The sequence below is a fragment of the Silurus meridionalis genome, chromosome 8 (assembly GCF_014805685.1).
Source record: "Silurus meridionalis isolate SWU-2019-XX chromosome 8, ASM1480568v1, whole genome shotgun sequence".
Taxonomy (NCBI): Eukaryota; Metazoa; Chordata; class Actinopteri; order Siluriformes; family Siluridae; genus Silurus; species Silurus meridionalis.
Genome location: NC_060891.1, coordinates 11,063,098 through 11,135,186, shown reverse-complemented (window position 1 = coordinate 11,135,186; position 72,089 = coordinate 11,063,098). Strand labels below are relative to the sequence as shown.

Genomic DNA, 72,089 nt, shown 5'->3' with positions numbered 1-72,089 from the left:
GCGTGTTTAGAAGCATGCAATGAAGCAAAAGATGAAACAAAATTAAACATAGTTTAGCTTTTTAAGGCCCCATGAAATCAAAATTGGAGCGTTGTGGTTTTTAGTATAAGCATGTTTAAGCATCATGTATAAACTATTGTGTTTAACCAATGACACAAATTCAGCCAACACAGATCAACAATTTTAATGACATAATTTTGCACTTCGGCTTCTTATAAGATTTTTAATCCTCTCAAATGTTCTTGAGAATCTGAAGTGTTAATTTACCAATATCCGGGTACTAACTCTTGAACGCAGCTTAGCATGGGCTGTAAGATAAGCTAAACGCTACTGGCTATATTTAAGAGGCGTAGGAGCTACACAATATGTCCGTTCGTGAATCCCTTTTTAAATGCTACATTTTTAAAGTCAATTCACAGGGACTTGACAGGAACACAGGAAATTCACTTCACAACTGGGCATGTGAAATATCTGAAGCCTGGATTTTTCTGCTAATAGATTGTTTGCTGTCAGACTTGCTCTCTGTAGTCTTACATATGTTTTTAAATCCTGTATTTTCCAGCATTGAATATAAACGATTCCATGTTTAATAAAAAACTTTGTACCCTTTTAAGATTCAAGATGATATGTATTTTCCTCCACTTGCTGCCATCAGCACTTCAGTTCCTGCTTCCAGGTGTTCATGTTTGTTTATATTGCCAAGTGCATTTGGTTCTGGCATTTTGTCTTGCAATGGTTGTCTCACTTGTATCTCAAGCTTTATTTTAATCTGTTTGAAGTTGGCCTCATGATAACACCATATTTCTTTGTGTTTTTCTGTCTGACACACGGATTATTCTTTGTGCCATTCTCACCAATTGATACTAAGCCTTTTGGCTTTTTGCTGATTTGATTTCCTGGTTTTGATCTCTTTTTTGTTTTTTTTTGGTTTTTAAATCTTGCTTTGCCTAGCTAATGCCATGTACAAATCCCCTAACTTTTTTTCTGATTTCTCTTTCTGATTTTTGCGAAAGATTTTGGAATTCTTGCAAGATTTTTAATAAATGTTTTTTAGAAAATGAAGTGTGTGCTTCATTAAATTGAAATGTTAATTATACCTCATGTAATGCAAGTGGACTTTATAATAATGCACAGAAGAATAATGTATTTTATTAAGCACCCTAGTCAATAAATTACATATCAGTTTGAGTGCCTTATATCAAACAACACTATACAAGTGCATCTTTACACTTCTAGTTTCTTTATAATTGTCTGCACACATGAAGGCATACTGGATATATCAGAAAATGTTGTTTACATTGCATAATTAAGATTGTTCTGAAGTGATTTGATTCCACATTAAAAGCTTTGATAGGAAAATATTATTTGTGTGTGTAACAGGTCATATACAGTTTTTATCCATTTTATTAGTCTTGTATGTAAACACTTTGGCTATTTCATAAGGTGCACCATTTATTATTAATCTCAATCCATCAATGGACAATAAGACCATTGCAAGGGTTTCTTCCTAGCTGTTATCTATTGTATACAATATACTTGTCAACCCCCATGAGGCTCTTGATGCAAATAGATGGTTATGTAGATGTCTAGGTCTCTTATTGCATATTTGCATCCTTCCTTCTCTCAAGTAGTTTTTATAATCAGTGAAGTACTTGTGGCATAGCATGGCTTGTCTTAATCCTTTATTCTTCGAATTAGTCTTACTCATTATGCCACTGTAGTGGTCTCTAACCTGTAGCAAAGACGTACCATGTAGTCAGAGCCCTCAGGTTCCAAAATCCTCTGATCGTTTTTTACTCATTAACTCATTAATCTTAGTTTGTGCCAGTTTTCTGTCCACAGCTTTAATCTGTGCTGAACTCCTTGCTGAAGCTGATACCATGCACCGCATTCACAGCAGTTTTTTATCTTATCAGATATTGATGGATCTTCATCAGCATGTCAGTTGACACAACCTCTTGCATAAACCAAGCCTGCAGGCCTTACATGGCCATGATTGTAGATTTTAGTTTGTGTCAAGTTTTGTGTGTCAAGTTTTGGCTGGAACATTTCCTTGCACCCTTACTACATCATGCAAGATCAATGAACCCAAATAGTTTATTTTTGATTGTCTCTCAGCAATGTCTTGACAATGTCATGGTTTTTCTAGACCAGTGTCATTTCCACAATTTAAGTAAAAAAAGATTTTCGAGTCTCTTTAGGATAAGTAGCTTAATAAATTATAGTACCACCCTGCACAAATATTTTTCATCCAAATTCTTATTTGATGTATTTATATTAAATATCAAATAATTCATGTGTTTCCCAACATCAAACTGCTGTATACTTACAGCATTTTGGTAGCTTTCAATTAGCTTTCAATTGGTAGCTTTCATTATAGCATGTTGATAGCTTTCAACTGCTGCAGAAGCATAGTCATTGCCTTATTCCCCTCAGAGATTCTTCCTCATACCATCTCAGAGATTTTTTCCTTGCCACTGTCACCACTGGGATTCAGTTGATGTTTACATCAAAAATCAGAATGGTAAAAATGTGATCGTAGTGACTTTGATTTTGTTGGTGACAGATGGGTTTGCGTATTTCAAGCATTGTCTGATCTCCTGGCATTTTCACATACCACAATCTCTAAATTTGATAAATATTGAGCTCGTTTGAGCTGTCAGAATTGGTGTACAAAAAAGCATCTCAGAATTTGGAACATGCTTATCTTTATGGTGCATGAGAATTTACTCCTAAGCACAGATAACAAGCTGGATGGTCCCTCTCCTCTTTAGTCCAGAGGACATGGCTTCTTCTTTGCAAGATAGAGCTTTAATGTGCATTGTTGGATGACACAGGGAGCTGTGTTCACAGACAGCAATTTCTGAAGGTGTTTCTGAGCCCATGCTGTGATCCTTCATTAGAGAATCATGCCTGTTTTTAATGCAGTGCCAGCCGAAGGCCTGAAAATCACTGGCATCCAATATTAATTGATTTTTTTTTTTTTTTTTCTTTTTTTTTCCAGATTGATGAACCTCTTCCCAGTTTTACTTCTTAGAAACTCTGCCTTTGTAAGATTATCTTTTTATACCCAGCCATGTTAATGACCATGGCAGTTTGTGTTTTGCACCTAATAATGAATGTATACATTCAGAGAATCCCAGAATGAGAAGTGCCGGATCCTGTAAAAATCTCTGAAAGCACATAAAAAATTGCATTCCAATAACTCCAGAAAAAATAAATAAAACTGTGGGACAAATCAGCATCTCCTGAATTAAATTTGTCACAAACAAGAGAGACATTTTGGAAAATTGTATGTACCGTATTTTCCCACACTTTGAACCCCGCGGCTTAAACAACGAAGTGGCTTATTTATGAATTTTTTCTGGGTTTTTCCTGGTTTCATAAACTTCAGGCCAAAAAACTGAGCGACATAACATTAGACCAATTAAATTTCCGAACAGAAACGAAAAAACGCACCTGTGTTCTGAGCTGCACGGCAGCGGCACCGATGGTGATTTTTAAACGCACAACGATGAAAAAAGATAAACTCCCGAGAGAAATAGTTGTGAAAGGAAGGAGGAAGACAGTAAACAATGACTTTCTTGGTAGGCTACTGTTTAGATACAAGCCGTTGTAACGTTGAGTCTGGGTGAAGGGATAGCTTGCTAACTCCAGTTGCAACAGAAATAATATAAGCACAGACAGGTTTCCAAAACTCATGCTTTTTTATTTTTAGTTTCTTTAGTCAAAGAAACTTAGAAATGAGCATCAGAAAATAATAAGGACATATTCCTCGGTCTTGCACACATGCAGTAATACCGGGAATACAGGCTATTCCCAAAATGCCGCTCTGCTCTTCAAGGAGCCAACAACATATTTCACTCGTTACACCGTGTAACAGACACTGGCTTTCATTAAAGCCTGTGTAAAGTTCATTAGTTTCAGTGTAGACACACCTTATAGACAGGTGTGGCTTATTAATGTTCAAAATAAAAATCTTTGTAAAATTCAGTGGGTGCGGCTTATATTTGGGTGTGCTTTATAGTCCGGAAATTACGGCAGTTTCCCCCTTTATTTTTACATGATGACTTTGCCTTCACACATTTTTAACAGATGAAGACCAGAGCCAAATGCAGCAGCTTCCCAATGCTTCTATAGTGGCTCTGTTACAGTATTTTCTTTTACATTTTCACTGTGTAGAAATGTTTCTATGTGACAGTTCCCAGGCTTTTCATTAGTTTTTATTTATGTAAATATTGCTTTTTCAAATCAGTGATGACATTTGCTTCGGCTTGCTGATTCTGCAGACAGAAACATTTCAAAAGTGGTTATGGGCTGGAGTTTGCAATGAAAAAGTGGTCTGATAAAGATCCAAATAGAATTTAATTGGCAGGTTGTGGAGACAGTAAGTACTGGGGTGCTGAATGAAAAGACCAAATCTAACTTCAGTTAAGCCTCCAAATCCTCCCATAAATTGAAGGCCAAACAAAACAAATAATACCTTCTGATATTACAAGTAAATAATGGACAAAATACTAGAAAATTGGATAGAAAATGTTTTGATGTTAAAAGTTTTTAAAGATTCCAATATGTGCATGTTTTAATAAATAGGCAGCATATATTGTTCATACACTTGGAATGATTCTCATTGAAAGTAATGTCATGTAACAGAGTTTTTATTTTCCACAACAACAATAACAGAATACCTTGCAAATGTTTTGGCGCTGTGGGAAGGTGACGTAACATTTTACGGAACAGTGGATTTCTTTACAGCTAACAAACACATGCTTAGCTTGTAAAGGTTGCCTAAATCAACAAGACTGGCTATGTAATTGTTGATTTCCATGCAAGGTTTATCTTTTATTACGAGAAAGAATTGAATTTATAAATCTTGCAGTATTTAAACAAACATCATTAATTCATGATGCATGACACTAACAGTCTAAGAAGCATAGTAGACAAACATAGTATTTGTATTTACTTTATATACTAAATACTATATATACACTAAATATGTAATGCATTTCTATTTATCAAACAACTATAAAAAAGGCTAGAGAAAGGAAATGATGGTAATAAGGAAAGAAAATCTCTAATTTAGCATATGAAAATCTGATATATGGTTATATATATATATATATATATATATATATATATATATATATATATATATATATATGTGAACCTGTTTGTAGTTTTATTGGTTGCTTGAGACATATATAATACAGTATATGTACAAACATGGAAAACCTTTTTTAACTTAACAATGTTTCTATACACATGTAGCATACATATACTATAATATATTGTGTAACACCATTCATGATACATTAAAATACAACACTATATATTATGTTGAATTATGGAATTAGTTAAGTAGAAAGTAGTCTTGTTTTTATGTAGCTGGTATGAATTTATATCTTTATTTTGAATTTTTTTTTTGTTATTGTGTTTAAAATGGTTAGTTGCTTTAATATAATTGTTTGTTTTTTCCACAAAAAATTGCCTCAGTTGAAAAAAGGTTAACAGGGCCCATTGTTCAGTTAGTGGAACATATACTTGTTTTGTTTTGGGTGGGAGTGTCATTGGTGTGACACCTCTGGAATTTTGCATGCTGCACATGTAAGTGTATCAGCCTCAGTCTATCAGCACACGAGGCTGAATGCTTTGAGGGCTTCTCCCTCCAAAGATTTTCTGGTATGTCAATGTTATAAAATGGTCTATTTCATTACTAGATATACAAATATGCAAACCGATGGTAACACTTTAATGAGATGTGTTGATTGATTTGCAGGATGGTTTAATAACACAGAACACATCACATATCTTATACTTGTGCTCCAGTACATCTGATCAAACACACATTAACAACTTGTGATTTTTAATATTATGAATAGCATCTAAGCTAATTCCTCTCCACTGCTTCTCTACTTATCCAGAGGTTGCTCCAGCTCCAGTTGTGTTCTATATTTTATACTTATATATAAAGTGTATTTACTTATATGTATATATTGTGTAATTTTTAAAAAAGGGTTGATGTCTTGTATTCTCTCTCTTTTTTTTACTTTTAGATATGAGTTGTGGGAGTGACATTATTCCAACATTTTTGACCCCAGTTTGGGACTATCAATCAAATGCAGTGTTTGAGTTCTAGATCAGGAAATTTGATTTGACAACCTGCAATGATTTCACAATGTTACTTATGTTATTTTGAGAATGTGAAAATTATGTTTAAGGTTCAATGTTACAGTTTTGTGAAATCATGTTTTATGTTAGATTTTTTTCTTTGATCCATGTTACTTGTTGGCACACAAGTTTTAAACAATTGCTTAATTTTAATTACTGCATTATGTCTTGTTGCTTGCTTTTTTTACTCCGGTAGCAATTGTAAACCAACAATAAATGTTTGAAAATTAAAACATGTTTTTGATACATTTGATAGAATTAAGGAAATTTGATGTCGTTATATACAGTACAGACCAAAAGTTTGGACACCTTCTCATTCAAAGAGTTTTCTTTATTTTCATGACTATGAAAATTGTAGAGTCACACTGAAGGCATCAAGGGCTATTTGACCAAGAAGGAGAGTGATGGGGTGCTGCGCCAGATGACCTGGCCTCCACAGCCACCGGACCTGAACCCAATCGAGATGGTTTAGGGGTGAGCTGGACCGCAGAGTGAAGGCAAAAGGGCCAACAAGGGCCACACTTTTTTGTTATGTATATAATTCCATATATAATTCCACATGTGTTAATTCATAGTGTTGATGCCTTCAGTGTGAATCTACAATTTTCATAGTCATGAAAATAAAGAAAACTCTTTAAATGAGAAGGTGTGTCCAAACTTTTGGTCTGTACTGTATATATATATATATATATATATATATATATATATATATATATATATATATATATATATATATATATATATATATATATATATATATATATATATATATATATATATATATATATATATATATATATATATATATATATATATATATATATATATATATATATATATATATATATACTTACTTTACAGTACAGACCAAAAGTTTGGACAACTGAAAATGTCATATTCTAGGTTCTTCAAAGTAGCCACCTTTTGCTTTGATTACTGCTTTGAACACTCTTGGCATTCTCTTGATGAGCTTCAAGAGGTAGTCACCTGAAATGGTCTTCCAACAGTCTTGAAGGAGTTCCCGAGATGCTTGGCACTTGTTGGCCCTTTGCCTTCACTCTGCGGTCCAGCTCACCCCTAAACCATCTCGATTGGGTTCAGGTCCGGTGACTGTGGAGGCCAGGTCATCTGGCGCAGCACCCCATCACTCTCCTTCTTGGTCAAATAGCCCTTGATGCCTTTAGTGTGACTCAACAATTTTCATAGTCATGAAAAAAAGAAAACTCTTTGAATGAGAAGGTGTGTCCAAACTTTTGGTCTGTACTGTATATATATATATATATATATATATATATATATATATATATATATATATATATATATATATATATATATATATATATATATATATATATATATATATATATATATATATATATATATATACAGTGGAACCCACTTATCTCGACCTCGGTTAACTCGACAACCCTATTAAGTCGACGTTTTTGGAACCGCCAAATTCTTGCTTTGTCTTAGCATTTTTTATCGGTTATGTCGACTTTTTTATGTCGCCGAACCCTAATATCTCAAGCACAAGGGGGGAAAAAATTTGCCATTTAACGTCAGTTATCTCAATCGGCACTGTGCAGCCGCAGAAGATCTCGCGAAAGTGGCGGAAAAATCAAGCCTTACAGATGCTACAGGTGTTGTATTGTATACTGGTGAATCTCTGCTGTTAGTTAGTGCACATATGCCTTTTGTTGTTAATTGTTATGCGATGATCGGGAGGCGAAAGTAGAAGCGCGGCACTGAACAGCACACGGGAGAACGTGGGATGAGCAGCAAAAGCATAGAATGAACAACGGCAGGATCGGGGGGGAATCCACGATGCGCTTTAGGAAGAAAAGAGCAGCCGTTGAGAGAGTGCCGGTGGGAAGGCACGTACCGGGATACGCATGAGCGATAACAACGACCGCCGTGAACCAACATATAGCAACAATAACGGACAGTGAGAGTGTGGAAGTTTAAATAGGAGCTGGTGATGATGATAAACGAGCACCATATGTGCGCGATTGAAGCCGGGAGCTTCAGAGAAAGCGGCCGAGAAAGCACCCCTTCGGCGGGGCAGGTGGATTCCTGACAGTTAACAAACATGTACTGTATGTATTTTTATAGCATGCCTTCATCAAACAAATCGCAGCAACACTGTTGTGTAAAAAAAACCCTCAAAAACACGTGCATGCACATTCTTATTTAATTAACGCACATCATGTACATAAAGAAATTTCAAGCACATTAATATATTGCCACCATTTGATTTTCGTTTATCTCGATCATCGGTTATCTCGATGCTTTTTGGCGTCCCCCTAGGACATCGACATAACGGGGTTCCACTGTATGTTATATATATATATATATATATATATATATATATATATATATATATATATATATGCTGAGGTGTCAAATACTTATTTTCCCCGCTGTATATCCTCTTCTTTCGGCTTCTCCCAACCCATCTACCTGCATGTCTTCCCTCACCACCTCCATAAACTGCCTCCTTGGCCTTCCTCTTTTCCTCCTTCCTGGCAGCTCCATCCTCAGCATTCTTCTACCAATATACCCTATGTCCCTCCTCTGCACATGTCCAAACCATCTCAATCTCACCTCCCTCACCTTGTCTCCAAAACATCCTACATGCGCTGTCCCTCTAATAACCTCATTTCTAATCTTGTCCATCGCTCCCAACAGACCTCAACATCTTCAACTCTGCTACCTCCAGCTTCACCTCCTGTATTTACTCAATGCCACTGTCTCTAAACCATACATCACAGTTCTCACCACAGTCCTATAAACTTTTCCTTTCACTCTTGCAGACACTCCTGCCACTCTTCTTCACCCACTCCACCCTGCCTGCACTCTTTTCTTCACTTCCCTAACACACTCTCCATTACTTTGCACTGTTGACCCCAGGTACCTGAACTCCTCCACCTTCTTCACCTCTTTTTCCTGTAACCACACCTCTTCTCTCAGCCTGGCCTTCACTACTCTTTCCCATAACTTCATGGTGTGACTGATCAAATTAATTCCCCTGTGTTAAAGATTGGTACCAGCACACTCCTTCTCCATTCCTCAGGCATCTTCTCACCTTCCAGAATCCTGTTAAACAATCTTGTTAAAAACTCCACTGCCATCTCTCCTAAACATCTCAATCCTTCAACCGGTATGTCATCTGGTTCAACCGAGTTTCCAATCTTCATCCTCTTAATCGCTGCTCTCACTTCCTCCTTACTAATCCTATCCACTTCCTGCTTCACCATCTCCACACCATCCAACCTTCTCTCTCTCTCTCTCATTTTCCTCGTTCATCAGCTGCTCCTGCCTACTTTTCACATCACTCTGTCGATCCCAATTCTGTTTTGCCAACCTCTTCCTCCTTACGCATTCTTGCACTTCCTGATTCCACCACCATGTCTTTGTCTTTCTTTCTATTTCCTGATGTCACAGCAAGTACCTTTTTAGCTGTCTCGCTTATCACTTCTGCAGTAGTTGTCCAATCACCCAGCACCTCTTCACTACCACCGAGCCCCTGTCTGACCTCTTCCCTGAATCTCACACTACAGTCTTCCTCCTTCAGATTCCACCATCTTATTCTTCTTTCAGTCTTCACCTCTAAAACCATCCTACAGACCACCATCCGATAATGTTTAGCTGCACTGTTCACTGCCAACACCATACAGTCTCCAATATCTTTCAGGTTGCATCTCCTACATAGAACATAGTCCACCTGTGTGCACCTTCCTCCACTCTTATACGTCACCCTATGATCCTCCTTCTTCTTAAAATAAGTGTTCACCACTGCCTTTCCATCCTTTTAGCAAAATCTACCACTATCTGCCCGTCTACATTGCTATCCTTAAAGCCATACCCACCCATCACCTCCTTATCACCTCTGTTCTTTTCACCTACATGCCCATTACGATCTGCCCCAATCAGCAATCTTTCATTCCTAGGTACACCTTCTACCACTTCGTCTAACTCACTCCAGAATTTTTCCTTCTCCTCCATCTCACAACCATTGTGGAGCATAAGCACTGATAACATTTTTCATAGCCCTTTCAACTTCCAGCTTCACGTTCATCACCCTATCAGAAACTCTCTTCACCTCCACTACACTCTTACTGTACTCTTCCTTCACAATCACCCCTACACCATTTCTCTGTCTATCCACACCATGAAAGAACAGTTTAAACCCACTTCCAATGTTCCTGGCCTTACTCCCTTTCCACTTGATCTCCTAAACACACAACATATCTACCTTTCTCCTCTCCATCATATCAGCTAACTCTCTCCCCCTTTACCAGTCATAGTACCAACATTTGAAGTACCAACCCTAACCTCCACTGCAACTCTTCTGGGAGGACTTTCCACAAGGTTTATGGAAATTTCTGACCATTATTCCAGAAGTGCATTTGTAAGTCAGACAAAAAAGCCTGGATCGCAGTCTCTGCTCTAATTCATCCCAAAGGTGTTCTATCGGGTTGAGGTCAGTCAAGTTGTCTTTATGGACCTTGCTTTGTGCACTGGTGCGCAGTCATGGGACAAGAACAGGCTGTCCCCAAACTGTTCCCACAAAGTTGGGAGCATGAAATTGTCTAAAATGTCTTGGTATGCTGAAGCATAAAGAGTTCTTTTCACAGGAACTAAAGGGCTGAGCCCAACCCCCATCATTATCCCTCTCCACCAAATTTCACATTTAGCACACTGCTGTCAGACAAGTGCTGTTCTCCTGGCAACCGCCAAACCCAGACTCGTCCATCAGATTGCCAGACAGTGAAGCGTGATTCATCACTCCAGAGAACACATATCCACTGCTCTAGCGTGGCGGGCTGCCTTACACCACTGCATCCGATGTTTTGCATTGAACTTGGTAATGTAAGAATTTGGCTGCAGCTGCTCGACCATGGAAACCCATTCCATGAAGCTTCCTACGCACTGTTCTTGAGCTCATCTGAAAGGCACATGAAGTTTGGAGGTCTGTAGCTAATAATTCTGCAGAAAGTTTGCAAACTACAGGTAGTTGTTGACTTACGACCTATGCAATTTACGACCATTCGACTTTACGACCACCATCTCTAGCCGCGGCGTACGACAGTGCATACCAGCTTCCGGCATCATTTCACAGTACTGTACATATAGCCTACTCTACTTATGACCAAATCAAAGTCGACGACTACCTGTATGTGCACTATGTGTCTCAGCATCTGCTGACCCTCTCTGATTTTAGGTTTAACAGTTGACTGTTAAATATTTAGTAGCGAGGAAATTTCATGACTGGACTTATCGCATCCTATCAACTCATCCTACCATGCTGGAATTCACTGAACTCCTGAGAGCGACCCATTCTTACACAAATGTTTGTAGAAGCAGTCTGCATGCCCAGGTGATTGATTTTATACACCTGTAACAATGAAAGTGATTGGAACACAAGAATTTAAAGATTTGAATGGGTAAGTGAATACTTTTGGCAATAGTGTATATTTCTATATCTGTGTAATACAAACATGCACATGTATACGATATATGTACTTTGCATATGTTGCTATAAGGCAGGCAGTTCACTGCCAATGATGCCCAACTAATTATTGGCACTGAACTAACTGTAATTGATCATCTTTACTGCATTACGTGTCTGTGCAGAGCAAACAATATCATCAGGGACTTCTAGTCACAAACTGTTTAACCTCCTTCCATCCAGGAAGAGATACAGGGCCCTTAATACCTAAATCAGCAGATTCAGGGCCATTTTCTTTCCTACAACCATCACCCTACTAAACAATACACTTTACCTTTGGTTCCCTTACAGGAACTTGAGCTGCATCAAAAACGATTTGGGAACACCTCACGTTGTCCATGTTCTAAATCACGTGTGAAATCCGGCCAATAGGCAAATCGTGACATCAATGCCGGGCGATGTTACGCAAACCAGAAAGCTACAAGATGGGAGCACGATGGGAGCAACATTAGCTTCTGTCTTTTCAGGTAAGCGCTTTGTGTGTGAATCTGTGCAGCCATGAGCTTTACTTGCAAGCAGAATTCAGACTGCAGCCAATGTGTTGTTTGCTTAGCTTAGGAGCATGCTAAGTTGGCTCTCGAGGGAGTCAACTGTTAGCATTTTAGCCGTGTGGCTATGCGCTCCCGGCAGGCTGCTGGGCCGAGCTCCCGTTCCCCAGTGAAAATACTCGCTTCGGCAGTTCCTTCTCCCGGTGCATGTAACAAGGTTCTCTGTGTGCTCTGTCACAGGGCTCGCAGGCCGACCTAGCAGAAGGCATCTCCTGCTCTCCCGGACTGCTTTGAATGCACTGACTGGGACATGTTCAGGGAAGCTGCAACCAACAGCGATTTCATCAACTTGGAGGAGTACACGTCAACAGTGATCAGCTACATCGGCAAGTGCAATGATGACGTGACCATCTCCAAGACAATCACTACACGCTTCAACCAGAAGCCGTGGATGACGGTGCGTGCGCTGCTAACAACAAGAGACTCCGCCTTCAGAGCAGGGGACAAAACAGTCTTGAAGACAGCAAAGGACCAAACGGTCCGTGCCATCAGAGAGCCCTAGCGCACATGGCAAGAGAATTCACGGCCACTTCCACGACAGTGGAGACACCCAGCGCATGTGGCAGGGCATCCAGGCGATAACAAACTACAAGATGACATCACCTGCTTGTGACCATGATGCCTCCCTCCCAGATGCACTGAACGACTTCTACGCCCAGTTCAAGGTGCGGAACAACATGGTGGCGAGGAAGACCACCCCTCCTCCCAGTGATTAGGTGCTCTGTTTAACCACAGCTGAAGTGAGGAAACCTCTATGCAGATTTAACCCATGGAAGTCTGCTGGACCAGACAACATTCCTGGCAGAGTGCTCAGGCAATGTGCACAATAGCTAGCGGATGTCCTCACCGATATCTTTAACATCTCCCTGAGCAGCGCCATTGTACCTACATGCCTCAAGTCAACAACCATCAGTCCTGTGCCGAAATAGTCTACTGTCTCCTGCCTCGATGACTATACTCCCGTCGCGCTCACACCAATTGTGATGAACTGCTTTGAGAAGCTCGTCATGAGGCACATCAAGACCCAGCTTCCACCCGTACTGGACCCCATGCAGTTCGCATATCGTCCAAACCGCTCCATGGATGATCTCCACAACCCTTCATCTGGTTCTCACCCACCTAGACAACTAGGACTCTTGTGTACGGATGCTGTTCATAGACCTCAGCTTAGCATTTAACATGATCATCCCTCAGCACCTTATTAAGAAGCTGAGCCTACTGGGCCTGAACACCTCCCTCTGTAACTGGATTCTGGACTTTCTGACTGGGAGACCTCAGTCAGTCCGGATCGGAAACAGCATCTCCAGCACCACCACACTGAGCCCTGGGGCACCTTAGGGCTGTGTGCTCAGTCCACCCAGTGTGCTCAGTCCACTGCTGTTCACTCTGCTGACTTATGACTGTGTAGCAATGCACAGCTCAAATCACATCATCAAGTTCGCGGATGACACGACCGTGGTGGGTCTCATCAGCAAGAACGATGAGTCAGCATACAGAGAGGAGGTGCAATGGTTAATAGCATGGTGTGGAGCCAACAACCTGTCTCTGACCATTGACAAAACTAAAGAGATGGTTGTGGAGTGGAGACCTGCTGCCTCTTAGGAGGCCCCAACAGCTGCAGGGCACCACTCCAGCCACTCTGGGAGGGTCAGAGACCAGCTGATTGCCCTAAGAGATTTCCTGGCAGCTTGGGAAGGCCTGACAGACGTATCTCAGTGGGTCCTGCACAAAGAGGGGTTACTCAATTCAGTTTGGCTCCTCTCCTCCCCAGGTAAACGGGTTCTGGTCCTGGAACAGGAAGTGCGCACACTCCTACGGAAGGGGTCCATCAAGGTGGTTCCTCCCTTGGTCAGATAGTCAGGCTACTACAGCCAGTACTTCGTTGGTCTGAAGAAGGAGGGCAGAATGCGGCCAATCCTAGATCTACGCTCCTTGAACCGCTCACTCATGAGGCTCAGGTTCAGGATGCTCACTCTCATGGAGACCATGTCTCAGATGAAGGACTGGTTTGTCACGATAGATCTAAAGGATGCCTATTTCCACATAACCATCCATATTACTTACAGGAGGTGCCTGTGGTTTGCTTTCGGGGGTGAAGCTTACCAATATCGGTCCTTCCCGTTCGGCCTAGCACTCTCACCTTGCACCTTCACCAAGTGCATGAATGTGGCTCTATTCCTGCTATGGCTTTAGAGCATTTGCATTCTAAACTATCGACGATTGGTTGGTATTAGCTCGATCAGAGCTTCAGGCAAGCTGGCATCGAGATTTCATTCTCGACCACATGAAGGAATTGGGGTTAAGACTAAACGCAAAGAAGAGTGTGCTTTCTCCAGTACAGAGAACCACCTTCTTGGACATAGTGTGGAACTCAACCGTGTTGTGGGCACAATAGTCTCCTGCCCGGATCAAAGTCATCCTCACTGCAGTCAAGAGAGTAAAAGTAGGCCAGTCACTGACTGTGAGGCAGTTCCAGAGGCTGCTCGGTCTCATGGCAACAGTGGCCAGTGTGATCCCGCTTGGCATCCTCCATTTGAGACCCCTCTAGTGGTGGCTCAGAGGCAGAGGGTTCTCCCGATAGGGCAATCCGTTCTGTACTATCAAGGTCTCGCGGCGAGCCCTGAGGGCCTTAGAAGTATAGGGAGAACCTACCTTCCTGTCTCAAGGCCCCGTCCTGGTAGCTCGTTGTCGTCGCATAACGCTAAAGACGGACCTCCAGAAACAGTTTGCCACAGGATTGGCTCTGTCAACCCTGAATGTTTACGTGTCCGCTTTCGTTGCTTATTGCAGTCACTGGGGAACCCCCTCTCGTAACACGTTTACTATGCGGCACTCGGAGGCTGAGGCCCGGGACAAAATGCAGAGTGTATGTGCCTAAGGTGCCTATGGCTCCCTCACGACCTGTTGTTTTGCAGGCATTCTGCCCTCCTCCTTTCCTAGCCCCTGACCAGGAAAAGCAAAATTGACTATGTGCACTGCGAGCACTAGACACATACCTCCACAGGACGAGTCCATGGAGGAAGTCGGAGCAGCTGTTTGTCAGCTATGGCCCTCATAGGAAAGGTTTTCTGGCTAATAAGCAGACGCTTAGTGGATGGATTGTGGATGCTATTTGTCTGTGGTATGAGTCCTCTTTTCTACCCACTCCTTTCCGAGTAAGGCTCATTCCACCCAGAGTATGGCGGCCTCTATGGCCTGGTCCGCTGGAGTGTCACTCCAGGACATTTGTAACGCTGCGGGCTGGTCCACCCTGCTGAGCTTTGTCAGGTTCTACGACCTCGACATCAGAGCCACTCTCAGCTCCTCTGCCCTGCATGCAGGTTGTGCTCAAACACACTAGGCAGGGACTGGTCAATATGGCGTGATTGGACACTCAATCCCAAAGCGTTTTCGAAGCAGCTTGAGTTCCTAAAAGGGAACATCACTAGGTTACGTATGTAACCCTAGTTTCCTAAAGGGAAATGAGAGCTGCGTCAATGGGCCATACTCCCTGCATTCCTGCAGCATTTACCTTCTCCTTTTTCAAAAGCTAATGTTGCTCCATCGCTCTCCCATTTTGTAGCTTCCTGGTTTTGCACGACGACACCGCCAATGACATCACAACTTGCCTGTTGGCCAGATTTTACACATGATTCAAAGCGTGGACAACGTGAGCCGTTCCCAAAGCATTTTTGACACAGCTTTTGTTCCCCTTAGGGAACTAGGGTTACATACGTAACCTAGTGACGATCACTAATATCTCACTGATTTTTTTTCACTACATTACTGCTTGTAATTATTATACATCTGATAATAAATCTGATAAAGAGAAATATGGATTTAGCTTACCTAACTGTGTTTGGAAGGCAGGTTATGGTATTTAGATATTGCACATATTTTCATGACACTTTTGAACTAGTGTGGGCAGCTTAATTATGATTCACTCTGTCCTTATTTTTTATAGCCCATATTTTTTATAGGGTTTGACTGCATATGCCATTTGATATTTTCATGGTAACCATGTTTTAAAAAAAATACAGGGTTGGAACTATAAGCAAAATAGATAGGTAAATCATAACGTCCAATTTAGTCTTTATTAATATATGTGATTAAGTAATTCTGCAATGGTAGAAGCTAAACCGAATACATATTTAAATCCCAGTATAATCAATATACAGTATAATTAACCCAATATAAGTAGACACTATAATTGTTCATTAAGCCTGCTAGAAAATTGCGTTTATGTCTGGAGACATACTTGGCCACTCCATCACCTTCAGTTTTATCAGCAAATCAGTTGTCCTCTTGGCGGTGTGTTTGTCCCGATTTCTGAAGGGGATCACCACCATGCTTGACTGTAGGCAAGACACAATTTTCCACAGGACATGGTTCCAGTAATTCATACTCTTGGACAGGTTGTCTTCAGCAAACTATTTGCAGGCTTTCTTGTGAGCCAGCTTTAATAGAGGCCTCTTTCTGGGATGACGGCCATGCAATCTGACTTGTTACAGTGTGCGGCATATGGTCTGAGCACTGACAAGTGGACCGTCTGCTTCTGCAACTTCTAAAGCTTCTGCACCTGACGCACAGCACGAGGACTCACCTTTTTTGATTGACCCTTGCAAGGCCTGTTCTGAGTGGAACCCGTCTTGGAAAACCTCTGTATGACCCTGGCCACTGTACTGTAACTCAGTTTCAGGGTATCACTCATCTTCTTATAGTCTAGGCCATCTATGTGGAGAACAACAATTCTAATTTTCAAATTTCAAAATTTCTTCGTTCTTTGCCATGAGGTGCCATGTTGAACATCCAATGGTCAGTATGAGAGAATTGTACTCAAAGCACCAAAATGTAACTGCTCCAATACAAAATACACAAATTTGTATGGGTCTGTCAAACAGTCAAAAACATGAACATGATAAATAGGCCATGTAGCTTTGCATGGGTAAACCGTGTACAGCTGTTATCACTTATGATGTACTTTCTTTTTTTTGTTGCCAGATATTTCGACTATAACTGCGGTTATTTAAAGAGGACAGTAAATCTATACTGTTATAAAAGCTTCACATTGCCTACTCTAAAATATATACAAGTTTTATTTCTATAGTATTGTCCCTTTAAAAGAAATACTAAAATGGTTGATGAAATGTGTGGGGTGCTCACTTCTGTGAGATACCGTACATTTTTACAGAAAATTTTACAGTTCCGAGATAATAAAATATTAATATTACATTTCTATTGTCTATTTTTACAAAAAATTAAATGTGCTTTGCATCCTTAGAGGGTTGTGTTGACAAATATACAATGCAGAAGCAGATTACAGTTTTTATTAAATGTCATATATTTTCATCTATAATGAGAACTGCTTTGTGAAATAACTGCATTGCTGTCTGGGCCATGCCACTATGGAAAATAATTGATGTGGTTGATTAGTACATTATAAAATTATAATAGATTGGCAAATAAATATAAAGTTCTGCAAGCAGCAATTTTGGAGTACAATGGCTTTCTGTTCTCACTCCTTATTGGAGGATGTTTTGAACAATTTGACTAACTTTAAAACGGTAATTTACTCATTGACAAATTTTGATCGAAGTCATAACACCATTGCTGAGGCATGCCAGTTTCAAGGTCATTTGATTATCGAATTACTTCAAGAGAATCAGCTGAAACAAGAATTTGATCTTAAAAAATTTGTTAAAAGTTTTGCAAAGTTGTAAAGTATAGTGCCATCTAGAGGTAAATATACTGTTATTTGCACTACAATGCACTCACACTTTATGTGCAATACTGATCTGTCACAAATACTGTATATTGTCTTATTTTATACCCGTATTGTCAGAATTGTCTCCTGTAGTCTGTTTTGTCTTGTATTGTATTGTCTTTTGTCTTGTTAAGTCCAAGCTAAATGTATAGTTTTATTTATATCTGTACTTTTGAGAGAAACCAACATCTGGAACCAAATTCCTTGTGTGTGTCAACACACTTGGCCAATAAACCCGATTCTGATTCGGAAAGTTGAAAACTGTAAGGACACCAAAATTGCCATGATTGCTTAGCTGATCCTCTGTAACATTTATTGATTTAAAATTCCTTGTGCTTCCAGAGACTCCCAAATGAAGTAGGAGGAGAAGGTTGTTTTTTTTTTCAATTGTTTTTCTTTTTAAACAGTAATTTTATTAAAAAACGCAATGTAAGGTGTGGTGAAAGTTGTGTGGAAAACAACAACTATAGAAAGACAAACGTGCAACAAGGAGTGAGGTGCATGGTAAGACATACATCATGCTTAGAACCGTGAATGTAAAACAATGCAGAAACAGTCACATGACATGGTTCAATGAGGTGCACTGGCTGATTAGAAGTGTAGTCTATGTCTGTAATCCTTATACATGTTATATGTAAGGTAACAACAACAACAACAAAAAATTATTTTAAGCACTAGAACAAAAAATGGTATGCTAGGATTCCTGGTACCATGGTGACTAGCTTGTGTAAAAATAGCTATAAACACACTCATTCACATGCAATAAAGAATACTGAGCCAAACTCAACAAAGAGTGACTGCAGCTGTTTGTGGCAAATCATATCAGAGACCTCAAATACCATCTTTCCCCAGTCTGGATAAAAGTTGTATCATGTCTTTGAGCCACTGAGCCAATATGTGCAACAAGCCCTGATGTGTCAGTAAATTTCCAATGCTTTCCTAAATATCCACATGTTTGATTATGAGCGATCTGTACCTGTTCCAGCATCATTCAGTTGCATGCTGGAACTCCATCTCATTGTGCTTTTAAGGTTTGGGTAGTTTTGGGGAATGCGTTATTTTCATGGTGTGGATCTGAAAGCGATATTACCATGGTGATGTTTTGTTTGTCCTAAATAGAAACCTCACAAAAACAGCACTGTTATTTAAGAAACTAAGGTATTTATATCATGCACAAATATAGCCAAAACAATTTTTATAGTCTAACTGGAAAGGTAATTTTTATCTGTAAATGTTAAAAAAAATATTTCTTCTATTTTAATGGAAGATGAAAGGCAATGATCAGGCACTTGGGTTTGAAATGAAATCATGTAGTCAGTTGCACACATACAACTTTTATGCATGCTTTCTGAGAAACCGGGTTTTATACCATTTTCACCTTTCACATTATCAAATTATATATTTTTTTATGTTTGTGAAAGGAGATGACGCGACAGAGAGCGCCCCCTGTCTGTTGTTTTTTTTTTAATCTTACAAAAACACAGCGTTTTGATGGTATTATGAGTGTATACAAGTAAACAAGTGAAAGTAGAACTTTACAGATTCTAATGATGTATTGCTCTTATCTGCACGATCAAAAAAGACAGTAATTTAAGTTTGTTTCGGCGTTATGAGGAAAAATGCTACAAAACTCGCCGGCGCGTTTGTCGACCCCCCAAAGGTTAAATTGTGTTAATCATGGCGGATTTTGGTGTTTGATTTGAGACTCATGTAAACAAATGTATCCTGATTACAAATATGTTTACATCACTGACTCTCTCTGTCTCATCCACGTTTAACCACATTCTTCTTTTTGCCTTCTGTCTTGCTCATTGTGAGCTTCTTAAACTAGTCTACATCTGTGGTGTGTGAAAGCCAGGACATGATACAACAGTGGGAGATTGAAAAAGCCACGCAATGACCAGAAATGGGTTGATGGGCTTAAAACGGCGCACAGTGAGAAGAAAAAATATTGACATTTCACCAAATAGATTAAAACTAAAGTAACAAGCCTGTTTTTAAAATGTAAGAAGTAGAAAGTACAGATATTTGTGTTGTCCAAAAAAGTAATAGTGAAGTACTGATACCAAAAAAATCTACTTAAGTACTGTAACGAAGAATTTGTATATATACATACATACATACATACATACATACATATACATACACACACACACACACTCACCGGCCACTTTTTTAGGTACACCTTACTAGTACCGGGTTGAACCCCCTTTTGCCTTCAGAACTGCCTTAATCCTTCGTGGCATAGATTCAACAAGGTACTGGAAACATTCCTTAGAGATTTTGGTCCATATTGACATGCTAGCATCACGCAGTTGCTGCATATTTGTCGGCTGCACATCCACGATGCGAATCTCCTGTTCCACCACATCCCAAAGGTGCTCTATTGGATTGAGATCTGGTGACTGTGGAGGCCATCTGAGTACAGTGAACTCATTGTCATGTTCAAGAAACCAGTCTGAGATGATTCGCACTTTATGACATGGCGCGTTATCCTGCTGGAATTAGCCATCAGAAGATGAGTAAACTGTGGTCATATAGGGATGGACATGGTCAGCAACAATACTCAGGTAAGCTGTGGCGTTGACACGATGCTCAATTGGTACTAATGGGCCCAAAGTGTGCCAAGAAAATATCCCCCACACCATTACACCACCACCACCACCAGCCTGAACCGTTGATACAAGGCAGGATGGATCCATGCTTTCATGTGGTTGATACCAAATTCTGACCCTACCATCCGAATGTCGCAGCAGAAATCGAGACTCATCAGACCAGGCAACGTTTTTCCAATCTTCTATTGTCCAATTTTGGTGAGCCTGTGCGAATTGTAGCATCAGTTTCCTGTTCTTAGCTGTCAGGAGTGGCACCCGGTGTGGTCTTCTACTGCTGTAGCACATCCGCCTCAAGGTTCGACCTGTTGTGCGTTCAGAGAAGCTCTTCTGCATACCTTGGTTGTAACGAGTGGTTATTTGAGTTACTGTTGCCTTTCTATCAGCTTGAACCAGTCTGGCCATTCTCCTCTGACCTCTGGCATCAACAAGGCATTTGTGCCCACAGAACTGCCGCTCACTGGATATTTTCTCTTTTTCGGACTATTTTCTGTAAACCCTAGAGATGGTTGTGCGTGAAAATCCCAGTAGATCAGCGGTTTCTGAAATACTCAGACCAGCCTGTCTGGCACCAACAACCATGCCACGTTCAAAGTCACTTAAATCACTTATCTTTCCCATTCTGACGCTCAGTTTAAACTGCAGCAGATCGTCTTGACCATGTCTACATGCCCAAATGCATTGAGTTGCTGCCATTGGCTGATTAGAAATTTGCGTTAACCAGCAGTTGGACAGGTGTACCTAATAAAGTGGCAGGTGTGTGTGTGTGTGTGTGTGTGTGTGTGTGTGTGTGTGTGTGTGTGTGTGTGTATTTATTTATTTATTTATTAATGGCTTCAGAAGAGGATGATAAATGGTTTGGATTTTGCCCAGGTCTTGACTCTATTGAAAACTTTTGGAATGACTTAAAGATGACTGTGTTCATAAGATCCTCAATTGATTTGGAGCATGGAAAATATTATCCCAAATTGAGAGAGATGCTTTGTTGGTATACTCTTACCTACTTTTGTTATTAAGTACACATGTGCAACCAGGATTTGGGGCCCCCTAAAAAAGAACAAAAAAATCCCCCAAAAAAAAATACTGTTTTAATTTCAGGATGTCCCAAAATCCCGTAAAAAATAATAAATCACAAGCATAATTTATTTTCTCGTCATGGTCTTGCGTATAGAACTGCTAAGTAATTGTGCAACAATTTCCATTTAACAGGTCTTAGAAACAATTAGACCACATCATTCTGGTTCAAAGTAAACATTCTTTACAATGTCTTTTAAAGTACAACTGTCTTAAAAAAAAATACATTTATTTAGATAACCCTAACCCTAACCCTATATTTTATATATATATATATATATATATATATATATATATATATATATATATATATATATATATATATATATATGAAACAACACTAAAAAAAATTTAACTTTCACTGTATATATTTATTTTAAAATAGGTGTGTAGACATTATATATTTTTCTGTTAGTAATATTAACTGTACTGACCACACAGGTATTATTTATAGTGTGCATGTAATGTAAACAGCTTTTGTGGCTTCAGGTCAAACCTTTTAATAATAATAATAATAATAATAATAATAATAATAATAATAAACCTATTGTGAAAGCAACATTAATCATATACAAAATCATTTCCACATACCTTTTAAATCTGAAAAATGTTATTTTTTTTCTGGTTTTTACCCGCAGGCCACCAGGCCTATAAATGACACTGCCTCCATTAAATCTCCACCAATCACTGCAGACCGATATTACCCTCTGATCCTGAGATATGTACTACCCCTTCCTTCCTACATATCCCTGGGATTTATACTGTACTACCCTGTTCTTCCTACACATACCCACAAAGCAAAATTCATAGACTACAGAGTACCTCTGAATACTTTGCAGACACATACATTTGTCTGAAAATTTCTTTTCAGAGTGAATGTATTTCCACTCTTTGAATGATGTGGTTTTATATACCACATAACAGCATACATTTTTTTTTTTTTTTTTTTTTTTTTAAATCAAGCCGAACCTGAGAAACCATGTGTGGGGAAAAAAAAAAAAAAAAAAGTAAACCTTATGTGAGTGACATCATTGGGAATCTTTTCTTTACAGTGTTGCTTCAATTGATTGAGCTCTTGACATTGACTGGGCCATTGCAACACCTTCATTCTGTTCTTATTTTTCAGCTGCCATCCTATTGTAAATTTGCTGGTGTGCTTGAGATCATTGTTGCATGGCCCAACTTTGGCCAAGCTTTAGCTGTTGGACTTATGGCCTGACATTAACTCTAGTATACAGAGGAGTTCATGCCCAACTAAACGGCAGCATGTTCTCAGGTCCTGTGGCTGCAAACACACCACCATGCTTGACAGCTGGTATGTTTGTGCTGATATGCTGTGCTTGGTTTTCACCAAATGTTGCACTGTGCAATATGACCAAACATCTCCACTTTCTGTACAAAAGACATCGTTCCACACATCTTTTGGTTTGTTTAAATGCAACCCTGCCTAGAGTAAAATGCCTGAATGCTTATACAAAGCAAGCATTTTCTCAACAGGTAAGTAGCTACTCATCTAGGTCCTGATTGTTTGGAAGGTAGTGGTTCACATCATGATCTTTTTCTCTTGTTTAAAGATATGAAATGATTAAACTGAGAAATGTACTATTTCAAGGAATAAATATGGTAATTTGAAATTGATGGCTGCAACATGTCTCAAAAATGTTGGGACGGAGCAACAAGAGTCTAGAGAAAGTGTTAATAAAAAGAAACAATTGGAGAAACACTTGGAAACTAATTAGGTTAATTAAAATGTGTATCTAAGAGAGGCAGAGTCTTTTAGAAGTACAGTAATGATTGGCAGAGTTTCACCAATCTGTGAATGACTGTCTATAAATTGTGGAACAATTTCAGAAATGTTCCACTTAAGATATTTAACTGTTTTGTGATTTTATCATTTACAGTAATTATCAAAAGTTTCAAAGAATCTGGAGAAATCGTTGTGTACAAGGGAGAAAATCAATATTGGACACTTGTGATTTTTGGGCCCTCAGGCAGCACTGTATTTAAAACAGTCATGATTCTGTAAAGGAAATCACTGCATAAGCTCATTGTTCACAGACAATGATTTCAGAAGGTGTTAGTTTGCCATTTCATTCACAAATGCAGGTTATATCACCATTCATTATTCAAAGAAGGCATGCATGAACATGGTCCAGAAATGTTGCCATCCTCTCTGGGCCAAAGCTCAATTAAAATATACTGTTCTTTGGTCAGATAAATCGGAATTTTGATTTTTTTTTTTTGGGAAACGTTGAACACCACATCCTCTGGACTAAGGGGGAGAGGGACTATCTGGCTTGTTATCAGCAGTGCATTAGTGCAGCTCACACATTTGGCGAGGCTCAATCAATGCCGAACTGTATACACAGGTTTTAGGGCAACAAATGCATCCATCCAAAAAACATTTATAGGGAAGGCTTTGCATACTTGAGCAAGACAATGCTAACTGCATCTATTACAATATCATGACTTTATTTACAGCATTTAGCAGACGCCCTTATCCAGAGCGACGTACAAAAGTGCTTTGAGTCTCTAGCAATGAGCAAATCTACACTGGTATGCTAGATTAAACTTAATATAAATATAACTCTTGAATTCTACAAAACAAACTTGAAAGTGCTAATTTAAGTGTTTCAGGTAGAGGAAGGTCTTCAACTGTCGCTTGAAGATAGCCAGGGACTCCGCTGTACGGACATCTAGGGGAAGTTCATTCCACCACCTCGGTGCCAGAACAGAGAAGAGCCTTGAAGTATACTTACCTCTCATTCTGAGAGAAGGTGGTACCAGTCGAGCAGTGCTGGAGGATCTCAAAATGCTTGGTGCAGTGCGAGATGTGATGAGGTCTCTGAGGTAAGATGGTGCTGGTCCATTTCGCCTTGTAGGCAAGCATCAATGTTTTGAAGCGGATACATGCTGCTACTGGAAGCCAGTGAGCACAGCAGTGGGGTGGTGTGGGAGAACTTGGGCAGGTTGAACACAAGTCGCACAGCTGCGTTTTGGATCATTTGTAGTGGACAAATAGCATTCAGAGGAAGAACAGCCAGCAGAGAGTTGCAGTTGTCCAGTCTTGAAATGACAACAGACTGAACAAGCACCTGGGCAAGCTGTGTGGACAGAAATGGTCAAATCCTTTGGATGTTGTAGAGAAAAACGACAGGAATGAGCCACATTAGCAACATGTGAGAAGGAGTTGATTTGTCTATGATCACCCCAAGGTTGCGAGCAGCAGCTGAAGGGGAGAACAGAGTTATGAAGATTTATTCTGAGATCTTGACCTGGAGATGAATCACCTGGGATGACCAGCATTTCTGTTTTGCTGGGGTTACGTTTTAGTTGATGAGCACTCATCCATGAAGATACATCTGTCAAGCATGCCAAGATCCAAACGGAAGCTGTGGTATCTGAGGGAGGGAAAGAAAAGAGGAGTTAAGGGTTCTTTGCATAACAATGGTAAGAAAACCCATGTAAAGATATGATTTCACCAATGGAGTGGGTATAATGTATATAGACATTAAAAAAAAAAAAAGTAAGTCCAACAAACAAGCTTGAAAGAAAAGAACCAAAAATGAACACAGGCAGAGTGGGTTGTCAATACAAAATAATAAAACAAGACTAATCTAAATTTAAGTCAAAACAGAACAAAGAAATTCACACAAACAGGGAAACTCGGGAGAACAGAAGAAGAAGCCAGGAGACTCTGGAAGACGGAAGACTCTGGGCAAACAGGAGAAGCTAGGGAGATACCAGGAGACACAAGAAGACAGAAGACTAGGTAATACAGGAAACTCAAAGAAATCAAACAACCAGAAATTGCAAGACACTCACCAAACAGAACCAACCCACCCACACAGATCCAGATTTAAATACAAATATAAAGACACCAATACCAAGACAAATATAATGAACCAACAAGGCCCAATGCAAAAGGGGTAACTTAAATACACAACACTAACAAGGAGCAGGTGGGAGACATTAAACAGTTAGGGGATAAGGGCATCTGGTGGTCAAAGCAAAAAACAAACAACCCAAAAATGACCAGACCCTGACAACAAGATGCTACACAGTGATAAATACGGGCTCATATATATATATATATATATATATATATATATATATATATATATATATATATATATATATATATATATATATATATATTTTTTTTATATTAAAATGGTATATACTGTATTATTAGTTAAACATTTGAACCCAGCCATTAGGGGGGCACAAGCCAGTGCACTCTTAGTGCCGGTCCCAAGCCCGGGTAAATGGGGAGGGTTGCGTTAGGAAGGGCATCCAGTGTAAAACATGTGCCAAATCAAATATGCGGATCACAAAGGAGAATTTCATACCGGATCGGTCGAGGCCCGGGTTAACAACGACCGCCACAGGTATCGTTAGCCGACAGGGTACCGGTGGAAATTGGGCTACTGTTGGTCGAAGGAGGAGAAGGAGAGGAGGAAGACATCTACAGAGACGGCAGAAAAAGGAGCAGTGTAGGAGAGTAGAGGTTCGGGTTGGTACTTTAAATGTTGGTACTATGACGGGTAAAGGGAGAGATAGCTGATATGATGGAGAGGAGAAAGGTAGATATGCTGTGTGTTCAGGAGACCAAGTGGAAAGGGAGTAAGGCCAGGAACATTGGAGGTGGATTTAAACTGTTTTATCATGGTGTGGATGGGAAGAGAAATGGTGTAGGGGTGATTCTGAAGGAAGAGTACAGTAAGAGTGTAGTGGAGGTGAAGAGAGTTTCTGATAGGGTGATGATCGTGAAGGTGGAAGTTGAAGGATGATGATAAATGTCATCAGTGCCTATGCTCCACAAGTTGGCTGTGAGATGGAGGAAAAGGAAAGATTCTGGAGTGAATTAGATGACGTGGTAGATGGTGTACCTAGGAAAGAACGATTGGTGATTGGGGCAGACTTTAATGGGCATGTAGGTGAAGGAACAGAGGTGATGAGGAGGTGATGGGTAGGTATGGTTTTAAGGAGAGGAATGTGGAAGGGCAGATGGTGGTAGATTTTGCTAAAAGGATGGAAATGGCAGTGGTGAACACGTATTTTAAGAAGAAGGAGGATCATAGGGTGACGTATAGGAGTGGAGGAAGGTGCACACAGGTGGACTATGTGCTATGCAGGAGATGCAACCTGAAGGAGATTGGAGACTGTAAGGTGTTGGCGGGGACAGTGTAGCTAGACAGCATCGGATGGTGGTCTGTAGGATGGTTTTGGAGGCGAAGAAGAAGAGGAGGAATGTAAGGATTGAAAGAAGAATAAGATGGTGGAAACTGAAGGAGGAAGAGTGTAGTGTGAGGTTCAGGAAGAGGTCAGACAGGGGCTCGGTGGTGGTGAAGAGGTGCGGATGATTGGGGAACTACTGCAGGAGTGATGAGGAGGCAGCTAGAAAAGTACTTGGTGTGACATCTGGAAATAGAAAGCAAGACAAGGAGACGTGGTGGTGGAATGAGGAAGTGCAGGAGAGCATTAGGGAAAGAGGTTGGCAAAACAGAAGTGGGATCGACAGAGTGATGAGAAAAGTAGGCAGGAGTACAAGGAGATGCGGCAGCAGGTAAAAGGGATGTGGCGAAAGCCAAGGAAAAGGCATATGAGGAGCTGTATAAGAGGTTGGACACTAAGGAAGGAGAAAAGGAGTTATACCGATTGGCCAGGCAGAGGGACCGAGCTGGGAAGGATGTACTGCAAGTTAGAGCAATAAAGGATGGAGAGGAAATGTGTTGACTAGTGAGGAGAGTGTGTTGAGAAGGTGGAGGGAGTATTTTGAGCAGCTGATGAATGAGGAAAATCACAGAGAGAGAAGGTTGGAGGATGTGGAGTTGGTGAAGCAGGATGTAGATAGGATTAGTAAGGAGGAAGTGAGAGCAGCGATTAAGAGGATGAAGAATGGAAAGTCGGTTGGACCAGATGACATACCGGTAGAGGCGTGAGATGTTTAGGAGAGATGGCAGTGGAGTTTTTAACCAGATTGTTTAACAGGATTCTGGAAGGGAGAGGATGCCTGAGGAATGGAGAAGGAGTGTGCTGGTACCGATCTTTAAGCATAAGGAGATGTGCAGACCTGCAGTAACTACAGGGGAATTAAGTTGATCAGTCACACCATGAAGTTATGGGAAAGAGTAGTGGAAGCCAGGCTGAGAGAAGAGGTGACCATCTGTGAGCAACAGTATGGTTTCATGCCGAGGAAGAGCACCACAGATGCCTTATTTGCTTTGAGGATGTTGATGGAGAAGTATAGAGAAGGACAGAAGGAATTGCATTGTGTATTTGTGGATTTAGAGAAAGCGTCGACAGAGTGCCAAGAGAGGAGTTGTGGTATTGTATGAGGAAGTCAGGTGTGTCAGAGAAGTATGTAAGGGTGGTGCAGGACATGTATGAGGACAGTGTGACGGCAGTGAAGTGTGCAGTAGGTACGACAGACTGGTTCAGAGTGAAGGTTGGACTGCATCAAGGATCGGCCCTGAGCCCTTTCCTGTTTGCAGTGGTGATGGACAGGTTGACGGACGAGGTCAGACAGGAGTCTCCTGGACTATGATGTTTGCAGATGATATTGTGATTTGTGGTGAGAGTAGAGAGCAGGTTGAGAAGAGCCTGGAGAGGTGGAGATATGCGCTGGAGAGAAGGGGAATGAAAGTCAGTAGGAGTAAGACAGAGTACATGTGTGTGAATGAGAGGGAGGGCAGTGGAGTGATGCGGTTGCAGGGAGAAGAGGTGGAGAAGGTGGAGGAGTTCAGGTACCTGGGGTCAACAGTGCAAAGTAATGGAGAGTGTGTTAGAGAAGTAAAGAAAAGAGTGCAGGCAGGGTGGAGTGGGTGGAGAAGAGTGACAGGAGTGATTTGTGATAGTAGGGTATCTGCAAGAATGAAAGGGAAAGTTTATAGGACTGTGGTGAGACCTGCGATGTTGTATGGATTAGAGACAGTGGCATTGAGTAAAAGGCAGGAGGCAGAGCTGGAGGTAGCAGAGCTGAAGATGTTAAGGTTTTCGTTGGGAGTGACGAGGATGGACAAGATTAGAAATGAGTTTATTAGAGGGACAGCACATGTAGGATGTTTTGGTGACAAGGTGAGGGAGGCGAGATTGAGATGGTTTGGACATGTGCAGAGAAGGGACATGAATTATATTGGTAGAAGAATGCTGAAGATGGAGCCACCAGGTAGGAGGAAAAGAGGAAGGCCAAGGAGGAGGTTCATGGATGTGGTGAGGGAAGACATGCAGGTAGTTGGTGTGAAAGAGGCAGATGTAGAGGACAGGGTGGTATGGAGACGGATGATCCGCTGTGGCGACCCCTAGTGGGAGCAGCCGAAAGAAGAAGAAGAAGAAGATCAGTTAAACATTTGATATGGGTTTTTTTTTTTTTACTGTGAATAAAATATGTATTTATTTACTTTTAAATACATGTTTATTCTGTTTTTATTTACATTTTTAACAGTCCCAGCTTTTTTTTTATTTAAATAATGAAAACAATAAAAAAAATTTTAAATAATAATAAAAAGATTTATCTGAATATTTTTGACCAGGATTTTATATTTAAAAATAATAAGAAGAAATTTGAATTTGTCATTTCAATTGCAGAGAAACAGAGAAAGATGGTCAGTCAGCCAAATCCAGAGTTTGATTTTTTAAAAGATGTCAGTAAGATGCGTTTTAGTTTTGAATGCTGAATTTTACCAGGTCAAACATTTATTTTTACCTGTTTAGTTTATGTCTCTGAGGTTGCCAAATTACTTTTAAAAGCAACTGGCAAAGTAAATGCACAAAAGTGTGCTGAAATCACAATATAAACATGAATAATCAATTTGTTTTATGGTACATCAAAAAAAAAGTGATAAATTGTTTACAAATTACAAATTTAACCTCTACTTCAGTGCAAGTTCATAAAAATCACTTGAAAATGCAAATCAATGCAGTTAACATAAGTCCAAAATAATATGCAGTATGTCATGTATATAATGTATACTATGTATAAAGTCTTGAGAGATCATAAAATATTAGCAAATAAATCAGCAGGAGCTGTCAGAGATGATTATGCATTATAAGGTTTGGTTTAATGTCTTACACTGATATAGCTGCACTTGCAGGATGTTCCTGATATGACCAGGCTCTTGTTTAAACACCAAGAACAAATATTGGTTTAATTTTGAAAAGACAAAAATACAATGTTAATCTTTTGGTCCTTATACTCCTCGGCAAAGCTGGCTATGGCTTCATTTGTATTTAAGTCCCAACTTGTGATTTCCAAGCATGTGTGGAATGTGTGGAGTTTCATTTGTAATTACTCATATTTTATTTTTACTTTTATTAGTTTATTATTTCATGAGTTTTTCTAATCTCTATTATATCTGCACATTTTGTTCATCTCTTATTATCTGTGGGTTAAATGAAAACCCTGGATAACGTATATAATCTTCATTTATTGAAAATTATACACAGTTACACAATTATACGTGTATTGTTGTTGATTGAAGAACATGTTGATACATGTGCCCGATGATTATAATTCTCAAAACTTATGAAAAAAGGTTTTTACCAACAATTTTCACAGGTGGCATAGCAAAAATTTTAAAGTTAGTCTTTACAAGCCATTACGACCATTTCAACATAGGTACTGCTAGGTATCACTGTTAACTAGGTTAATCTCTTACCAGAGAACTAATCCAAGATCCTGGCTTTAATTGAATTATGGTGTGGTCCTCATTAGGTGTGGCAGTTTGTGGCTCTTAGCACAGTGAATAATGTAATTAGTGTTAGTAGTCATATTGCCCCCTGTCTCACATTGGGAAAATAGTCAGATGGGTCAGAGGTGGAACTCATTATTGATATATACACTATATGGACAAAAGTATTAAGACCCCTGTCTTTTCCAGATTCATTAAAGACTTCATAAAATCAAAATTGGTACCTGGCAGATTTTGAGTGTTACATCCTGAGTTGAAAATAGCATGTGAATGCAAACAGGAGCAATTGGCTTACACTTAACCAAATATGTGAAATGCCAATTTTATGGTAGCAAGTTATGCTTCCATATGCACAAAAACAATCTTGGGGATGTCCCTTCTTCAGGCTGTTGTGTTTAATGCTTAATTGCATATGTACACAATTGTAAAAAAATATATATATATATATATATATATATATATATATATATATATATATATATATATATATATATAATTTAAAAGATATATACAGTGCCTTTAAAAGTATTCAGCTTCCACAATGGACATTGTCAGGGATTAGAGGATGTAGGTGGATGCAGGTGCAACTGTGGGTTAAGCACACCTAAGTACACACATGAACTTCAAATTGCAATATGAGCCTGACAAATGCAAGACAAGTGGTAGAGAAAAATATTTATTACGTTCCTATTATACATAAAAGTGATCTCCATGTGATATTAAGAGCTTTAAAGATTTCCTTTAAAGCTCTTAATAATATCTGTTTTGCTCTAAACGGGTCCTGGTTGCCTGTCAGTGTGACAACCACAGCATAGCCAGCGATAGAAGCAACAAACATGGTAAAGCCTGAGGGGAGGAGCAATGTCATCCTCACCTGAGCTGGGAGACGGAGGATACAGGAACAACTAAAGTAAAGGCTGGTTGGGCAATTACTTTCTCACTAGGGTTTTTTACATTAACATTTACATATATACTGTATATATATATATATATATATATATATATATATATATATATATATATATATATATATATATATATACTTTTATTTTAATATATAATGCCTAGCAAAAATAAATTAAGGCAGTTATGACCTTCGAGTGTTGACCACAGAGTTGTGAGTTTGAATACCATGACTGCAACCTTTGATAGGGTCTTCGATTAAGGTCTGTATTCCTCATCTGTTTAGATAAAATATACTTATTTATACTTATTTATATATAAGCATAGGCCAAGGGATTCAATGTAAATGTAGATTATTGCTTTGCTTAAAGTAAAAAGAAAAAAAAATACAACGTTAGATGTATTAAGAAAATAAAGTGTGCCAGTGATCTAATCTCCTTCTTCTGCTTTCTTTCTCCCTGACATTCAACAACTTCCCTCCCACACACGTGGGATGAAATGCCCTGGACCAGATCTTCAGCCTCCCTTCTCGAGAAACAACAGTGCTCTCACTTTATATTAAATATGCTATGCAGCAATTAAATACGAAAGATAATTTATGAACAGCAGACAGAAAGTGGAAAAAATCACAACCTGACACAGATCTTGTCTCTTATTATGCACTCCTGAAAATTCTCATCAAAAGTGTCTCTACTAAATTCTCATCGGAGGTGACAAGGAAAAGCTGGAAACACCTCATGTTCCACCTTCTCTGCTGAAAAAATCTTCCAGGCCTTCACTACTGTAGGCCTTCACTACTTCACTACTTTGCACAGTACTGTATATTTAGAGTATACAGTATGTTTACTGGTCGGCGCTATCTTGGGTTATGTGTTTTGTCTTGTGTTGTCTGTCTGCACTGGCTGTCTGTACTGTTTTTTATCTGCACTGTTTGCACTCAGTTGCACTCGATGCACTTTTGTAGCTTTGTATTGTGTTGTGGCTCTATGTTATTTAGTGTAGCACCAGAGTTCTGGAGGAACGTTGTCTCGTGTTTACTGTGTACTGTATACCACTGTGTATAGTAGAAATTACAATAAAAGCCTCTTGACTTGACTTGACTTGACTACTACACCATCTCGAAGAAATCACACTCTGGATTCCTGTTAATTTGAATGGCACATTTTTTATTATCTAGCAATACCAAAAATCCTGCAAGTCACCTTGTCCTTCAATGCTACCTCTTGTCAAGTGGATCTAATCGATTTCAATTCAATTCACACAAGACCTTCTACACACTACTACATCACTACTATCATCAATGGCTAAATAATATCTGACCATGTACTAAATGTTTTCAAGAAAGCAAGGATTATTACCATCCTAAAGAAACACACTCTGGATCTCTTAGACATTAGATCAGTCTTACTATCATCAACTCTTTGTTTTCTTTTTTAAAATTCTCAAACACTGTCTACAATCAATTCCTTCTCCATTATTCACAGAACAACTTCCAAGATCCTTACTAGTGAAGCTGTACATTCCACAAAGACAATTTTGCTGTCACTGAGAAGCTAAATGCCGCTGGAAGTCTTGCATAAGTCTTGCTTCCAAACTGGAAGGTTAAAAGATGACATCCACATCTGCACCACTTAAACTCCATTGGTGTCTTACGAGGCTCAGAACTCTCAGAATTCTGTTCTAATTCTATGCATGATCTTTTAGTGAGGTTATATCATATCCCACTGCTTATGCAGATGACAAAACTCGTTATCTTCTTCCTTCTCTCAGACACTCATGTTTTTCATCTCAGATCTCAGCATGTCTGGCAAACATCTCATCGTGGATTGCAGCTAATCGTCTGAAATTTAATACACTAAAATATTCATTCCAGATTATTTTCCCAATGTCAGGATCTTGTGCTCACCCTGGACAACTTTCGAATTTTACCTTTGGTCAATGCATGCCATACTTTCATACAATTTTGACAATTTCTAAAGGATTCAACATCAAAAGGATTTTTCTTTTCAAAAGCCACTCAGGTGCTTGTTCAATTCTTAGTCATTTAGTTGATAGATAGATAGATAGATAGATAGATAGATAGATAGATAGATAGATAGATAGATAGATAGATAGATAGATAGATAGATAGATAGATAGATAGATAGATAGATAGATAGATAGAACTTTATTGTCATTGCATTGTACAGGTACACAGCAACAAAGTGCAGTTTGGCAACTACCAGAGGTGCAAAAAGTAGCAAACGTGCAATTAGTGCAGAAAAATATGTGGCATATTTACAGCATGTGATATATATGTAAGCATATGTACAGGCTAAACTATTGCAACTCGCTCCTGCCAGATCGTCATTAATGTGGTATTTGCTGCAAATAGTCCAGAATGCAGATGCATGACTTTTTTTCAACTAAGTTTCTCCACACCACCCCACTGCGACATTTCTTCAATTGGCTTTCTGTAGTTACCCACACCCTGTAGCTACCACACATTTAAATCTATAAATTCGAAAAACTGACCAGCACCCACTTACCTCAAAGTACTTTTTACAACCTGTGCCGCACCCAATTCATCTGATCCTTTAGCACTGCTTGATTAGTCCCTCTCTTAGGGTGCAAGTAAGGCAAGACACTTCTCTGTCTTGGCACCAAAATGGTAGCATGAACTTCCCCTAGAAATCTAAAGACCTACCTCTTCCTAAAGTACTAGAAATTTGCATTAAAAAAATGTTTGTGCACTATTCTTACTAAATTACCCTGACAACAGAGTTTTTAGTCTGATGGTATTACAGACTTTAAACCCTCCTAAAGATTCTCTTGATAAGGGCGCCTGCCAAATGCCAAAAAACTTTTATGTAACATAATCAAAGGAGGATTCTGAAATAATATCACTTCACGCTTTTGCTTTTCAAGCTAAAACTATTAAATATTTTCGTTTACTAAGGCAGCAATTATCTCTTGCCTTTCACTTCACTTGGCAGTTCAGCAGTCTGGGATTAGCCTCCGAGACAGTTGGAGATGCACTAAACCATGATGAATGACATAGACCCATATCTGTGGCACTTCTCCAAGCCTTGGTAGATTTCAAGAGCTGCTTACATCCCATATCATCACCTATCCAACAGAATAAACAATGGGCCAAAACAAACCTTGGCCTTTGATACAGTGCATGTGCAGTTTTGTTTATGTAGCCCTCTTAATAATAAAGACTTGTCAGAAAACATTTTGACAGGTCAGTACTGTATATATTTATATGGCACCTGAGCATAGAGGTTGCGGGTATTTTGTGCATACTTGCCTATGTTCTTTTCTTAGTCTTGCCCTAACCTGAAATACAAAGCATTCCTGTTATTTGATTTGCTTTTTTTTTATTATTGTCAGCATAAAAGTATACACTTACCATGTACTTTGCATATACAATATCTAACAAAAATGACTACACCACTCGCATTTCAACAACCATTTTATTATATGTTCTCAAGGTACTTACTTTTGTTGCCAGCTATTTAGACAATAATGTCTGTATGTTGAGTTATTTTCAAAGGACAGTAAATCTGTACTGTTATACAAACTGCACATTAAAACTAGAATATTCAAAAAAATATTCAAGTTTCATTTCAATAGTATTGTCCCTTAAATACTCAAATGATTGCTGAAATTTGAAGGGTGTAGTCACTTTTGTGAGATACTGTACATATTAATTTCTATGTTATAGTTTATTATTGTGCTGTTTGCTAACAGCTCAAATTTAACATCAAAGTGTTCCAAAATATTAAGTGCGTAAGTCTGTAATACACTGACCACTTTAATAGAAAAACCTGAACCTTCATGTTGTAATCTAATCGGCCAATCATGTAGCAGCAGCACAATGAATAAAATCATACAGATGCATGTCAAGACGTCAGTTAATGTTATTATGAAACATCTAAATGAAAAGTGTAATATTTGATATTGTTGCTGGTGCCAGGGCACTGGTGGAGCATGAGAGTTGTGGAGTGCGGAGTTTTGAAACTGCTCTCCTGTTTTTTTTTTTTAAGTATCCTCATAATGGTACCAAAATAAATACAAAAATACACTGAGCAAATGCCAAACTGTCTTGTTGATAAAAAAAGAAATTGGCCTGAAATGGCCAAATTGGACTGAGATGCCAAGAGGGGTACTGTACCTCATATAATCACACCTGTGATGAGTAGAAAAGCACCTCAACGTGTGCAAAGTTTTTATCTTTGGGTGGATTAACTAGAACAACAAGAGACCACATTGGGCTCCATTCTTGTAAGCCAAGACTGGACAGAAAGACTGAACAAAGAAAAAAATATTTGAGCCTCAGATTCAATGTTTATAAGATCTTTAAAAGATTGAATCTGAGACTATCATCTGCATTTTTATAAGATTGTATCTGATACTATCATGGGCATAGACTCACAGACTCTGTGCAGAAGAAGATTAGAAAAGTCCACTCCTGGAGCCCAGTGGACTGGTGTCCCATCCAGGATGTATCCCTGACACATTGTTTCCTAAGGCGGTAGATCCAAGGCAATCCTGAAGAGGATAAATTGCTTTATTGTACATAGAACAATACATTTGTGAAAATGATCCACATGTACACAATGGTAAATAAATGCTAAATATCACAGTTAGCTTTATAAAATTATATAAGTAAATTAAACAATCTTCGTAGGACTTCAGTTACTTATCACATTTCATTTAATTAAAGACTGTGTATTACTTCCACTTTGTGTTTCAGGTGTTGATTTGCTGTATGAATGATTAATGCTGACACATACTTTGACTGACCACATTGTGATTAGTGTTTGCAAAATTCTCAGTAACAGGAATTATTTCAACCATTGTGCTTATCTGTGGCCTGCCTGTGGCTCTGTGTGCATGTGACTAAATGCATGTTTTTGACTTGGTGAGGATGTTCAGACAAGAATAGGTAAATCATACAGCTTTGACTTTATAGGGACAATTGGTCTCTTATGGAAAATCATAAGAGAAGAACCATTTATTAGTAAAATCCCTTCTTCTGTTTCCGAAGGATAAAGTCTGGTTTTCATTTTATTATATACGTTTTAATGTCATTGTCACACAGTGTAAATGTTTTGTGATCAGGGTTTTGATAATGTATAATGTGAAGGTCTCACTGTCAGCCCATTTACTCTTTCTCCCTGTGCATCACAGCAACAGCAACCAATCATGCTCATCTGTCAGCTCACATAAATGCTCATATTCTTTCAAGTGTATTACACTTTCCTATGATGCAGCATAAGCAAAAGTTCGAATTAAGTATGGTTGCGGGGTCTTAGAGGAAGCACATGTGACCATTCACACCTCTTGGCTGGTTGTTGTCATATGAGCTGTGTAAGAAAAAAGCAATGAAGAAGTTGTTTATAATGGCGTAGCAGTCACAAAAAACATAAAGTACATTGGGCTTATCAGAGTCAAAAAGAACAGAGGACAATTTCTGCTCAGGCTATTTATACTGTTCTTCCCTATTGTAATGTAAATGGTATTTAGCTTTAAATGTAAGTGTTAGAAATGAAGAATGGCCCAAAGAATGGCTGGGTGATACTATTGTCTAGCTGGTGTCTGTTAATGTTAATTACCGGTACGTAACCTTTGCTTTGTATGGTTACAGATGTTGCACCCGCTGCCCCTAACAGGTCGGGGTATACAGGTCGAGTATTGTTTAAGTGGTAATCGTGGTCACGTACATCTTTGGTCATAGATCCTTGGAGCTCAGTGTTTCACAAAACTAGGGAGAAAAACTGTAAAATTAAGAAGAAGAAGAAGAAGAAGAAGAAGAAGAAGAAGAAATCCTCAAAAGGCTAGTAAGACCAATGTGTTTGTTTTAGATGTTCTTCTTGTGATCACATCTTGTATTTGCATTTGTACATTCGTTAAAATGTGTAACAACAGTGTCACTTTCATTTCATTAAGAGGCTGTAAACAGACATATGGAAGGCTGTCCTCAGTTCACCAATAGATATATAGTTTTCTGAATGCATAAGGTTAGAAAAGAAGGTTATTTTTTTAATCCTCCCTTGTTAGTAACAGAGTTTAGTGTGGAGCTGATACACTGTTGTTTTGCCAGGTGTAATAGAACTGTGACACAATAATACACTCATAACCAAAGCATGTTCTTATCTCATAATTGGAGGTCAACACCACCTATTAAGAAACAATGTTAGACGTGACATCCTGAAATAGGGAGTGAAGGTCATAAAACTATACTGGTCATTAGTCACACGCTAGTCATGCATCCCGAACATGAAATATTATTCTATGTTTTAGTTTCACTTAGAGAATCTAAAAAGACTACATTTAAAGAAGCTTGTCATATATAATAAAACATATTAATGAACTAGATTGAACTGGATATCTGCTAAATAGTTTAGCTAGAAATCATTTTCCAATAATGCTGGCATTATGATGTTACGTTTGGAAATTGTGTTGAGAAAAACTTGGAAGAGATCACAGATGGAGTGATATGAAATGAAATAAATGAACACTTATGACTTAGAAAACATCAAACACAAACAAGGAATGCATGGTAGAACCAGATGGCTGACTATCACTTAGTATCAATCACCGTTCAGGGATGTCATACATGTGTACAAAAATACAATTAAAATATGGAATGTCTGACAAATGATACCAGGAATATTTCACTTTTTACTTACAGGTAGGCTTTTCTGTAGACAATGTAATAAATGTTCATTTTTCTGGGAAAAATGGTCGACTTCCATTTTGGAGGGCCACAAGAGTATTAGTAAAGTCAGGTACTGCTGTACAGTAGGGTGAGGAGGCCTGGGGTGCAGTCAGCATTCCAATTCATCCCAAAGGTGCTCTACAGCAGGCCACTCAAGATCTTCCACTCCAACCCAGGTAAACCATTTCTTCATGGAGCTCTCTTTGTGCACACAGACAATGTCATGCTGAATGTTTGGGTCTCCTAGTTCATGTGAAAGATGTTTATTCAACAGCTTGGTTTTCACGAAATGGACATATAAGGATTGCACAATATATACATCATACACGCTAACATTTAAGACGCCTTTTAATGATCTTGTATTGACCTTGTATTGATGGGAGAGCAAATGTAAGGCTTTTTTTCCGATCAGTCTTATTCACAAGTGTTTTTTTTTAAGACTACACAGCTGTTCAGTCCCAATCCCTCTAGTTCCCTCAAGTTTGTGCGTGTAGAAATGCTCTTAGCTTTACTATTAAACATAGCCATAAGTTTTACTGTTGTTTTTTTTACAATTTGATTTCACCAAATGTTTCATGATCATTCAAGACTTTTTTCTGACCACATTTCTTCCACGAAGATGATGGTTCCCCACCATCCCTCCGGTTTTTAATAATGCGATGGACAGTTCTTAACCCAAATTTAGTAGTTTCAGCAATAGTAGTTTCTCCCTAAATGGTTTCTTTGCTTGATGAATGCCAAATCATTTGACCCTTCTGAAACAAATTAATATCTTTTCCAGGACCACATGATGTGTCTTCCGACTTGGGTGTTCAAAAAATGAGAAGCTACTCACAGCATATGTTAGTGTTAAATAACTTGTTGCCAGCTGAAACAGCTGAATCATCCATGAAGTAATTATCCAATGGGAGGCTCTTATTTTTGAATTTGCTTATTTAAATCTATGGTGACTTTCTTTTTTGGGATGGGCAGTGTATATACACATATATTCAAATTCAACGTTTTCTCTGTTATATCTCTCCTTAATTATAAAATAAACAAACCGCTTACAAACAAGATGACGATCAAAATGAATGAGAAAAGACAGCATTAAGCTAGCCTGAAGAAACAAACCAGTCATTTTCACTTTAGTTTTATTTGAAGAATGACAATGTTTAACTGCCTTCTAGAAAATGGAAGTCAAATGCCAACATTATTGGACTGCATTGAAATGGAACTCATTAAAACAGAACAAGACATGATAGTCACCTTGTAGCGACTTTATCAATAATGTAAGATATTTAGGGATATTTCTTTCATTTTTATACAAAAGTGAAATTACATTTCAGATCTGACCATCACAAAAACACAAACAGAAATGGTAGATTTTCTGTCATTACTGACACAATACTGCCACACAATGGTGAACATCACCATCTAAACAGATTTTTTTACTTTTCAATCTATAAACTTTCACTCTACTTTCTATAAATTAAAAAAGTGACCTACAGCCAGCTTTGAGGTTGAGCTTATCAATTAGTACAGCCATACTTTAACATTACACTGTGTGAGACCTTACAAGAAGAAATAATTTTCAAGTGAATTTAGTAAATATAACATTACTTAATAACAACAAATAAAATAAACGTTTTAAAAAATATACGTTGCATGACACTATAAATGTTCACAAAATTTCTAAACACAACATCCTCAGGTCCTCAATAAAACATTCACAGAAACTATGTATTTGTCTGTATTAAAATATTTAAGTGATTGCATGTGTCTGCATTATAAAATGTAAAAAAAATTACAAAATTAGTTGTGGCTGATCTTTTTTTTTTTTTTGGCAATCAAATCATTAACCCTTTTATAATCACACAAAGCTTGTTTTTAAGGCCATTGTCAAAATGTAAAATATATGAAAATACAAAATGAGTATACCAGTATACTGTACTGTTACATATTAAACCAGTTTATGTCACTATAACATTCACATTAGATTTTCCAACAGGATTTTTAGTTCTTAAAAGAGCAAAAATGTCTGTATAAAAATGTTCAGCTCTGACCACTGCTCTACACACTCCATTTGTTTTACTTTATAGCAATTATTATTATTACTATCAGTTACCATACACTTTATAATTTTATAATGATGACAATAATGTGAAAAGCTGAATTGCGATAGACTTAAAAATTGATTATTGACCTGAGATGATTAACAGATGAAATCACATGTTCAGATTAGGTTACTGGCACTAGGTGAAAAGTCACATGCTTGACTCATCGTGATTTTAAACTGCTTAGGTCATGATCAAAGAAAAATCCACCAAGCGTGAATCCTTCTAGGATGTCTTTTTGGTGGGATACCAGCTGTGAAAAGCCTGAAAAATCTTTCCTTTTTTCTTAACATAGACAAACCAGTCTGAATAAATTTGAGAGTTCATTCAAAAACACTATGCTAATGAGCCACCACAAAGAATAAAATAATAAAGTATTAAAGATTTTGTTTGTCAGTTTTCTTTATTTAATACAGGCCTTTATGGGAAATTAAGTTAAGACCTAAGGAGTCTAGTGGGAATAATTTGGACCACTTGGCTGAAAAGTACCTCAGGATTACTGAAACATCAATCACATATCAATTAAATGATTCTGGAAAACTTTGTACTTTGAAATGAAACTTTTGGGAGGTTATACAAGGATTTTGTCCCATCATGCGCTACCCTTTGTCCTTAAGATCTCAGGGATGAGAGGGGAAGCTGCACCCAAAGGCCCGGAGTATGATGTGCTGAAACTCTGCAGTCCAACGACCAGACACTTCCAGGTGTAGCGAAGAGCTTTTCCAAAGTTCTGAACAAGTGAGAAAGGGAGTGAATTATAGATTATAATTCTACAACCATCTGAATTATATAACTATATTGAAATTGTATGTGAAAAAAGTGTATAAAAGACTTCAAAAGATATTTCACAGGAATATAAATCATACAAGCCCATACATAGAGATCTCTATTACATTTTGCCATTGTGCATTCAACGTTTCATTTTATCCCAAAGGCCACATCATCATGGAGCTTGCTGTGTGTTCGAGTCTCAATAAGGTTAATACAAAGGCATTCTAGACAGTTTTGTGGAAACGATTTGGGGAAGAACCACATATCGGTGTGGTAGTCAGGTTTTCACAAACCGTTTGGCCATTCAGTGTATTCTGAGCAATCACTGTTGCCAAATGTGTCAAAAAAATGTAAGTACAACCAATGTTTTTTTGCATTAGCCAATGTAGCTATTCTAAAACGCATGTCCTGACATACAGCTCAGGGATAGTTGAGTCCCTGGATCACAAAGCGAGTCCATATACAGCTCAGTCAAATCCTTTTATTTAGAAAAACTCTAATATGGAAATATATATAACATATATGATTAGCATGTCACAATGGTGCAGTTTCCAGGTCCCTACTTCAATCCCATGCTCAGGTTACTGTTTGTATATTTTCGCACAGGTTTTTTCTGGGTTCTTAATTTAAAATTTTACATTTAGACACCATTTGACTATATTGTATATTCTTCTTCTTCCTTTTAAGTTACATGTGCTGTTTGCAAAGTTTCATTTTATTCTGCGGTTTTGAAGTATTTATTTCTTTTTTTTTGTATCAAAGTTCTTATGAACTGATCACGTTTGTGGGATCTTACACTTACATATATGCTAAACCAAATCCATTAAGAAAAGCTAGACCTAAACTTTTCTAAATAGTCATGTGTGTTACACAATCATGCCATGCTGACGTGGTAGCAATAAACCTGTACCTGTAATAAAAAATTATAAAGGCATATATTGGTTTTGTTAAAATTATTAGGATTTTATTTTATCTTTTTATATATATTTGTAGATTATTAGCAAGTGCCTTTGTCACGTATACATTACAGCACAGTGAAATTGTTTCTTGGGATATCCCAGCTTGTTAGGAAGCTGAGGTCAGGATGCAGAGTCAGCAATGATATGGTGGCCCTGGAGCAGAGAGAGATAGGGGCCTTGCTCCAGGGCCCAACAAAGGCAGTGCATTTAATTTATAATTATATGCATTATGTTTATGACTCATAAGTGTTTTCATTTTGTAAAGTAGTTATTAAATCAAAATATTGCCAGAAAAACAGTCTGACCACTATCACATGTTCAGAACATTACCGCAGGTCGAAGATAAAGCAGATGTCATGTGACATCAAGACCAAACTTCCTAAAGGTAAAAGATACAGTAATTAAAGAACAACCCAAACTTTAATAAAAGTTTACATACTTTGCGGATCCTCTTGTGTTTCTGTTGTTTTTCCCTGTGGTTTTCTTCTGGGGCTGTATCCGAGACTCTGTCCTCCTCTAGAGGCTCGTATCTGTCCGGCAGCACGGTGAAATGCACTTGTTTTGATGTCTTCTGTTTGCGGCCAGTGGACTCCGCGTTCACACGCTCCCACACACACTTCGCCGTCACACACTTTTCCTCAACACAGCTGATGATTTTCGCCTTGTCCTCTTTTTTGCTTTTCCATTTCTGTTTGGATTTTCGAAGTTTTCTTCGCGACATTTCTTGGTCCAGCGAAAACGCCACCGAGTCCGTCACGTTCCTGACGTAATTGACTAAACCTACGCGCATGCGCAGTGCGGGACAGCGGACTCGTTGAGGGGACAGTTGGATTCCCTCTGGAGAGATCAAGCACGTCTTTATCGAACTTTCATTTGTCATTGGCACATAATCAATTAATATCTAAATATGAATAGGCATACAACTCAATAAATAAATGAACACCGTTTTTACATTTGGTGACCAGATTCAAACAGGCTGAATTTGGGAGAAGTATTGTTTGTGTAGGACAGCGTGAGACATGTTTCGGACCCTAATAGTCACACCACTTTGCTGAATATACAATAGAAACTTTAATAACTGTAAGTCAGTGTTCGGGAACCCATGGCTACGTGGCTCTCCAACTGTCTCCCTTCACTAACAATTTATAGTTAAAATATATATATATATATATATATATATATATATATATATATATATATATATATATATATATATATATAACCGTCACTAGAAATCATTTACCTACAGAAAATACATTTACAATCCCTTTGTTTTGCAGCAAATCAAAAATGAATGAAAAGTCAGGTTACAATGAATTTACGTCGATCCGACCAATGCGCTGTGTTTCTGTTTCACGACACCAATAAACGGCAAACATACTTACGTTTCTATGGTAACGCTATCAGTATGTTAGGATACACGGTAATGGACCAGAATGCTAGGTTCGCTAAAGAGGGCAAGAAAAAGAAAATACACATTAACAAATAAAATAAAATTGTTTCGTCCCTTCTTTCCTTTAAAGAAATGTACCTTCGTAGTGACTTGATCTAATTATATTATATTTGATTTATATTCGTATTATATCTGTGACTTTGATTTATGAATCGTCCCTTTTTGTATATCAACTTGCGTTTTAAATCGATTCAAACTTGACGTTGCTTTATAATCTCTTATTTTTGGAGCTTTGTTTCTTATGAAATTGATTCAATTAGAACCTTTAACCAACAAAGAAATATACAATTTCCAATAAACAGATAACATCAAGGAAAATAAAAATGCAAATGAAAAATAATTCAAAACTTGTCAATAATTCACCATAGATTAATAGTTCTCAGTCCATGGAACAAGTGTATATGTTTGTGTGTAAGGAAAATAGTCCTCTGATCCAAATGACTAATACAATATTTGCAAAAGTCTTAGTATGATGTGTGCAATTGTTAGTGGTGTAAATGTTCAATAGTGCAACATTCAGTTTTGTGCAATGAGGTAATCAATGAGAAAATACCAACAAGGCTGGATAAATTCCACTTGTGAGATCAGATAAGGCACGGATCACTTGATGAATCGTGAATTCTCTTCTTTCCGTCTCTTTTAGGAATCTCAAACTGGGAGGATCTCAGGATCACAGCTTTTTACAAACTCTCAAAAAAAACCCTGACCAAATTCGGTGGATTTTAAATCAAATAATTAACCACATGGGATTCTACAGGGTCCACAATCGACTATCATTCATTTCAATATCATCAATGATCGCACTTTCAATCCGCTTTAAAAAACACGGGCTCTCCGTATGATTATTTCGTCTCACCTCTGTGACGTCATACACAACGGCCGTCATTTAATAAAATATCACGTCAGCGTTTTTTTTTTTTTTAATGTCTTCGTGCTTCGTCATAGCACAACTTTAATAACATAAATATATGACTCTTGTTAGTATTATAAGTGAAAATATCATTATTGCAAATTAAATGTTTTGTCATCAGCTTAATTCTGACTTGTGTTACCAAGTCAAGTCAAGAAGCTTTTATTGTCATTTCAACCATATATAGCTGACGCAGTACACAGTGAAATGAAACAATGTTCCTCCAGAACCCTGATGCTACCTAAAACAACATAAAACAACAATCACAGAAACAGAAAACACAGGGCCAAGGACTCGTAAGTGTCCTCGCCACATAAAGTGCATGTGTGCAACCAGTGCAAAGACAACACAAGACAGTGTAAAACAATACAAGACAGTTCAAGACAACACAAGTGCAAGACAACAGTGCAAGACAACACAGGACAGTGCAGGACAAAACACAAAATAGCTTCGCCAGTAAACCTGTTGTGGCAAGACAAAGTGAAAAAAATTGAACAGTAGCCAAAATGTAAACAAAAAAATGTGCTGCAAAAGAGCAAATTTAGCAGCCGTTCAGAAAAGATGTGCAAAAAAGCATTTACAAAGTTTATGGTAATGAAGTAATGTAATGTAAATGGTACTGAAGTCATGGGTGTGCGAAGTGAGTATGTGTGTGTTTGTGTTTGTGTGTGTGTGTGTGTGTGTGTGTGTGTGTGTGTGTGTGTGTGTGTGTGTGTGTAAGTTCAGTTCAGTTTAGTTCTTTGTTGAGAAGCCTGATGGCTTGAGGGAAGAAGCTGTTACATAGACTGGATGTGGCGGCCCGAATGCTTCAGAACTGCTTTCCTGATGGTCAGAGAGTGAAGAGTGTGTGTGACAGGTGTGTGGGGTCGTCCACAATGCTGTTGGCTTTGCGGATGCAGAGTGTGGTGTAAATGTGTAAATATCCATGATAGTGGGAAGAGAGACTCCGATGATCTTCTCAGCTGTCCTCATTATCCTCTGTAGGGTCTTATGATCTGAGACAGTGCAGTTCCCAAACCAGGCAGTGATGCAGCTGCTCAAGATGCTCTCAATGGTCCCTCTGTAGAACATGGTCAGGATGGGGGGAGGGATATGGGCTTTTCTCCGCCTTCTCATGAAGTAGAGACGCTGCTGTGCTTTTTTGGTGATGGAGCTGGTGTTCAGTGACCAGGTAAGATTGTCTGCCAAGTGAACACCAAGGAATTTGGTGCTCTTGACGATCTCCACGGAGGATCCATGTTTAGTGGAGAATGGTCACTTTGTGTTCTCCTGAAGTCAACAATCTTTAGTTTTATCAATGTTCAGAGACAGGTTGTTACCTCCACACCAGGCTTTTAACCGTTGCACCTCCTCTCTGTATGCTGACTCATCGATCTTGCTGATGAGACCCACCACGGTCGTGTCATCTGCGAACTTAATGATGTGATTTGAGCTGTGCATTGCATGCACCATGAGTGGTCATGGCGAAAAGAAAAAAATCCGAGGAACATCGAAAGTATTAAAATGAGTGGACAGAAACATGTGCTTTTATTGAAAGCTCTGCTCTGCTCTGTCTGGTTTGCACAGACCGTATTTCCTATTTGAAAAAATCCGACGTTAAGAGACATTTTGAAATCTGACAGATGAGAGTTTATAATAGAGAAATAATAGAGAAAATGCGCTTTTTCTGTGTCGGATGTTTAATAAAGTTTTATTTTATGAAGGTTTGATTAAAAGCTTGTAAGTAATTTGAAAGCAATGGAAATATTTGTTTGCAGGGCCCAGTGTAAGCGCTGTTCTTTGATCTTCACACACACTTAACCTTTTTTGCTGCATATTTTATATAGATTTTATTGTTTTTACACCTAAATAAAATTGTTGTTGAAATGTTTTTTTTTTTTTAATAACGGTAAAATACTATTTTTCCAATTGCTCTTTAAAACATGTATTAGCCTAAATTTAAAACAGTTCTTCGTTTTTTCACTCATGCACATACCCAACATGTGTTGCTGCATCCTTTTTTTTTTATTTGACCTAAGTAAAATTGTTATTTAAATGTTTTTTTTAATAATAGTAAAATATTTGTTTATTTTAAATAGCATTTTTTAAGAAAAAAAAGAATGTATTAACCAGAATTTAAAAATGTGCTTTGTACTTCATTCATGCACTTGCTGAACACATGAGGCTTAATTTTTGTTTATTTTTGAGTTGTACGTGGACATAAATAAAGTTTTTTTTATTATTATTGAAAATGTGTATCTTTGTTTATAGGAGTAATATATGGCTCCTTTTTTAAAAAAAAATGCATTCACCAAAAAAATAAATGGCTCTTTGTTGAAAAAAGGTTTCCAGCCCCAGCTGAAATGGTAGCTCCCGTGGTTAAGGTATTAGCTGTCTTTTTAAAAGGTTCTTTTTGTACCTTTAAATTGCATCAATGCTATCCTTTGTCACTGCTGAACCCTTGACCCTAACTGCTCAGCTTAAATAATAATTAGAAGTTGCTCTGGATGTAATGGTAATGCTCATAGTATGTAATGGTTTGGGTGAATGCAATTTACATTGCTGTGATTTTAATGGAAAATGATAATGCCTTTGTGTCTCTTGTTGTAATTTATTGCCTTCTGTTGATGTCATGTTATGCCTGTGGATACCATTAAAGATCAACAGAACACCTTTGGCAACTTGTAGATCACATGTTGGTATTTACCAGACAACAGGAGCGACTGTCAGGACATTGTTAAGCATCCAGATTGTATTAGGTTTATATCTTTGATTTAATAATATATTTTAATGATGCACCCAAACACATCATATAATAAAAAACATTTGGTAGTGCTTTAATGCTTAACAGCTAAAAGTTTGTAATGTAATGTAGTAGAAAACAGAAAATGTCTTAAAGGTTTTTTTTTCAGCTTGTCATTTTTCTATTTAAATAAACAAGAAACATGTATGCTTGGCCCATTTACACTTTATATGTATATTATGTAATATTCTAATATTTATGTCATATAAATCTTCCTGGGAAAGAATATGTCATTTGCGATGCACCTAATGCTTACTGTCTATTTCAGTTTATATCTTACAGGATTATATTGTCGAAATACAAGGAAAACTTTTAATTTAATTGAATATAATTAAATTTTTAGATGTGTAGCACTTTTTACAATGGGCATTGTCTCAAAGCAGTTTCACACAGATAAAGCAGTAATAAGGTTATACAAAAGAATGTATTTTTTTTTGCCTATACATTAGTTCCTTATAATTGTTTATCCCTGATTAACAAGCTCGTGGCAACTGTGGCAAGGAAGAGATGGTATAAGGAAAAATCCTTGAGAGGAACAAGACTCAAAAGGGAACTTCTCCTCATCTGGGTTGCACCGAATGTCTATTCATTGCGGTTACATTGTTGAGGTGTGTAGTAATAGGTGCATAATTGCAGAACTATTCATGCAACCTGTGGTCCTAAACCATTTTAGTAGACTGTTGATATTAATTACAGTCAAAAGTTCTTGAGCTTCTCAGTGGCGTCATGGATCTTTAGGCTGTAGATGTTATAGCAGGGCATGACATGAACATCAAACATCTGCAGAGCTTCTTTGCTGTATCTTTTTGCAACAGAAACAGAAATGGACAAAAAGATTAGCTTTCTCAGCAACATCACAACATTTGAATAAAGGGTTGTGATTGTTACATTTAATCGTGTGGAATGATTCTATGGTCAATGCAGAACGATTGCCTAGTGGCACTTCAACTTGTTGCACTGCAGGTTTGTGTAATTTGATATTTGGAATATACATGCTTTTTGTTCATAGAGCTTTTTATCTACACTAGCTATTACTACAGATAGACACATCTGCAAATTGTGTGTGTTATTGTTCAGCAATCATGTCTATTTTGATGTTCAAAGGCATGTCAGGATGTAGCCAAACCAAGAATTCCTGTCAGTTATTTCTAGCAAGTTATTTAGGACATGTTATTTCAGCGTATTTCCAAGCCTACAATATCAATCCATCTGCTCTTGAAAATGTGAGAATATCTGTCCCTATGCCTGGTGAAAGTGACCATTTGTTGTTGTGCTTGGTGAGCACAATAAAGAGACTGGGTAAAGACCGCCTGGAAAACAAGTCAAGACTTGTCTGCTTCTATTAAATATCATTCAACACAAGCTGAGGTCACCCCCATTGGTGATAAAGGAACGTCAGATTTTACAGATTTATTGCTGCTTCATCACATCTCATAAGCTCTATGATGACTTAAATTAGTTCTTACCCTGTGTCTTGCTGGTTGTTGGTTTCAACTGAGAGTAGGATCAGCATTTCGAGTCACTTGCACCCTAAGTAAAATATGGGATCAGATATTACGAGTGTTTTCAGTTGTCTAAGAAGAAAGGATTACAAACAATCAGAAAGCCTCTGATAGGTGATCTACACTAGCTTTCATAGGAAACAGCTCTGCTGGTTCAGAACATTATAAAGTAGAATAAAAGCTTATATTCATAATCATGTACCACAAGTTAAGTACCAAAAGGCCTTCTGATCATTTGGGTTAATAGTAAGAGGACAAATGTGATGTATCAGGGGCCCCAGGTATGGTTGGGGAAATAGTCAATGTAATGGGTTTACTACAGATAATTTACAATGAAATAAGCATACAGGGGAAATTAATTTAAAAGATATCTAAGCAAATGCTTTAGCTTACTGCAAAGATGTCAGATAATGTATTAAAAGTGACAAAAAAGTTATATTATATTAGCTAGAATAAGAAATATCTGTCATAGAAACTTGCAAATACATGAAATCATTACATATGTTTTAATGATTTTGAAGGAAAGTAAACAGACAGCCAAGATTAGATAACGTAATTAGTATCTCCGAGATTGCTTACTGCAGACTGTTAGTCCAGATAACTGTCAGTGCACTGATATTTCAGCACGTCAATTCTGTATTCTAGCATGCAAAGGCCCATGTTAGAATGTTTTATCACCTTTTACAACAGGCCAAAGTTTGCATTTAGTCAGAAGAAACCTGAACAAAGTTCGGCACATTGTACAGCTATGCGCTATATTATGTATGAGGCATGAGTTCAGTTTGTGACCAAGGTGAAACTATGAGCCTTACAATGTAGAAATAACCAGAAATGGCTAGATACAGTATATTAGCTGTTACTTTAGCATCTTATGTTTTCCTATCACTGATAAACGACATTTAGGACACTTTAAATCAGCTTAGTAGTGTAGTTTAGGGTATAATGATAATATATATCAATAAATTATAGATGTCCGAACTAGGGCCCACAAGCCAAAGTTGGAACATGATGATCTTTAATTTGGCTCCGCATGCTATATATGGGAAGAGGGGGAAAAAAAGGGAAAATGAGATTTTGAAAAGATTATTGAAAAATAAGGTCCAGAATAATGTCTTTCATTAGAATCACTGGAAAGTTGTATTAGGCATTGAACTTTATTGTACTATAAATTATATTTTATATTTTATATATTTTATATTAGTATAGAGTTTTTCATCCTGCTATAAGTTTCTCTGAACTGGTACTTTAAAAATATAACTACAATAGTTAAGCATATTACATAGTAATGTATAGTAAGTATTTATTGTTTTAATATTATGAAATCAAAAGAGAGGAACCATGGCAAGTTTAATTTAAATTTAATGTTTTGTACAATTCAACATTTATTTCAATGTAATTAAATTTTGGAACCTTCATAAAAATCTCTATACAAAAAACATTTACATTTTTGACTAGATTATTTTATCCTCAAAACTAGTTGAATATATGAGTGTGTGTATCTTCTAAGTAACTGTGCTAAGAATAAAACTGCTGATATATTACATTACATCTTAAGATTTTTATGTATTTATTTTTGAATTCACACTGTACAGCCAATGATCTACCACATTTACCAAGGGACATTTATGTAAAATATAATTTTGCAATGTTCACATGCAGGGTGTTTGTAGGGTAAATGATTTAGAAGTCATATATACATTATATGTTTAAATGTCTAAATAAAATGTATATTTAAAATAAAAATATGTAAGCATTTGCTTACAATATATGTTTTTATATCACATCCCAGAACCAGTAGTTTGTAAATGAACTACATTATTGTTTGAGGTTAAGTATATTTGGCTATATATGTATAAGTATTTATTATTATTATTATTATTAATTTATTATTATTATAAAAAATATATTGTAATAATATTAATTTTTCATTGACAAAAGTGGGAATGATAGAAGACTTTGGCACTATATAGATACCAGTCTGTTGGTGGTGATCTGATTGGAGGACAGGGTGAAGGGTAGGAGAGGCTTATAAAAACTCACAGACTGTCTAGGAGTTAGACATAGTTAAGTGAGAGTCAGTTGGGAAAAAAAAAAGAAGTGCAGAACTTGAGCGTTTTGGTGTCCATCATGGGAGACACTAAGCGCTGTCTGTTTCTTCTTCTCACCGCTTATGCCTTGGCTAGTAAGTTAACATTTTTTTTAATAAGCTTGAATTTAGCTTTATATTATATTTTCCTTAAAATGACATGGATGGATGAAAGTGATTAAATGTTAATAACATTTACCAAGATACCATTTATTTATTATATTCATTACATATCAAAAATGTATCTAAAATGATAATTATATTGAACAATCTCTTGCCAGTGTATAGGTACATTATAGATATACTACAGTTTATACATGTTTACAAATAAATAGTCTCTGATTGGTTTCTCTGGTACAGTGTGGTAAAAGAAATGCGTTGTTTGTTGTTATAATCTTATTGGTGTACCCAATAATAGATTTTTGTTTATTACTAGTATGTAAAATAAATTCCAAAGCATCGCTCTTGGCCTTCATCTGCTGATCTAAACAACACTTTGAATACAATTATATTAGTTTTCTAGCATATTTTCAGAGGGCTGCTCCATCCCTGAAAAAACCTATATAACAATTTCAAAAGTAACTATTTGTGATTTCATTACTCACATTTCTGCTTCACATTTACTCTTACAGTAACTTATTGTCTGGTTTAAATTCAGAGCACTGTTGTATTTAGTTGATCAAATCAAGAACAGTTATTGAAGTAATCTAGTCAGAAGACAACTTAAACTTTATTCATTTTATTAACAATTTCTGGATTAAATTGAATATATTTTGTTATTGTCCAGAGTCCAGCAGTCAAGCGACTGATGAAGGAGCAGGAGAAGAATCATTATGCCCATGTAAGTTATACATGAAAATCACCTTAATGTTTTATAGAATTATATATATATATATATATATATATATATATATATATATATATATATATATATATATATATATATATATATATATATATGTGTGTGTGTGTGTGTGATGTTCAGTATGTCCTGTATGAGTCTGTGGAATTTTGATTTCTCCATGTCAAGCTGAAATGATATCAACACTTAACCTTTGTACCATAGTTGTTTATGAGTCGAGTGTATTGATGAATGTGTTGACTCACAGAGGTGCCACTCTGTCAGGGAAAAGTCCAAAGTTTTCAGGTCAAAATGCTGATTTGGAACTGTTTATGAACTGGTTGAAAACAACCTATAAACACATCACATGAATTTACAAAAATGACTGACATTATTGTATTTAACATTTTTTTCTGCATACATTAAAATGACATTGTGTCGTTGCATCTCCTCGATCAGCAAAAAAGATACAAATACATAAAAATAATTACAAAATAAAACATAATTATAATAATTAAAAATAGATATATGTTCAAGAGGCTTCATTAGGCATTGTTTACTTATTTTGACCATTTCTAACCATTGTCTCTCTAGTGTCAACACGATTTAGGAACTTCAGAAAATATGTTTATCAGTACACAGCTGAGAGCACAAATGGAGTGCCTGGTACAGCTGACACCAAGAATGGGCCCAGTGTAACTTGTAAGGTATGAAAAAATTTATCAAATGTGAAATGAAAATGTGATAAATAAAAAAAATAGAATACATATTGGCTAAACTTTACATCTTAGATTATGATTATGGTATTGTGGTGTGTTTGTCAGTTTCTGAGCTGTCTTGCTGTAGTTTAAGAATAAATCTATATAGATAAGTCTCTTATATAAGTCATAAAATATGTTAATAATATATTCAATGTCATTATTGTGGCTTTTCTCAATCTCCATTTTTTTTTTCATCTAGGTAGAACTCGAGGTTCCTCAGATGTGCAAATTTGTCCTGCGCACCACTGAATGTGCACTCAGTGAAGTGACTGATATCGATGCTCAGGGTCAGCCTATCTACACATCAACTCCTGGAACTGAGTCCTTCAAAGCAGCTATGGAAAGGTGAAGTGAATGCAGTCAATTTAAGGTTTTAAATGACACGTGACCAGATGGTGTGAAGGATAGTGTATTCTTACTAATGTGGACGGTTTACTAATTTTATTGAATTTCTGGTGTGTTCAGGACCCCCCTAAATTTTGTGGTGGAGCAGGTGGTCAAAGTTTCCATCTATCCTGAAAAGGACGAACCTGAGAATATAGTGAACATAAAGAAAGGAATCATCTCTGCTCTCTTAGTGCCTGTCATTGAGGAAGAGCACAATAGAATAATGGTAAGATTGCTTAGGACTGTAATTGGAACTCTAACTTTATTAATTCTGTTCACCTACAGGCTGATGTATGTATTTTATTTATGTCTCGCCATTGAATACTGTGTATGTTCGTGTGTGTGTGTGTGTGTGTGTGTGTGTGTGTGTGTGTGTGTGTGTGTGTGTGTGTGTGTGGCCATTTCTATGTTATTATTGTAAATGTCTCTTTTTTGTTTTGTTTTAAAAAGGCTACCATACATGGCAGATGCCCAACCGACCTTACTGTCAACTCAAAGAACAGTATAGACACTGATGTCACTGTGGTCAGGGATTTGTCAACATGCAGTCATTTTAATCCTCACAGCCTCCCCACCAGTCCTCTATCACTTCTGTTTAACGTGGTAAGATAGAAATTCAGTGATGGTTACATCCTTTGTAATTTGACTTATAGATTTTATTTTATACATATAAATCTCTCTCTCTCTCTCTCTCTCTCTCTCTCTCTCTCTCTCTCTCTCTCTTTCTCTCTCTCTCTCTCTCTCTCTCTCTTTCTTTCTCTATGTATACACATAACAACATTTCTCTTTACAGAATGGAGTTCTCACCAAGTTCATCACTAGCACCCAGACCTGCAACTATCAGTTTGACAACAAGAAGAAGCACATGACAGAGGCCCAATGCACAGAGAAACACCTTTTTATTCCATTCTCTCATGAGTAAGTAACAATACTCCAGTACATCATAATTCACTAATTTAAACAAATTAAACCAATAGTAATTCCGAGAATTAAAGTGCTAGAAGTTAAAGTTAGTATAAAATCAAAGAAATGCAAGTTGTCGATTCATGACATAACATTCCATGACATGAAACATTTAAATGATATTTAAATTCAAAATAAATTAAAGTCAGGCTAATTAAGACATGCATACATTGAATATATAACTTAAAACTACACATTCTCACACCAAAATCATCACATATTGTACGGATCCCTTGGCGTCACTTTTTGAGGGTTAGGGTTAGTGTTAGTGAGAGCGGGTTAGGGTTTGGGTTAGTTGAGAGTGAGAACGTGTTGCTGAACACAGCAATTTGATATCAGACAGCGAGTGAATTTTAAAATCAAAAATCAATTCCAGAGCTAGATAAATATGACCTCAGGGCACTCTGCTTACATAACACATCAAATTTAAACACCACAGGCTTCGGTTTAGAGTTCTATAGAAGTCTATGGGAATCCCGGCATGTTAAAAATTGATGTTTTTTGTTGTTTATTTTATTAATGCGTACCTTTAGCTTAACTCTAAATATGGCTATTTACTGTGGAGAATAAATTATTATTATTATTTAGTATGAATAAATGATATAAATATTTAATACATATTCTAAATAAATATTTTAAATATTTATTAATTAAAAAATAATTGTGATTTAGTCTCCACAAGTGAGTCTTCAACAGCAGCAGGCCTTTAAGATCTATTATAATTCCACAGATGCTTACTTCTTGTATTTCAATAAATTGTGTATTTTGGTTTTGTTTCGCAGTTTCATTCTATTACTTATTCAATTTTGTTTAATTCCTGAATAACAAAATTATTTTTGTAATTCTACTTAACTAAGACTTCTAACTATTTCTACCATTATGTTTAGGGGCCAGTCCGGTGTTTCTTCTGAAGTGAAACAGAGTCTGGTTTTGCAAGAATCAGTGAAGAGTAACAACAGGATCTTTAACACAGATGGTATGTATGTATATTGTATAATTTCATAGTAACATATGAATGACAGTTTAAAATAAAATTAATGAAAGACATTTACTGGCATGGTTTGTGTTTCCTAATAGCAAATGTATTCAAGCTTTCCCTCTCCTTATGAACCCTTACTTGTGCATTTTTTTGGTGTTTCTTTGCATTCTGTTGTAATACTCCTTTACAAAATACATAAAGTATAACAGGTCTGTATTGGACATTAAAAGATTAATTTGCACACAACTTGCTCTTCAACTACTGTCCCTCTTTTAATCAATACAAAGTTATTCTGAATAAAATCCTCAATCCAATGATTAAACGTTTCTATTTCGAAGGCAAGTAAACAAACCCATTCACAGATTTCACTGGCTAAATGGTTTGATGGAGATAAAAATAATGATATAAATAATATCTTAGCCAAAATGAACACCAATTGGAGATTTTGTGTTGATTGGGTATTTTTGAGGGAATATTTTTTTGGTACAACAGTGTTCAATCCCTAATTCAGTTCCATACACCTGTGGTCTTGTGTTGAGCATCTTAGTAATTTTTAAAGTAAAAGCCATAAGTGTTTTAGCCATAAGAACCTCTCGATATTTCTATATAGAACAAGGTTTCCATATTAGAGAATGTTCCAAGATGCAAGACGCAATTAGGGTTCCTTTCTTTTCATTTTAAACAGGCACATCTGAGAAAACACTTTTCCAAGAAGAAATGGAAGACACATCTTTTATCCAGAACAAAGAGGACATAGTTACCTTGATGAAAACACTTAATGAACTACCTCGTTCAGGCAAGAATCAGGAGAGGGCACGTCTGTTCCATAAACTTGTTTCCCAGATCCGTGGAATGAAGAACGAGACCTTGTCTTTGGCTGTTAAGGAGATGCTTGAGATTTCCAAATGGCTGACCTGGCAGACTCTGCTCCAGTGTGGAACCAATGAATGCACCAGTGCCATTCTGCAAATCCTGAGAGGTTTCAGTGAACCTGCATGGGAAGTAGATGCCATAATGTACGCTATGAGTCTTCTGCCACAAGCTAGTCCACAGCGCCTCAGAGACATGCTTAGTACGGCCCAGCATCGACAGAGCAAGCCCATCATGTACGCTCTTGCTAACACAGTGAAAAAGTGAGTCATTTGTTTGTTTTTTTATTTATCTTCCTCACGTTTCCTCATGTAACCTTATTTAATATTTTATACTTAATGGATTATTCTGAAAATGATTTTAGTTTTCCACTGAATATGTTTAAATGTGTTTTATAGATTCTCTGAATATCAGGCAACTAATGTTCCTGAAGTAAAAGAGGTGGCAGAGTTCATGGAGTTTATGCTGGGTGACTGCTCAGGAGACGAGGACAAAACCTTTCTCACACTGAGGGTAAAACACAATATTTTAGCTTGCATTTCTTAGCAGAATTTGCATTTAGATAACCACTGATATTTTAGATAAGTATACATATACAATTATTGAGAATAAGACTAAACAGGAATGTTCTGCAGGTCATTGGTGTCATGGGAAAATACATGGAGAGATTTCCATCTCTAAAGTCTACTCTTGTAAGCTGTATGCGCCAGCAGGATGCTTCTGTGTCAGTTCAAAAATCAGCCATCCATGCTTTCAGACTGATTGAACTCGACTCTGATGTAAGTCAAATCTATAACTGAACAATACATTTGACATTTTTTAATTTATATTTTTATTCTCATAAAATGTCTTAAATTTCAATGTCTTTATTTTTATTTTTTATGTTTTGCCATACCTGCCAGGTGACTAGCGCCCTCTTACAGCAGTACCAGGACACTGAAGCCCCCACCCAGAAACGTATTGCTGCATATTTAATATTAATGAAGAACCCTGATGTTGTACAGAAGGTGCTGAAGACACTGAAAAATGAGAAAGATCTACAGGTCAAGAGCTTTGTTGTGTCTCATATCACCAACCTCTTGGATACTGAAGACCCAAATCTTCAGACGTATGTTTGGCATATTTGACTATATATTGTATTAATTTACATAATATAATAATTGTTTTTTTTATGTTTACGAACACAGTTTACAGACATGCAGTAGAACTACAGTAATATATTTAAAACATTTTAGAGTGTTGCTGCTACAAATATTTTTCTTGTTCTTCAGTTAAAATCCATAAATGTTAACATTCATATATTTGAGAAAATGTGAAATTAGTAAAAAAAAAAATAAAATCAACTTTGATAAACACATCAATACATATTTACACCATTTTCTCTTCATGTGATACAGAGCAAAGGATTACATTAAAAAAGCCTTGGAAAGTGATAAGGACTTATCTCCTATGGACTTCACAAAGTTTTCTCATAATAACAAGATTCATGTTCCATGGACTGGTTCTGTAGAGAGCAATGTCATCTTTGACTCTGCCAGTTACTTGCCCAGAGAAGTAACACTGGCAACCACTCTTGATAATTTCAACTTGGAGCTACTGGAGGTATTGTTTTATCCTGTTAAATCGAATAAGGACACATAACATTTATTTTTTAAATGTCCTTAATTAAATGTCCTCCATTTGTTTTTTTGTTTTTGTTTGTTTTGTCTAGATTGGTCTGGAGAGTGAGGGCTTAGAGCCAACCATTGAGGCCCTGTTTGGCAAAAATGGTTTTTTTCCTGATACTATCTCCAAAGCTATGTACTGGACAAATGATCAGGTTCCACCCCAAATCAGCAAGGTTCTCGAAAAATTGATTGCTCCTTTGAAAGGAAGCAGGATGAAAAGAGAGGTATACCAGAAATAAGGAACATATTCTATAAGGTATTTTTTAATTGAAATAGGTTTTACAGACCTGTGTCTCCACAGATATTCCAGAACACTTTGGAGCAGATTAAGGACAATTTTGAAAATTTAAGGGAGGGCCTCAAATCCCTTAAAGACAATAAAAATTCCCCTAAAGCCATGGCCTATCTCCAGCTCATGGGAACAGAATTGGGATACATGAAGATCAGCGAACTCTCTGGCCTTTTTGAAAATCTGATGACATACAAAAACAATTTCTACAATGCCTTTTTTTCACAAGTATGTACCATTACACCACTGACATAATTATACCTCAAAAAAATATACCTGATACACCATTTAAAAAGAATCTACAAACTAACCTCTCTAATGTATGCAGTTTCTGCCAAATCTGTTAAATGGGAAAGATAAAGAGGTTTATGCCCACTACATGTTCCTGGATGAAGCCTTCACCCTACCCACGGGTTCTGGCTTCCCACTGAAGTTTTCTTTGGCTGGAATATTTGCCCCTGGTGCAACCGGAGGCCTGAAGTTTGAACGTGGCATGGTAAACTTCAGACTAGAGTCTTAATAAATAGCCTGAATTTAATCTAAAGCCTTAATCTTAGTCAGTTAAGTAGTTACATTTTTGGTAGCATACTGTTATAATTACTTTCTGAGATTAATTATACTGTGTATATAATGATGACACTATTCAATGGCAAATGATATGCTAGTTAAATATTGTTGGTGTTTTGTGCAAACCTTGAAAAAATCTTGGTGTTGTGCAATAACAGATGCTGGCATTTGATTGTAATATTTTCTGTTATTATTAACAGCAACAACTCACATTCAGGCCATCAATGGGAGTGGAGTTTATTTCCCAGATGGGCATCTATTTCCCTGAATTTATAGATGCTGGAATTAGAATGCACACAAACATTTACCATGAAAGTAGCCTGAACTCCAAACTTACAATGAGTGACAACCAAGTCAAGCTTTCCATCCCTGTGACAAAGGAAAATACTCAATTACTAAGCATCAGGTAAGATTTAAAAAGAAAACAACCATAGTTTTAAGAGTGCAATACACTCATTAGATGTGCAGGTTGCAAGAAGAAGCCACATAAATAAACTCTGTGATAAATCTATCAAAAATGCTTAGAACTGATGGATAGTCTTATAAAAAATAAACTATTCTCTGATCTTCCGCATTCTGGTGAATGACAAGAGGATTCTGTTTTTGTGTCAAATCATATTTGATCTCCAGTGAAAGCTTCCTTCATGCAAAATTTACCACAATTTGATGTTTTCCAGAAACAAGAAGGGCAGTATTTTTAAAGCATAATGTATATATTACATCAATATTTAGCAAGGTCTAGGAAGAAACTAGCAAAGATTAATACTACCTCAAAAAAAATTGGGCAAAATCAAACTGGTTGGCTTTTTGGAAATGTACTAGTGTTTCATTTAGTGTAAAGGAAAGATGGAGTGTTTTTTTTATTTATCTGTGACTTTATGGAAGATGTTCAGCTAGAAATGGAGACGTTTCAGACCAAAGAACATGAACAACATTGTTTTAAATGTGATGTAAATGTATGTATGACTAAGATAAATGAAAAAGTAATCTTAATAGCATATAGATTTAGTTAACATTCCACACAATTATACAATGCTTTAACTGAATCCGTTTTATTCATAATCTTTATTTGTGTCTTTATAAACAGAAATGAGCTCTTTTCAGTGACTTCCACTTTGACGAAGAAAGTGTCTCCTAATGAGGAACAGAAAACTGACTCTACACAATGCAGCCCAATTCTACCTGGAATGAATTACTGTACAATGCTTAATTACTATAACCTCAACTCTGCTCATTCCCCCTACTTCCCCCTAACTGGAGAAAGTGGGTAAGTAGGCTAAAACCAAACATGGCAATACTGAAACTGACACTGCATTTATCATCACTTTAAAAAAAATGTTGATAATTTGGATATGTTTTAAATAATTAATGATTCCATATCTTTGCATGACTAATATGGCAAATTTACCACAATGATAAGTAAAATCATATAGGCCCCATAACAATGGTGTCATCTTAATACAAATTAATTGCTGCTTTAAAACCTTTAAACCCTTTAAATACTACAAGATTTATCAGCGATACTTTTAGGTTGTTGATCATACTGTAATGCATGGCAGGTGAAAGAGAATTTAAAGAACCACCCCAAATTACAGACAATTAAATAATGATTAAAATAAAATGTATTTACTGGTTACATCCTGAACCTTAAAATGTGTCAATGGAATGGATTAATCAATGTATAGATGTCTGTATGGATTAATCAATTCAAAACCATAAAAAAATAAATAATTAATTTCAAAGTGTGTTACATATGTGGAGAAAACACTGGTTTTTAGCAAGTTTCTCCGAATGTACCATTAGGTTTGCGATGGTACTTCAGCCAACTGGTGATGTATCAGAATACACAGCGACTGTCTCTTATGAAGTCCTGAAGGAGGGCAAGGAAGGTCGTCATAAGGTTGACTCACTGGTTGTTTCACTTAAGGCTGAGGGTAAGTCATTAAAGATGTTTATTAGTGTTGAATGTTTACATCTGAATGAGATCATTAGCCAATTATAAAAACGTTCTTCATGAAGTTGATTTGATGTGTTACAAGTTAGAAAATCTTAAGTCTTGGATTAAAAATCTATATTCTTTGTATTCAATTTCTCTTCTTCCTATTAGGCACCACACCTACAGTAGCTACTGCAACTTTAAAATACAACCGTAACAGGAAAATCTTTACAGGCAACCTTCAAATACCAGACTTTGCTGTTGAGTCTGGTATTAGACTGGCAGTCACAGATGCCACTGTAAAAGGGAAAAAAATGAATGGTATTACAATTGATGTAAACAACAGGAAGAATCTTCAAATGTCCTTGGTTGGACTTGCCAGGTACAGTGTAGGAGACTGGAATTTCAAATTGCAATAATACCACTGAATTCACTTTTTGTACCACACATTATATTATATTTTCTTAATTAAAATCTAAATATATGGTCAGTTATTTAATATCACCACTTTATACTAATAATTCCACAAATAATTCTAATAATAGTTGTTAATAAAGTTGTAAATATGAATCACTCATATGACTCAAGTCAGGGATATGACTTTGTCTGTGTCTGTAAGCAGAATGGAGTCTATGGAAGATGGGATGGTAATGCTGAAGATGGCTGTCCCTGCTCTACAGCTGGATGCCTCTACCACTGCTAGTCTGAAGAAAACAAATGGCCTTGTATTACAACTTGAAACAGCTTTCAACATCCCAGAGACTTCATCATTGCAGAAAACCATTCTTAGATATGGTATTGCAATCCCATATGAATTTTCTCTATTTTAACATGATAATTGCATGATGAATTTTTATGCATTGGGCATGATGCACTGTGTTTTGCAGATGAGAACAAGATTGAGCTGGAGTTTAAGTCAGATGTGAATTCTGCAGCTACAAAACAAATCCCAGACCTTGAAAGCTACCGTAACCAGCTACAAACGTTAATTGATGACATCCTTGATCAAAAGGTGGCTAAAACTGATATGAAACTTCGTCATATTGTTTCAAAGGGTATAGAGGTAAGTGTTTTAAAACTCATTTATTTTAGGATATAATTTTTTATTAGACATGGTAAGTTTGATTAGCCAAGCAATGTAATTGTTTTTCTTCCATCCATTTGACAGTTGAATTGTTAGATTGCTTTATTGAAAATCCTGATCATGTTATAAGGTCAAAATGTATTGATATAAATACTGTTGTGCAATTTTATATTATAACTTTTTAGATCTGAACTATTTTATTCTGCATCTTCAGGCAGGTAACATTTGGCTTGAAAAATTTGGAGGAGACATTCCATATGTAAAGAATCTAAGGAGCAAGAGATACATCCCAGAGCTCGCTCTGCCCTCTATACCAGAGCAACTGTATTTCAATACGTGAGTATTTTATTATTTTATTACATCATAAATGCCACAAGAATTCAAATAAAATACTTGAAATACTTGTATTTTTTATTTACTTTGTGACTAAAAATAACTAACAAAAACCTTGTTTTAAAGAAGTTTTGTCTCACTTTTTGTTTTTTTAGTGAAGCACTCTTCCGGTATGAGTTCAACAAGCACAAAATATTCTTCTCACTGCCTCTTCCACTTGGAGGGATGTCTTCTGCAGATCTAAACATCCCCTCTGTGTTAACACTCCCTCCTATTAATGTGCCATGCCTTGGGCTGAATGTGGGTGAAACTAAGTACAGGACCCCTCATTCATAATCGCTCAGAACTTGGACTTGTCATTGCCCATGATTGGCATTGGAGAGGTTTCTGCTAAAATGAACAGCAACTTCTATAATTGGGAAGGCTCATTCCAAGGGGGGAATTATACTAATGATGTTCCCAGCTACATTGCTAAGTACAAAGTTATGGCTACCAGTCCTGTGACACCTCTTTCTTATAAAATTGAAGGTACTTTAATTATTTACATGTCACTAAGTAAACTGTTTGGTATATATTAGAATGTCAATTCAAATATTATTTTTTTTCCCTTCATCAAGGTACAGCTCTGGCAACTGGCATTTTGGATGACAATGTTAAGATCCTCGTGAATGGCTCCTTGAACCACAACTTTCTTGATGCTAGTTTCAGTTTACTTGAAAGCAAGACTGGTACTGACAAGTTTAAGGAAATGTTCAAGTTTGAAGCAACAAGCCCATTCGGACTAGAAACCTCCCTGTATTATTCTAGTCAAGCATCTAGCACATTATCTGAGCTAACTGGAGATGGAGATATTTATGGAGTCTTTAAAATAGGACCCCTTTATGCCAACACCACATATACCCAATCTTTCACTATTGATGTCCTCAAAGATGAAGGAAAAGGAGAATCTGTCTTGAAATTTGACTCCTCATTCATCCAGGGTCAAACTGTGACCAAGGGAGAATATCGCAACAATGAGTTGTCCATTGTGTCCAAAACAAGTGCGCTACAAGATATTCTGAAGCATTTAGCTGAAGTGAAATACAAAAATGGCCAATTGTCTTTGAAGTCAGATGCTAGCATTACAGCACTGGAAAAAGCACTTCGTGTTCAAACTGATGTACAAATGACAAAGAAAGGAGCCAGATTCAAATTCGAGACCCAGGCTGATGATGCTGAAAATCGAGCATACTCTGTGTTCATGGGATCTCTGAATGACAAAGGACTTGAAGTGAACTTGGATGGTTTGCTAAACTTTGAAAATAGTCATGGAACACACAAAGGAACACTTACTATTGGAACGAATGGCTTGGCTACAAGTTTTACAACAACATATCAATGTAGCTCAATGACATTTGAGAATGTCTTAACTGCTGGTATTGATGGGCTGGATGGTGCCGCCATTTCTCTTATGACTAAAGCATTAGGCCAGGACAGTATGTTAGAGTTTAATGTAAAGGGCAAGATCTCTAAAACTGAGGTTAAATTAAACAGCATTTTTAAAGGCAATGCTTTTGAGGGTGATGCAAGAAACACACTAAATTTTGTTCTGGATAAGCATGGGCTTACTGCCTCCAACACTATGACAGGCACCTTACAGAAAATGAAGACTGAAAGCACTCATACACTGACTATAACTCTATGGACTTTGGCATTCCATTCCAAAACAGACAATCTAATCTGCAATGGTGCATCATACAACCATGATATCAAGATTGACATGAAGCCTTTTGTTACCTCTGTGCTCTCAAACAGTAAAGTTGAGATGTTTGACATCACCTTAAGCAATGACGGGTCTCTAAAGTTGGAGCCTTTAAAGTTGGAGGCAACGGGAAGCATTACTGGCAAATACAAAGAAGACGTGATTAAAACCATTTGTGGAATCAATTATTTTGATCTGAGTGGCTCAATAAAATGTGACTCAACTGGAGAAGTTCTGGGATCCCAGATCAGGCAGAATGTTGAACTGGAATTTGCTGGACTGTCCTCAGTTTTTAAAAGTGAGACCCGTTTAAATTCCAGAGCTTTGCACCTTGAGAATGTCATCCGAACAATGGCAGTACCATTTAGCCTTACTGTTGATGCCATTTTGAATGCTGATGGTTCATTAAATTTGTATGGTAAGCACACTGGGCAACTCTATAGCAAGCTCCTGTTGAAGGCAGAACCTTTTGCAATTGCCAAGTCTCATGACTGGAGAGCCTCTTCCACACATATGTTACCAAATGGGAATTCAGCAGAAACTCACATTGAAAACAAACTTGATGGCTTGTTGATCCCCAATGAGCAGTCTATTTTCTGGAAATTCAAGTCAAAGTTGAATAACCATGCATACAATCAAGACATCAGTATTTACAACAAAGAAACAGATATGGGAATACAGCTCTCTAGTGTGGTCAACACAAATCTATTGTCTGGAGAATCAAGTGACAATGCTTTGGACACCCAGGAATTCAGCATCTCTGGTTTCCTCAAGTATGACAAAAACAGTGACTGTCACATCATTGATTTGCCCTTCATTGAGAACCTTCCTGCCACCTTTGAGAAAATGAAGACCTCACTTGTGAATATTCTTGAGTCCCTTCAGCAGTACCTCAATGGCTTGGATATCAATGATCTGGTCAGGCAGTTCAGAGAGAACTTGGAAAAAGTCCCACAAAATGTGCATTACTTCATGGAAGAACTTGATGTAGAGACCAAATTAAACATGGCAAAGGATAAGGTGATTTCTATGGCACATGATTATGCAGTTACCTTGAATGATTTAGAAGAATCAATGGAGAAACTTAAGATAGCTTCAGAAAAAGCCTTAATTGATTTGGCTGTAACAATAAAAGACATTAAAACCCAAATAAAATATTTTATTGAAAGTAGATCATGGACAAAAATTCTGGAAATAATTGGAAATAAGCTAAAAACATTTGATGAAATATATGGCATTACTAGTACAATCCATAAAGTCATTGATGCATTTGAAGATGTAATTAGTCAAATTGATCTGCAAAAGTTACAAGATGGCAGCATGACTTGGTTGAAAAACCTGGATGCTAAGTATGATATTAGAGCAAAACTTCAAACAATTTTGAGTGAACTAAAGCAAGCAGTAGATGCCTTTGACATTACAAAATTTGTTCAGGATGTGATCAACTATATCAACTCATTTGAACTGGAGCAGTATGTGAATCAGCTGTCTGATCACATCCCAGCAGAAGACATCGAAAAAGTGATTGATTCCATGAAGGATATCATTGTCAACTGGATTGAGGAATACGAAGTTGTGGGAAAAATCAATTATGCTTACTCAAAATTGGGCGAGCTGTTTCAGAGATATGAAATCAAGAAGAGGATGGAAATTGCCGTAGAACAAGCTACCATTCTTATTAAGCAGTACAAAATCGACAAGACTGTTGTGGCAGTGGTGGAGACTTTGAAGTCAATTCCATTTGAATACTTTTCAGACAAGACCATGGAACTACTTAATGTTATTGTAAGTAAACTGAAATCAGTTGACATTAAGCAAAACATGAATGATTTAAATATGTATATCCAAATGATTGCTATGAATCTCAAGAATTTTGACTACAACGAATTTGTCAAGGAAGCCAATGAGAATATCAACAAAGTAAACAATTATATTAATGAACAAATAATACTTTATGAAATTCCACAGAAAATAGAGGCATCCAGAGAATTTCTAAGAGAGATGTATGCCTCTACTGTAAAGTATTTAGAGCAATTGAAAAGCACTAAGGTAGCTGAGCTTTATAGGATGATGAAGGGTGTAATTGACAGAACAGTTTACAAGGATATCAAACTGAAGATCCAGGACACCCTCGAAGATATGAGACAGAGAATCTCTGACATGGACATAAGAGATGAAATCCTTGTTTACTTGGAAAGAGCAAGTGAATCCTACAAGAACATGCTTGCCTACATCTCATCACATTTGCATAACTTGATTGAACTTATACAGAAGGTATCTGATGAGCATGAAATTCTTACTCAAATTCAACAAGCTGTGGAAGAAGCTATCAGTTTTCTCAAAATGGCACATATTGAAATATCGGATTTTACAATTCCATTCACCACACTTCATGTTCCTGCTTTTGACATTAACCTGAGTAAACTTCAAGATATCAACATTCCATCTGTGATAACAATACCCGAATTCACAATCATGGATGTGATCCATGTTTCATCTGTCTCCATTAGCATTGAGGAAATTAAGCAGAAGATCATTGAATTCATTGATCAGATCAAAGCAATTGAAATTCCAGAGCTGGATCCTGAGGCCACATTTGGTGACTTAAAAGCACTGTATTGGTATTACCTGCCTGACTTTACTCTTGGAGAGATCAGACTTGTGGAGTTAAAGATCCCAGAAATAATCATACCGAAATTAAATCTGGAGAATTTTGAGATCACTATGTTGCCCATTCCTGAAGTCAAGCTGCCTCGTATTTCACTACAGCCATGTTTACCTGCTTTTGGAAAGCTATATGGAGAATTCCGATTCAATTCACCACACTACACAGCCATGACAGCTGCAGCAATTCAGAATACAACAACTACAAGCTTAGAGCCACAGTTCAAAGCCACCCTGACTTCCACTGTAAAGTCAACATTAGAGGTTCTTGGTTACTCTTTGGAGGCAATGCTTCAAATTGAAGCCCCTAAAATGAAAAAAATGGTGATTAGTGAGACCATAAAAGCCAACCACATGGCTTTTACTATCAATCATGAAGGTTCACTTACTTTCAGAGGCCCTTCAGCTGAGGCAACAGTAAAGACAGAGGCAAAGTCTACAAGTGAAATTTACAAAGCTGCCTTAACAAACAGTATAGGAGTTGTTCTAAAGAATGGAATATCTGTGAATATGGACACAACCTACAATCATGACCTGAACATCCCCTCTATGAAAATCTCAAGTCAAGCCACATTCACAAAAATGCTGCAGCTCAATTTGAATCTGGAACCATCTCTGTGACTTGCAGAAATGTGGGTAATGGGAAATGGTCAATCAAGGACTATGCTGATGAAGGCATTCACAAGAGCAATCTAGACTTTAGTGTCAACGTAGGTACTGCAAAGCTAACCTTTGATGGTGAAACAAACAGCAAAATCCTGAAAGCAAAACAATCAGTCAAGGCTGAATCTGTCATCCTGAGTCATATTATCATTGATGTAAGTGCTGAGACAGAGACACCCTTCATGAAGAAAGATTTGATAAGTCTGACAGCTAAAGCCCAAACAGAGGGTCTCAGAATTGAACTAACAGCCTCACACAATGCAGAACTGACTGGAAGAGTCAGTGGAACCATATCAAATTCTTGTGAATTTCTGGCCCAACCATTTGAGATAATTTTTGACTGCAAAAATAAGGGAAGCTCCAAATTAGTCTTGCCTCTTAAACTAACTGGAAAGCTTGATCTCCAGCAAGATTATAAGATGATTGTGAATTCTGAGAAACAACATGTATTTTGGGTGGGTTTAGCTCGATTTAACCAGTACAAATATAACCACAAATTCACTTTAGATAACAATGAAAATGATGCAGGCCTCTATGTATCAGTTGATGGTGAGGCTAATCTTGACTTTTTGACTGTCCCACTAACTATTCCAGAAATTACACTGCCATACTTTGAGACTAAAACACCCATGATTAAAGACATTTCTTTGTGGAACGATTACGGCCTGAAAAACCTACTGACCATACCTCAACAATCAATTGACATTGATTTTAAACTCCAATACCAAAAGAACAAGGACAAACACACTTTCAACCTAGATCTGGAACCCATCTATGAATCTATTAAAGAAAATGGTAAAATCTTAGGAGTACACTTTGAACTTGGGCGAGACAAAATCTTTGATGCCTTAACAAATTCTTATAATCAAGCCAGGACCCACTTTGAAAAATTCAATATTGACACATCAAAACAGCCCCCAAAGCACTTCACTGTTCCTGGATACACTATACCTGTGTTAAATATTGAAGTATCAGCCTTTAGAGTTGAGCTGCCTGCAGTCAGCTATTTCATCCCCAAAGAGGTTAGCACACCAAGTTTCAAAGTTCCTATGATAAGTTTTTCAGTGCCCTCTTATACTCTTGTACTTCCATCTCTAGAATTGCCAGTCTTGCATGTGCCTGAGACCCTCCGGGAGCTGACACTACCTACATTCACATTACCAGATATTCAGAACAACATCATGATACCTGCTCTAGGAAATGTGACCTTTGACTTCTCATTCAAGTCACCTGTCATTACTGTGAATGCTAATGGTGGCCTCTACAACCAGTCTGATATTTTGCTCAAGTTGGGAGCATCTTCCTCCTCTGTGTTTGAGTTCCTTAAGGGCAAACTTGATGGCACAACCAGCTTCACAAGAAAGAGGTGTCTGAAAGTGGCTACAACTCTGTCACTGGAGCACAAAAATGCAGCATTTAACCATGACAGCAGTTTCAGTCTCACCAAGAGGAGTATCGAGTCTTCCCTAGCAAATATTATCAAAATCAACCTGCCCGTTTTCACAGTGGATTTAAATCAGCAACTTCGCGGAAATACCAAGACCAAACCCAATCTTGCCTCAAATACGAAGGTTGAATATGCTTACACCCTCCCAACATTTAAAACCGAAGGAAAAGGAAACATGCAACATGATCTTGAGCTTGAAGCACTCTCATCCTATTTCTCAGTGGAGAGTTCTTTGAGGGGAAAGACAGACGGAACAATAATGGAAAAGGGACATTTTTCAGAATCCTTTGACAACAATGCAATAATATATCTAAATGCTAATGGTCTACGTTTCACTGTAAAAACAGCTTTGTCCTCTGATTTTGATTATAAAAAGGCTAAAATCTGGAATGTGGATATGACTGAGAACCTAGAACTTGAGGCTGCTCTTAGACGAATTTATGTTACAATGAATTACACAAACAACAATGAGGTAAATATTGTCTCTTTTTCAACCAATGGAAAGCACTCTGCAAAGGGAACTTTTGAGTTTATTCCACTGACAACCCTGTCTTCTAGTATAAATATTGATATTTCACAGCCATCTAATGTTGGTCTTGCAAATATAATGGAGAACGTGGATCTAGCTCTCACCTCAAGTAACCAGAAGTTAATTTGGAAAAGCAAGGAACAACTAGCATCATTTACACATTCCAGCGATATGATGCTGTCCAACGATCAATCTGAGATACGGATGGATTTTGCACAATTTGTTGAAGGTCATCTTGCATTTTTGAAGTATATCAGCTTACCTATTTATCAAAAAACACTATGGGATGTAATGAAGTTTGATGAGACCACCAGCCCTAACCAGTTACAGTCCCTTAAAGTTGCTACTGATTTAGTGTACACCAAGAGTATGGATGGAACACTGTTTTCACTGCCTGCAAAAGTATTTGAAAATGGAGTCGTATTTAACATTCCAAAAACCACACTAGCAGTACCTAATTGGATGAAGACGATTCCACAGACTATAAGAGAAATGGATGAGCGACTTGAAAACGTTGATATGCAGGATTTTATTTCTATCCCACCTGTCATAACTGTTCCAACTTTTGATGTGCCTCTAACAACCCTTCAAGTGCCATCCTTTACCTTAGATCTACAAAACCTGAAAGTTCCAGATTCTATCAGCATGGACACTTTTGATATAATTTTGCCCGGATTGCCAAAGGTCAAAGTTCCCAGCTTTGAAATCAACACAAAATACATGAAAGACAAAATGGCTTTCCTGCTTTTGAAATTACCTCAATACGAAGTCATAATTTCACCATTTACCTTGCCTAAATCTTTCACCATTGGTGAACACACTTTCAACCTGGATGACCCTATTAAATCACTATGCAATTTTGAGATGCCCGCTATAACAATCCCAGAACAGAAAATTGAGATCCCAGAGATATCACTCCACTTACCTGTTAGTGTATTTATTCCATCTTTTGGTGCCCTCTCCACCTCTGTCAAAGTTTCCTCTCCAATTTACACTAATACATGGACTGCAAAAGTAGAGAACACGGATCCAGGCTTTGTTTACACACTGAAGTCTTCATGCACATCCACCATGACCTTCTTATCATATGACCTAGAAGGTAATGATTGATTTAAACATTTTATGACATATATATTAAGACAAGCTAATTGTAGGGTAAGTAATATGCTAACCATACTAAATACTATTATGCACATTCTTTTTAAGCTGTTGCCACTGTCTTATTGGATAATGGAGCTATGAGTCTGGATGGAAAATGTACCTTCACCCACGATGATGTAAAGGTGAACTGGAAGCACGATCTCCATCAGAATCTGAGGTAATGATGCCATCATTTTTTCAACTCTTCCATGTCATATTTTTGTTGCTAATTCTTTTAATATTTCTCTCTCAAGACCCCCTAATAACTGGGAACGATTTGAAGATTAAATTTGGTTTTATGAATTGTGAACTGACTTTTGAAAACAATACATACATATCGCATGGCACTTGCTATGAATTTAATTTATTTTTGTTTGAAATGAAAAAAAACAATGAATCTTGTTTAATTTCCTATTTTACAATATATTTCTCTATGCAGAATTAAACGTGAGGAGCCTTCTGCCTCAAGGTAACTGTGCATAATTATCATTATTTTAACTTAATTTACAGTATTTCAGAAATAAAAGTCAATCAGTTTTAGAAAATAAGCAGAAGTCCAAATCATCAGATGCTGATTATATTTCACAGAGCCCCAAAACACACTCTGGACATTGATGTAACAAGCCAAACCTTTGCCGATGTGAAATTCCGCTACGCCTCCCACAATAATGGTATCACATCTTCAGTATCCTACCCAGATGGCTTTGTTGGATTTCAGTTAACAAGAAGATCACCATCTCAGTATTCTGCAAAAATCTTCACCAGATCCTTGGTAAGAAAGTTGTCTCATTTGTTTAGGATTGGTCTAACAATTTGATTTGATGTGATTTGATCTTGCATGACAAGAATTATACAATATGAAACCCTAATCTAAAGATCATTTTCATAAAAATGTCTTCTTTCTTTGCATATGCAGTCATCTCCTGACAAGGACACTGACCTGCTGAGTTTCAAAGTTATTCTTAAGAACTCTGAAAGGCTGAATCTTCAGACTAGCTGGCAACTTGATGGGTTCTTTGACTTGGTGAATGGGATTAAAGTCAGGCTGCCTGATATGGCAGGAGCACTTTATGAATTTGTCAACAAATATCATAAAGCTCACTTTGGCCTTGACCTTAATCGTGCTGCTATAAAGCTTAAGAATGCTATAGCAAAGAATATTGATAGAGCTTACAGTAACATCCCCAGAGCACTTGATGCAATTCAGAACTTAGTTGAACACCTGAGCCAGCAGAGTAAAGCAGTGATGGAGAAAACCATAAAGAGTATGCCAGAGATCAACTTCCAGGATGTGATCTCTCGTGTTTCTAACAGTGTTAGAGAACTACTTAAGCACTATGAGTCAAATGCCAGGGTCTTGCTTGATGCTGTAATGAAGTTCCTTAGTGATACCAAGTTTCATTTGCCAGGTTTGGAAGAGAAGCTCACTGGTCAAGAGTTGTACTACAAGATTAGGCGGTCTGTTTCAATGGCAGTCAAAAGAGCTGCAAATAGATTTACCATCCTCATGGAGAGTATAGCTGATGCCATTGAAAGTTTTGTTATCAAAATTAATTTCAATCTTCCCAATACAAATGTAGTTGTTAATGGTAAAGATATTTTGAAGACTCTAAAGACAGCTGTGAAGGCCACTCAGTATCGCATTATTCAAGCAATGAAGGAGTGGGAAGGTCTGAAGCTGGAGAACCTGCTGCAGAAAATAAGTGACCTTGTAAAACTTTGCATCCAGAGGACAGGGGAGTTTATTACCTCTTTAAAGGCAGAGAAACTAGATGATTTTTCTAATCATCTAAAGGGAATTTACACTGAGGCCAGCAACACACGGGCTATGCAGGAGTTTGCCAGGCAGATACAAGTGGCAAAAACAAATGCAGTTGTGTACAAAGACAAAGCACAATTGAAGGTCCAGGAGGTTTACAATGAGCTCTCCATGGAGAAACTTAACTCAGAGATCAGTGAATCAATTTCAGTTTTAGAGAACCATCTTCGAGCCAGCATTGAAAATGTAATTGACTATTCAAAGAATGCCTCACAGCATACACAGCCATACATAAAGTTAACCAGCAAAAAGGTAGATGTAGATATTCCACTGCCTTTCTACTGGAATTCCTTCAGTGAATGGCCAAGTATGTCTTAAATGTTCAGATTTTTAATGCTTTTTTTGTGTTATTTTCTTTTATAAACTGTTCAGTGTTAAAATGTTGTAGAAATGTTGTTATGCTTATAAAAACATTATGGTCGAATGTATGTTTATAATTTGTTGATATGTTTGTGTAACTCTAAGCCAAAACATATGACCTGATTAAAGTTTTCAAAAATGCGTGATGTTTTCTTGATGTTTCTTTTGTTTAAATATAATTTCATACACTACGCATCCAATAACAAGTCACCACCTGGATTTAAATAAGCAAATAGATAAGCACCTCACATTGGATAATTACTGCATGGATAATTATGTTTCAGCTGGCAACAAGTTATTTAACTGATGCAGTAAGTACATGAAACGTTTGTGGAATTAAATCGGAAGAAACAACAGTAGAACTCACGGCTATGTTTTTTGACTTATGACTTCTTTTTTGGACGGGCAGTGTATTATGGAGAACAAGTATTGTATGTATTTTGAATCCAATTCAAGACTAAAGACTTTTAAGAAACCAGTGATTCAAAAGACATATAACATATTCCTTTTATACTGTAAAAAAAT

The 72,089-nt window shown here is 37.2% G+C and overlaps 2 protein-coding genes across 2 annotated transcripts; one reads left to right on the top strand and one right to left on the bottom strand.

The window, feature by feature from the left end:
• Positions 1-39,081: 39,081 nt before the first annotated feature.
• On the bottom strand, positions 39,082-42,566 carry c8h1orf115 (chromosome 8 C1orf115 homolog). Its single transcript, XM_046855906.1, has 2 exons — positions 42,231-42,566; positions 39,082-40,791 (listed from the first exon to the last, which is right to left on the bottom strand). The coding sequence occupies exons 1-2, from the start codon at positions 42,510-42,512 to the stop codon at positions 40,654-40,656; spliced, it is 420 nt and encodes a 139-aa protein (XP_046711862.1). The 5' UTR covers positions 42,513-42,566; the 3' UTR covers positions 39,082-40,653.
• A 7,951-nt stretch (positions 42,567-50,517) lies between these two features.
• Positions 50,518-71,705, top strand: apoba (apolipoprotein Ba). Its single transcript, XM_046856384.1, is given in 31 exon segments — positions 50,518-50,620; positions 51,312-51,365; positions 51,960-52,072; positions 52,326-52,471; positions 52,592-52,739; positions 52,964-53,116; positions 53,307-53,431; positions 54,364-54,452; positions 55,141-55,588; positions 55,724-55,838; positions 55,961-56,104; positions 56,228-56,433; positions 56,723-56,927; positions 57,037-57,216; positions 57,294-57,509; positions 57,610-57,777; positions 58,049-58,254; positions 58,936-59,115; positions 59,652-59,782; positions 59,956-60,166; positions 60,407-60,579; positions 60,672-60,847; positions 61,083-61,204; positions 61,357-61,513; positions 61,516-61,729; positions 61,819-66,180; positions 66,183-69,344; positions 69,452-69,563; positions 69,825-69,854; positions 69,974-70,157; positions 70,302-71,705. Coding segments are annotated over 31 exon segments (13,206 nt in total). The 5' UTR covers positions 50,518-50,565; the 3' UTR covers positions 71,523-71,705.
• The last annotated feature ends 384 nt before the right edge of the window (positions 71,706-72,089 follow it).

What these genes read in the sequence shown, in the direction of transcription:
- c8h1orf115 (XM_046855906.1), bottom strand. Translation starts at nt 42,512, where the DNA reads ATGTCGCGAAGAAAACTTCGAAAATCCAAACAGAAATGGAAAAGCAAA. An exon ending in AACACAAGAGGATCCGCAAA is followed by an intron (nt 40,792 to 42,230) that starts GTATGTAAACTT and finishes TCACTTGTTCAG; the next exon opens with AACTTTGGAAAAGCTCTTCG.